Source organism: Giraffa tippelskirchi, chromosome X, assembly GCF_054371585.1.
Source record: "Giraffa tippelskirchi isolate mGirTip1 chromosome X, T2T-mGirTip1v1.2.pri, whole genome shotgun sequence".
NCBI lineage: Eukaryota > Metazoa > Chordata > Mammalia > Artiodactyla > Giraffidae > Giraffa > Giraffa tippelskirchi.
The window spans coordinates 4211311-4283399 of record NC_137289.1 but is presented as its reverse complement, the minus strand read 5'-3'; the positions used below and the strand labels follow the sequence as shown (position 1 = coordinate 4283399).

General features: G+C 42.5%; 1 protein-coding gene across 1 annotated transcript; it reads left to right on the top strand.

Annotated features, from left to right (window-relative positions):
- Positions 1-17429: 17429 nt before the first annotated feature.
- VMA21 (vacuolar ATPase assembly factor VMA21) lies at positions 17430-28369 on the top strand. The gene is made up of 3 exons (XM_081564602.1): positions 17430-17620; positions 23848-23957; positions 24516-28369. Exons 1-3 carry the CDS (start codon positions 17568-17570, stop codon positions 24656-24658), a joined length of 306 nt encoding a protein of 101 aa, XP_081420728.1. The 5' UTR covers positions 17430-17567; the 3' UTR covers positions 24659-28369.
- Positions 28370-72089: the final 43720 nt, after the last annotated feature.

The following is a 72089-nucleotide window of genomic DNA, read 5'->3' as shown; positions in this document are numbered from 1 at the left end:
AAGTGTCCAAATAAGAGGGAGGTAGAGGGAAGTTTGACTACAGAAAAGGAGAACACAATGTGTCTATGGAGGCAGACAATGGAGCATTGTAGCCACAAGCCATAGATCATAGGCAGCTACCAGAAAGGCAAGGAGTGGATTTTCCCCTTGTGCTTCCAGAAGGAATCCACTCTGCTGGTACTTTGATTGAAACCTTGATTGATACCCCAGAAGACTGTTTAGACTTCTGGCTTCCATAACTGTATGAGAATTAATTTCTGTTGTTGTAAGCTTTATATATAGATTGCATAAACAATAAGTTCTTACTGTATAGCACAGAGAATTATATTCAATATCCTATGATAAACCATAAAGGAAAAGAGTATTTTAGAAAAATAATGTATGTGTATATATATATATATAAAATTGAATCACTTTGCTGTACAGTAGAAATTAACACAACATTGCAAACCACGTATATGTTAATTAAAAATACTGATAAAATTTTAAAACTTAAAGAATTTGTTTCTGTTGCTTTGAGCCATTAAATGTGTAGTAATTTGCTACAGCAGCCCAAAGAAATTAATATAGCTAAGCCATAAGCAGACAGCCTAATTAGAAAATGGGCAAAACTTGAACTGATCCTTTACCAAAGAATGGCAAATAAGCACATGAAAACATGTTCAATATCACCAGTCATTAAGGGGAAAGCAAATTAAAACAACAATGAGATATCATTACCCTCCTAACAGAACAACTAAAATTTGAAAAAAGAAATGCCCATGTGGGGCAATTAGACATCTTATAGTTTACTAGTGGGAATACAAAATGGTACAGACATTTTTGGACAACAGTTTCTTACAAAGTTAAACATACCTTTACCATAAACCCAGCAGCCCCACTTTTCAGTACATAACCAAGAGAAATAAAGACATGTCCATTAAAGAAACCTCAGTTCAGTTCAGTTCAGTCACTTAGTTGTGTCCAACTCTTTGCGACCCCATGAATCGCAGCACGCCAGGCCTCCCTGTCCATCACCAACTCCCGGAGTCTACCCAAACCCATGTCCATCGAGTCGGTGATGCCATCCAGCCATCTCATCCTCTGTCATCCCCTTCTCCTCCTGCCCCCAATCCTTCCCAGCATCGGGGTCTTTTCCAATGAGTCAGTTCTTCACATCAGGTGGCCGAAGTATTGGAGTTTCAGCTTCAACTTCAGTCCTTCCAATGAACACCCAGGACTGATCTCCTTTAGGATGGACTGGTTGGATCTCCTTGCAGTCCAAGGGACTCTTAAGAGTCTCCTCCAACACCACAGTTCAAAAGCATCAATTCATCGGTGCTCAGCTTTCTTCACAGTCCAATTCTCACATCCATACATGACTACTGGAAAAACCAAAGCCTTGACTAGACGGACCTTTGTGGGCAAAGTAATGCCTCTGCTTTTTAATACACTATCTAGGTTGGTCATAACTTTCCTTCCAAGGAGTAAGCGTCTTTTAATTTCATGGCTGCAGTCACCATCAGCAGTGATTTTGGAGCCCCCCAAAATAAAGTCAGCCACAGTTTCATTGTTTCCCCGTCTATTTCCCATGGAGTCATGGGACCAGATGCCATGATCTTAGTTCTCTGAATGTTGAGCTTTAAGCCAACTTTTTCCCTCTCCTCTTTCACTTTCATCAAGAGGCTCTTTAGTTCCTCCTCACTTTCTGCCATAAGGGTGGTGTCATCTGCATATCTGAGGTTATTTATATTTCTCCCAGCAATCTTGATTGCAGCTTGTGCTTCCTCCAGCCCAGCGTTTCTCATGATGTACTCTGCATATAAGTTAAATAAGCAGGGTGACAGTATACAGCCTTGATGTACTCCTTTTCCTATTTGGAACCAGTCTGTTGTTCCATGTCCAGTTCTAATTGTTGCTTCCTGACCTGCATACCGGAGAAGGCAATGGCACCCCGCTCCAGTACTCTTGCCTGGAAAATCCCATGGACGGAGGAGCCTGGTAGGCTGCAGTCCATGGGGTCGCTAAGAGTCGGACACGACTAAGCAACTTCACTTTCTCCCTTTTCCCTTTCATGCACTGGAGAAGGAAATGGCAGTCCACTCCAGTATTCTTGCCTGGAGAATCCTAGGGACGGCAGAGCCTGGTGAGCTGCCGTCCATGGGGTCGCACAGAGTCGGACACGACTGAAGCGACTTAGCAGCAGCAGCAGACCTGCATACAGGTTTCTCAAGAGGCAGGTCAGGTGGTCTGGGATTCCCATCTCTTTCAGAATTTTCCACAGTTTATTGCGATCCACACAGTCAAAGGCTTTGGCATAGTCAATAAAGCAGAAATAGATGTTTTTCTGGAACTCTCTTGCTTTTTCGATGATCCAGCAGATGTTGGCAATTTGATCTCTGGTTCCTCTGCTTTTTCTAAAACCAGCTCAAACATCTGGAAGTTCACGGTAAAGAAACCTACATGTGAATATTCATAATAGTTTTATTCATGATTACTAAAAGTTAGAAGCAACCCAAGTGTCCCTCAACCAATGAATGGACAAACAAATTGAAACTGAAAGCCGCTCAGTCTTGTCTGACTCTTTGCAACCCCGTGGACTATAGAGTCCGTGGAATTCTCCAGGCCAGAACACTGAAGTGGGTAGCCATTCACTTCTCCAGGGGATCTTCCCAATGCAGGGATCAAACCTAGGTCTCCCACATTGCAGGCAGATTCTTAACCAGCTGAGCCAAATCCATACAATGGAATACTATTTATCAATAAAATAATGAATCATTGACATACCAATGTGAATGAATCTAAAGAACATTCTTCTAAGTGAACTAAGCTAGACACAAAAGTCTACATACTCTGTTACTCCATTTACATGATATTCTGGAAAATATCAAAATATTCAGACTACTGGTATAGAAATCATTGGTTGCCAGGGATCTGATCTGGAAGTGGGAGAGGGTAATTTGACTACAATTGAGCATGAGAGGACTATTTGGAATAATGGAAAATTTCACTCTCTTGAATACGGTGATAATTACATGACTGTATACATTTATGAATAAGTGAAAGTTGCTGAGCTGTGTGCGACTCTTTGTGACCCATGGAATATACATTCTGTGGAATTCTCCAGGCCAGAATGCTGGAGTGAGTATCACTTCCTTCTCCAGGGATCTTCCCAACCCAGGGATCAAACCCAGGTCTCCTGCATTGCAGGCAGATTCTTTACCAGCTGAGCCATAAGGGAAGCCCAAGAATACTGGGTATACATTTATAAAAATGCATTAAAATGTACACTTTAAAGTAGCAATCCCCAACAATTTTGGCCAGGGACTGATTACGTGGATGACAATTTTCCATGGACTGGGGTGGGAGGACAGGGAGGATGGTTTCAGGATGATTCAAACACATTACATGTATTGTATACTTCATCTCTACTATTATAACATCAGCTCCACCTCAGATCATCAGGCATTAGATCCCAGAGGTTGGGCACCCCTGTTTTAAAAGGGTGAATTTTACTGTAAGTAAATAATATTTCTGTATGGGCTTCCCAGGTGGCTCAGTGGGTAAAGAATCCGCCTGCCAATGCAGGAGACACAGGAGATGCGGGTTCAATTTCTGGGTTGGGAAAATCACCTGGAGGAGGAAATGGTAACCCACTCCAGTGTTCTTGCCTAGGGAATCCCATGGAGAGAGGAGCCTGGTGGGCTACAGTCCATGGGATCCCAAAGAATCTAACACAACTAAGCGACTGAGCACGCACACAAGCAAAAAGACATTTCAAATTGGTACAAGCACTAAGCTGAGAAAAATGACCATGTAGATAAATACTTATGGACGTTGGAAATTGTCCTTGAATACGTTTAAGTGGGGGAAAAATGTTTGAAAAATAACAACAAAAAATGCAGTGTGCTTACATACGTGCATATACATGCACATATGTTTATATACTTGGAAGAAAATGCATAAAAATATCAATTGTGATCATCCATGGGCACCAGGATCTCTCCTTTATACATTCCTCCTTGATACATGGCCTTGGAAAAGACATTTTCCCTTTTTTGACCTTGAGTTTTGCATGAGTGAAGTGACAAAACTGTACTAACACATTTCTGTCTCAGGGCCTTTGAGTTTGCTACTCTTCCCTCACTGTTGCATTTGCCTGGGACACGGCTTGACTCACAGCTTCATTCAGCACCGACTCAAGTCTCAGCACCTCAGAGGAGCTTTCTCTGTCCATCTTCACTGAAAAAGTGCCCATCACTTTGAATCCCTGTACACTGTTTTCTATCTTCTTCATGGCAGCTCCCACTGCCCAACATTGTCTCATATATGTATTATGCCTATTGTCTGTTTGTCTCACTAGAATATGAGCTCTGTGAGGGAAGAACTTTGGTTTGGTTTCTTCATTGTTGCTTCACTCGCAATGAAAACAATGCAGGTACTTAGTAGGTGCTCAATAAATATTTATTGAATAGTTAGCTGAATACATCTTTCAAAGTGACCCTTCTAAAATCTATCACCTCTTCCAAAATGTTCACGATCTTAAGGAACTTACAGTCCAATTGCAGGGACGCAATCCAAAAGTGAACTGGCCACCACTTGAGTCACCACGAGCAGCACTGGAACAGAACAAGGGGGAAGAGTCGAGTCAGGAAGCAAAGAGACGACTTGGGATTGGTAAAGTGACCTTCCAGGCTAGCTCTTGTGTGATAGGTGGTAGGGATGCCAACTGGGAGGACTCACGACAAATCCTGCCATCAGAATATGCCTTGATTCTACAGCTTTCTCAGGAGTCATTTCTCCAAGAAATTCAGAAAACGCTGTCTCTGAATCCCTCACAGCCAAACCTTCTGTAGTTCATGCCTCATTAAAAATTCAGGATATGCCCAGTTTGTTCCACCAGCCTTCCCAGGTAAGAGGAAGCCCAACACAAGAAAAAAAGTGATGCAGTCCCATGGGAGTGGCAAGGCTGGAACCAAGCTTCCTACTGCAGGCCCTCAGTAGCTAAGATGTTGAAGGACTTTGGCTCTCCAGCCGCCACTGTGCCAGCTGCCAGGGTCATGCTTGCTCCGCAGAGACCTGGCAGCTGCCAGACTTGGCCACAAATGTTTACCCTTCTGTGTTGGCCCTGGCTCTGGTTCCTTGCCTGCTTCTGCGCCTTCTCTAACTCAACAGCAACTCAAGGCACCTGGTCCCTGAGAGTTCTCTTGAAGGATCCCCTCTCCAAAAGATGCTTCTGAGCGCAAGCAATCTGGGAGCCTTAGTGAGGGTTAGGAAAAGTGTGAGAGGGACTTCCCTGGTGATCCAATGGTGAAGACTGCCTTCCACTGAAGGGGGTGTGGGTTCAATCCCTGATAGGGGAACTCGCATGCCACATGCCACGGTCAAAAACAAGTGAACACTTGCAAGATGGCCAGCCCCAAGCTGCAGATTCAACCTGCTGTAGATACTGTACAATCTCTCCATGAGGCCCACAGTGATTGTCATCTCTAATGTTGTAACCCCTACCTGTCTACTCCCAACTTCCCTTACCTGCCATCTGTTTATTATTTATCACTATTTATTGTATATCATTTATCACTTCCTAATGTAATTTCCTTCGCTGTTGTTGCTGTCAATTATTCAACTCCCTCTACTAGGATTTAAGCTCATAAGGGCAAAGATTTTCACCAGTTTTATCACCGATGTATATATTTATAGTGCCTAAGCTAATCGCCACTGCTTAAATAGAGCTTACTATGTACCAAGACAGGTTTCAACATTCAATATCAATTCAGTCATTTACAATCCTCACAAGAACTATTATGATCTCCATTTTACAGATTAAGAAACTGAGGGACAGAGAAGTAAACTGTGCACGATCACATAGCTAGTGACAGAATTGGTGCACTACCAAAGAAGAAAACAAAGCAACACCTTACATGTAGTAGGCAGTCCGTAAGTAAATGAGAGATTGAATCCATGAACAGAATGTAGGGGTGGGGAACCTCTGCTATTCCACCAGCACCCCCATCCATCACTGGTGTCTCACCTCAGGAGGCTCTCAGGATAATGAATGCCTATGTGTTTTCTCAACAGTCCTTCCTCTCCCCCTCCCTCTCTCTCAGCATTCTTTCCTCCCCTCCTTTCCTCTGGGGGATGTTGGAGGGGAAGTGCAACTTTCTGCGGTGGGTACAAATGGGCAGCCAATCCCGCTCTTCAGTCATTCTTTCCTCTGGACATTCAAGTGGGTCACCAGTGTTCCCTGAGCACATACAACACCAGGGACTAGAGATGCCACAGGTACTCATGAAACAGGTTCTCTCTGCTCAATAAATGAACAGTGGGACAGGAGGTCTGGGCAAGGAAGAGAGACAGCGGATATATCGGGGTGATGCAGAAGCAGATGGAGATGAGTGCTGAAGAAGGGGGCATCTAAGGGCTTGACATTGAAAACTGCTTCATGGAAGAGGCAGTATTTTGGCTCAACTATTAAAGATGGGTGGGATTTCAAGATTCTCAGTGAGAAGTGCATTCTGAGCCCCCAAGGCTCTTGGAATTGTAAATTGGAGATGGAGGGTCCCACCTTCCACTGAGGATGGGGGTGGGGTGGGGAGAGACTAGGCTTTGTGGACAGTGCTTGTCAGCTAGGGAAGGGGGGCCCAGTGTCTGCTCTGAGCTGTGGAACAGAAGGACCTGTTCAATGTTGGCCGGAACTCACTCCTCTATAGGGATGAAGACTCCTCTTGAGATTCCAAGTCACACCTGAGGGAGGTACGGGCTGGTGTTCTTGGTCCTGTCACATCACAGGGACCCACAGGGTGATCTTCTCCAGAGGAGCCTCCCTCATCCTTTCTTTTATGCCTCCTTTCCTGCTCTCTCCCCTCTGTCCACACAATCTCATTTCCAGTTCCTGTCTATACCGTTGTCTTACCTGCATTCACCTCTGCATCTAAATTGGGCCCCAGTGCCTCACCAGGGTGGTGGCGAAATATGATCTCTGGGCCCACTCTGCCATTGCCTCGGTCGGCTTGCCATCAAGCAGGCAAGCAGCGAGGCTCTGTTAAGTTCCCACTATGTGCCAGGCCTTGGGCCAGGGAAGGCATTCCCCACCTCTCTGTCCCCGGCCGGTGCCTTGGCTTTGCTACAACCTTCCAGGGGAGTATCTGAATGCCTGCCTTTTGAAGCTCCGAGTTCTGTGGGAAAATGATTACCATAAAAATGTTTCCAGGTTGGTGCACTGGCTTCTGTCAGGGCCTCACTGTTTGACAACCACTATGCAGACTTAAGTGATATTTACACACAAAAATGTTTTACTGTGGGACACCATCATTGCCCCCGATGTCAGGAGCCAAAGATAACACCCCATTACAGGCCTTCCCTGTTAGATGAAGAAAGAAAGATTCGTTCCCTCATTCAGCTAAGCCCAACTGTGTACACAAATCTGTAGTAGGTGCTGTAAAAAAATATGCCTGCTCTCACCAAGGGCTCAGACAACACAAAATCATCTGATGTGGGGAGGAAGGGACTAGTCCTCTAAGAGCGTCCACCTTCCAATTCCACCTCCTTCTCAGGGTGAGAGGGCACCAAGGGGTCAGATGCTTGCATGCAACAGCTTTAAGAGTCCCACGGGCAGAAAGCGATTCTTGAGAATGAGAGGAAGCAACCTTCCGTGGTGTCTGCCCTTCAAACACCTGAAGACAGAGCTCCTCCCAGCCACCTCTGCCGCAGGGGCCATGGCCTGTTCCTGCAGCCGTGCCTCAGGTGACACCTGTGTGCGAGGCGCACCGCCCACCACACTGACTCTCTGCTCTCATTCCTTTGAAGCGGCTTCCTGTATTTCATCCTGGGAATCCTTCTCCTGCGGCAGATCACAAAGCTGTCTGCGGAACAAAGAGATGCTTTGGCTCTTAGAAAAGAACTTCCGCTCTTAAAGAACAGACAATTCTTCAACCGTCCTTTCTTCATGTATACTGGAAAGCCAATCAGACATGCCTTTAGTCCCACCCACATCTCCTTCTGACATTGACCGATGGGGAAGTGAAGTGGCCTGCTCAGGGGCATATAGGAGTCCCACACAGAGTCACACATGGTCCCCAGTTCTTTATGCCCCCAGCCCAGTTATCAGTCTCCTGTACCACCTCAGGAGCTGAAACTTCAATAATTTGGCCACCTGATGCGAAGAACTGACTCATTTGAAAAGACCCTGATGCTGGGAAAGATTGAAGGCGGGAGGAGAAGGGGACGATAGAGAGTGAGATGGTTGGATAGCATTACCGACTCAATGGACATGTGTTTGAGTAAACTCCGGGAGTTGGTGATGGACAGGGGTGCCTGGCGTGCTGCAGTCTGTGGGACTAAGCGACTGAACTGAACTCTACCACATCAGGTCTTTGCAGTTCATCCAGTGACTACTACACCTGCTTGGCCATCAAATCCTCATAACAAACCATTTCCAGATGAAGTAAACGAATGTCCAGAAAGGGACATTGACTTATGTGTGGTCCACAGCTAGGAAGTGACAGAGGAACCCAGATTCAAGTCCAGGTCCTTGGCTTCAAGTCTAGTTCATTTTTTAAAATGTACTTTTTAATCAGGGGGTAACTGCTTTACAATGTTCTGTTGGTTTCTGCCATATCAAATTTAGTTCTTTCCACTGTAACCCAGCTGTTTCCCCACTGGATCTTGTGTGTCTACCTTGTGGACACAGAGGTGAGATGCCACAGTGACCAATGTGGGGTCAGACATTTGGTTTTAAAAATCCACCTGGGACAGGACAGAGAAGACCTGCAGAGAGACGATTTAAGGCCCTGTTGGCAGCAAGATGACTGTGTTTTGGCAGTGAAATGTGGTCACCAGTAAGTGTTGGCAAGGTTAATGGGAGGCCACCATCTGCACAGGGGAGGACATGGTTAGGCTGACCTGTGTCATCTACAGGCTACTTATGGAGGCAAGAACAAAATTGGGGACATCTTAGGAAGCACTGAGCTCCTTGTTTCTGGAAGGGGAAATACAGGCTGGATGAGCACTTGGCTTTCCAGGTGGCACAGTGGTAAGAATCCACCTGGGTTCAATCTCTGGGTGGGGAAGATCCCCTGGAGGAGGAAATGACAACCCATTTCAATATCCTTGCTTGCAGAGTCCCATGGACAGAGGAGCCTGGCAGCTACAGTCTATGGGGTCAAAGAGTTGGACATGACTTAGCGACTGAGCTCTTGGCACTTGGCAGTCAGCAGTTCCAGAAGGATCGCTTTTGTGGTGGTGTGAGCCTCCATTGCCTCACACGTTCTCAGAGGCAATGTTTGCTCCAACCTGTCTCGTGGGTCTCAGGGCCTTTTTGAGAGAGAAGATAGGAAGTATGGCTGTCTTGGCCAGGCTCTGGGACAGGTGGAAGCCTGATGTGTCCAGACAAAGCAGGAGACACCAGTGTCAAAGTGGCTCCTGGAAAGTGGGTGGCGGATTGCTCTTGGGCCGCCTTATTGGTGCAGAACTTTCCAGGCGAAAGTTCTATTTTTGTCCTGCAGTGGGATCTCTGCCTGACCTGAAATCAGATGACTGAGCATACAATTTCTCCAAATCAGGATTTCCAAAGGAGAGGCTATTTTGTAATGCAAACTTCGGCTTTCTTGGTTGACAAGGCTATTGACAGACCTGCCTGGACAGGCCTTTCCAGGAAGCTGGCTCTTCTCTCACCCGCCCTGGCTTCCTCAGGCCCGAAGTACTGGCTTGCCCACCACGAGGGGGTGCTGGATATAATTCCTTGCAAGAAAACCTAGATTCCCTAGGGCTTTACAGAATGAGGTGCTCAGAGCATGGAGTGTGGGAGGCAGGGAGGCAGCATGGGGAGGCATGAAACTTGGCCCTTACACATTTTTAAGGACTCAGGGGAATTGTTTTGGGAACACATCTTGTAAATTCTTATTCTTTGGGCTGTAGTATTCTCACAGCACAGTTTAGGGATTAAAGAAGCATAAAGAGGGTGGGAGGGGTGAAGCCAGACAAGTGGGCCTTGCAAGATTCTCAGTGCAGCTCTGATTGGGGGCACATGCTCAAGCCCCTGTGGTGTGGCAGTAGAGAGATGAAAAAGCCACCAGCCATGTTCTCCTCTCCCCCACTAGAATAGAGCCTAGTGGAATGACTAGAAGTCCAAGGACACTAATAGGTGATAGAAGATGTCAGCTGAAAAAAAAGTGTGACGTAAAAGCTGCAAGGTTATGTGTTATTTGGGAACCTTACTGAGGACTATAGCCCAGAAAACAGCCTCTCAGCCCACAGGAACTGTTCTAAAGAGGTGAGGGAGGAGCCAGGATAGGTAGGAATTTTTGCTGAAAAAAAAAAAGTGTAGTTGAACACCAGAAGATTAGTGCTAATCACAAAAACCAGACATCTCAAGTTAATAAATTTAGTACTTTGCTATGTATGGGCAGATACCTGAGTCTGGGCTCCTTGAAATTCCTCGTTAGACACACTCTTGTCTCGGACCCATGTACTAATTCTCCATCCTGAATTCCCCTCAGGGCACACGTTTGGGGTGGCCATAGTGGCTGATGGCTTGATAGCAGGCAACAGTTTTTGTCTATAGCAAGATAGAAAACTATCATGTAGGCTGAAGGTGCCACAGGGAATACTGAAAGGAGAAATGGGACTTGGCAGGTGGCAGAAATGGGGGCAGTGTCACTTCAAGTGGGGACACGGAAGGATTCGATTCATGATTGGGTTGTTTTGGATGTCCTGTAAAGTGGTCCAAGGTGTGGGTGTGGGAACAAGAGGGAGTTGGGGGGCATGAGAAGGGGAAATGAATGGGGAGAGGGAAGCACACTGGAGAGATGGGTGTCCGGGGCTATGCGGGGCTGGCCCTGACCTGGGAGCTAAAAGAGCCAGCAAATGTTTTAATATATAAATGTTTTTAATGGCTAAAGATGCCTCTTGCGAGTCTCACAACTCAGGAATTTATTTGAGGGTCTTGGAGCCAAATCCTTGCAACATAATCATCAGGGAAGATAACATCCTGCTGTTGGCTGTCACATGACTCCAAATTGTTAAACCTAGAAACGGTATGGCTTGTATCCTAGCCCACTTAGCCCAACTGAGATTTCTGTCTTTGCAGTCCCTAGGAGGTGCAGCCCACTCTGGTTTCCTGCTTATTCAATGACGAAAAAGTTTTCTTTTTCTACCTTACTGGAAACGTTTCCTGGCCTGGAGGAAAGTTTGTTTTTAACCCAATTTCCCCAGCAATGTATACAAGCTCACCCACGCACTGATGCCCACACCTACAACCCACAGACACGTACACACCTGCACATCCCTCAGCCCCCCGCTCCTGGGAGGCAGACTCTTCTTCCCAGGACTGTGCCTAGAATGGCTCAGCCAGGAAGGCCAAGGCCACACGTGATCGTCCCGCGCCTTCTTCCTCTTTTATTGTGTATTTTCCACTGTGCCTAAACCACCAGCTCCTCCATGTCTTGCTTCTCCTGGGCTTCATTTACCAGCTTCTGTAGCACTTTTCCTTTCTCCAGTTTTTGTAACTTTTCCAACCGAATCACAGAAAAAGAACAAGTAAAAACGGAGAACACGAATCATTACCGTGTACCCCTGAAATTCAAATAATGTTCTATGTTCGATCTCTGGGTTGGGAAGATCCCCTGGAGAAGAGAACGGCTACCCACTCCAGTATTCTGGCCTGGAGAATTCCATGGACTATATAGTCCATGGGGTTGCAAACAGTCACACACGTCGGAGCGACTTTCACTTTCAGTTTCATGTCAATTAAACCTCAGTAAAAGAAAAACAAAACGGAGAACAAGAAAGCAAAACAAAAAAAGAAAAAACAAAATCCAGAAACAAAACTTACAGCTCTTTTGCCTTGCAAAGCTGCCTAGAACTTTGGTTTTTTCCTTGGGTGTCTCTCACTCACTCACTCACTCACTCATTCATCAGTTATGTATTAATTGTATTGGACGAATATTGGGAGTGCGGCTTGGGCTGGGCGTGCTAGCCTGGGGTATCAGGAGCCCCTGGAGCCCCTACTTGATGGCCTGGAATACACGCTGCACCCACCCCAGACTCCACCCGCTTCCAGGGGCAGTGGACAGGGCTTTCCAGTGGACGGGGCTTCCCACCCCTCCAGGGCCTGCCCTGGCCCTCCAGGCAGAAGCAGGCCTCCTGCGAGGTGCAGAAGGAGCCTTCAGGCCAATCAGAGTTGCCCGAGCTGGAAGGCGGGCCGTGTCCCACCCATCCCCGCCTGCCCACCTGGTGCAGGAGTAGACCATGTGGCAACCTGACCCCGAAGTCTTGGCCCGTGAGCTCCGCCGTGACCGTGTTGCTGAATTTCAGAGTCTGGATGAGCCACAGCCTGGCGGTCTTGGTATTGGCAGTCGCTTCTTCATTCAACCAACGAGTGCCTGCTCTCAGCCTGGCACTCGATGGGCACAACGTGTGTATATTGTGGGTTGTGATCCTGTCACATCAACTCTCAGGGTGCCATTGTCCAGTCCCCTTCCCCATAGCACAGCCTTCAGTGGCAAGCTCATCTGGAAAGCCCCAGGGCCAGAATTCTTCACTTGACTTTGGCAACCGGGGCCCTGCCACCCCTCACAGGCCGGGGTTCCTCTCCTAGTAACAAGCACACGATGTGTCAAGGATGCGGCTCCCTGGATTGACCTTGCACCACACTAGGTAGGCCGTGGGGCTGTTACACTGATCCCCACTGTTTACTTCCACTTTGCCAGAATGTCCACAAGCTGTGCTTAGTGCAATGTAGGTCTCAACTCCTGGGCTCCAAATCCCGTGGGGTCACATGGGTGAAAAGAATCCTCAGCCACAAACTCTAAGCATTCCTTGACTGCAGTAGCAGGTCCCTGCACTAGCTCTGGATCTGAGCTTAGCTCTCCAGCAGTAGACCTGGAAGAAGTTGCCTGAGGTACATTTTAGGGAAATGGAATGAGAGTAGGGGACAAGGGGTGCTGTGAGATCTTTACTCAACTCCACAATTTTCCTTAGCCTCAGTTTTTCCACCTATGACATAGGAATATAAATTGCATGGATCAGTGAATAAGCACAGCAAAAGGAACCACGGATTCATGCTTAGGGCAATGCTGGTGGAAGATGTAGAGTGAAATGAAATAATAGAAAGAGGCAGGATTCAAGACAAAATGCTCATTCTTGAGTAAAACTTGCATTTCATTAATAGGGAAGGGAAGTCGCTCAGTCGTGTCCGACTCTTTGCGACCCCGTGGACTGTAGCCTACCAGGCTCCTCCGTCCATGGGATTCTCCAGGCAAGAATGCTGGAGTGGTTTGCCATTTCCTTCTCCAGGGGATCTTCACGACCCAGGGATCGAACCCAGGTCTCCCGCATTGGAGGCAGACGCTTTAACCTCTGAGCCACCAGGGAAGTCCAAAAGTGTGAAAGTGTTAACTCACTCTGTGTCCCATGGACTCACTTCTCTGTCCATGAAATTCTCCAAGCAAGAATCCTGGGTGGGTGGTGGTGGTCATTCCCTTCAACAGGGGATCTTCCTGACCCAGGGATTGAACCTGGGTCTCCTGCATTGCGGGCAGATTCTTTACTGTCTGAGCCACCAGGGAAGCCCAATAAGTGATTGTTAAATCAGTTCAGTTGCTCAGTCGTGTCCGACCCCTTGTGACCCCATGGACTGCAGCACGCCAGGCTTCCCTGTCCATCACCAACTCCTGGAGCTTGCTCAAACTCATGTCCATCGAGTTGGTGATGCCATCCAACCATCTCATTCTCTGTCGTCCCCTTCTCCTCCCACCTTCAATCTTTTCCAGCCTCAGGCTCTTTTCCAGTGAGTCAGTTCTTTGCATCAGGTGGCTGAAGTATTGGAGCTTCAGCTTCAGCACCAGTCCCTCCAATGAATATTCATTTGTTAAATAAATTATTTAATTTTCTGTTGCCAGAGACAGCAATAAATAAACAAAACAACAACAACAAACTCTTGCGTTTCATTGCACAGGGGGTCCTGACAGAGGAGATTGTTACTAAAACAACTCCCAGCCAAAACCCCTTATTTATATTTTTTTCACCAGGGGGCATATTTCACCAATTTGTATTTTTAAGAAAATACAAATCGCACCCCACATTATAAAGAAGCCAGAGTTACTCTCTCTCTCTCTCTCTCTTTAAGCATGAGTTTTGTTGATTGTGTGGTGGAGCTTATTTCTATTTCCTTCATGGCTTAGTTTTTAAAACGCCACTCTCTGCAAGGACCACTTCAGAAGGTATCAGTTGGTGTTTCAAGTGTGGCCATTCCTCTGCAACCCCAGTTTGGGCCACCCAAAGGGGGACTTGTTGGGGGAGGGGAGTGTTATGGTTTTGAGTCAGTAAAGCAAACTGGAGGTTGCTGTCAAATTGGACTGTTTGTTACACTTTCCATGTCACTGGTTTTATACTAAAGAATATAAAACAATACCATGTAAAAAACATTATTACACTGAAGAATTAGGAACTTATGAATTCTCTAATCCCATCACTGATCCAATGAATTTGGAGTAAGTTATTTCCCAACTTCAGCTCTCACTTTTTTCAACTAAAATGAAAGGGCCTGACTGGGGCTCTTTCAGTTTGAGAATCATTTTCTGATTCTCAGAGGGAACAACGGAAGCTTTACTTACTGATGCCTCTGTAATGACCACACCACTTGACATGCCATTTCATTCTCATGGCAACAGCTCTGTTTGGTCTCCGCTGCCCTCCAGCTCTTTAGCAGCTGTTGCAGGTAGGAGGTTTCAGGCCTTTGCTGAGAGGCCAGGGGGCTGGCTAATTTCTATCTTTCTCTTACAGTTTCTGAGTTTATGCTACAAGTTCTTTCTTCATCTACTGTGAGATGAGCTCACAGTAAACATTGGTAGAGTGTAAAAGTCAGCAAGAAAAAGAGGTACAGAGGTTTAGCTTATATAAAACATCAATATGCTAATAAGATTAGCCAGGCATTTTGTCCCACCTCAAATCGTATTTATGAATGGTTGTTGACTGAGTTATCACACAACTGCCCCAGAGGCTGCTAATGTGCCAGCCTGGGAGACAGGACTTAAGTGACGTTCCATTAGATAAATGTATGACTTCTGACAAGTCGCTTCCAGACCAGTTTCCTCATCTGTACAAAGGGGAGCTTAGAATACTGTTATGGGCTGAATTGTGTGCCCCCTTCACCCCAAGTTTGTATGTTGAACTCCTAACCCCTCAGAATGTGACTTTACTTGGAAATAGGGTCATTGTAATTTTTTAATTACAGTCATACCAGAGTCATACCTTAATTAGGTCATACCAGAGTGGGTTGTTTGTTGTTGTTTAGTCAATAAGTCATGTCCAACTCTTTATGACCCTATGGACTATGGCCCGCCAGGCTCCTCTGGCCATGGGATTTCCCAGGCAAGAATACTGGAGCGCGTGGCCATTTCCTTCTTCAGTGGATCTTCCCGACCCAGGGATCGAACCCGAGTCTACTGCATTGGCAGGTGGATTCTTTACCACTGAGCTGCCAAGGGAAGTCCTGGCATTGGAGATATGCAAAGTCAAAAAGCAAATATCCCTCCCCCTTGTGTTCATTCTAAGTTTTAAAAGATTTAGTTGGCTAAATATAGCATAGTTTATTTTAGTTTAGTAATATTTTGTGCATTTTCTCAAGAGTTAACTAGGATTACCTCATCAATGTGATATAATTAGTGCCAAAAATCAAGGGAAGGTGATGTTTTTAAGTAGCTGTTGATCTCTTATGGTGAGTAAATACGTTCAATTCATTAGGTTTTTAAAAATATTAAAAATTGTCGGGATCCCCTTTACTACATTTTGGATCCCTAGGGTTTCAAGGACCTCATTCCAAGGTGATTAGCTAGAGCAAGAGTCCTCACACTTTTCCTGGAAAGGGACAAATAGTAAATACATTAGGCTTTGTGGCCCAGTCTCTGTCACAAACAACTCCACAGTGCTGCAATTGTAACATGAAAGCCGCCATAGGCAATACAAAAGAATGAGCGTGGCTGAGTTCCAATAAAATTTTATTAATGGACATCAAAATCTGAATTTCATATAATCTTAACGTGTAGTGAAATATTATTCTTCTTTTGATTTTTTCAACCATCTGAAAGTGGAGAAAGTGAAACTGAAAGTTTAGTCACTCGGTCATGTCCCACTCTTTGCGACCCCATGGATTGTAGACTAACCGGCTCCTCCATCCACAGGATTTTCCAGGCACGAGTACTGGAGTGGGTTGCCATTTCCTTCTCCAGAGGATCTTCCCCACCCAGGGATCGAACCCGGGTCTCCCACATTGTAGGCAGACACTTTACCATTTGAGCCACCAGGGAAGTGGAGAAACCATTCTTAACTCACGCCTTGTAGAAAAACAGGTGTCAGACATGCTGTAGGTATTTGGCAGACTGGCCACAGTTTGCCAACCTACTAGCTACAGTCTCTCTAATACTACTGTAGTTCTGGCATTAGGTGGTTCTTACAACCCCAAGGGTCTAGATGAGGCCCAGAGAGGGATTACAATTTTAGTAATTAGAACGCAAACCGAGGCTTCCTGCTTTCCAGTCCACAGCCCCTAAGGCAGCTCTAAGCTGTTGGTTTAGTCATGATTTCAGATGCGGTCTTTGTATCCATGCGGTGCAGAAAATAGATGTGTGGTCAGCGGCCCTTTCCAGGCGTTGACCATGTAAGGGCTGTCCTCTTATTAGCAGCCAGTGGCAACCTAATTTTGTCAAGCCTGACCCTAGGCTCATGCACCCTTTTCGTTTATACTTCTCTCCGGTTGCTCAGCCCTGGAGGCCCATCTGTCCCTTACTATTTGAGTCCCTGTTGTCTCATTGGCAGCTTTCTGAGCAGCTGCAAAATATGTTTTTAACTTTAAGTGGAAGTTAGGATCACCACAGCGTCTGGCCTGGAACAGTCACTCTCAGCAAGAGCTCTTTCAGCTCTGACATTCCCTAGCTTGACAGACTCTCGGGTGAGTGCTAAACTAACTCCTCCCAGCTTCCCAAGGCTGGACTTTCACTGCGGGCAATAATTAATGAGGCGTTTACTCAAGGGCTGGGGAATAATGTGCACTGCTTTTTTGTGTTGTTGTTGTCGTCGGAAACTGCTTGGTTGCCTAGCAGCCCAGTCGTCCGCCTGGTCGTCCTTCCTGGCAGATCATCTGTTCCAGCCGCCTCACAACCACTGATCGGCGGCAGGGGCCGGAACGGAGACAAGAGCTGCTCGCGCGCGCTCAGGGGGCGGCCGCAGCACCGCCCTACCCGGAGGACAATGCTGCGAGGCAAGTCCCGGCTCAACGTGGAGTGGCTGGGCTACTCGCCCGGCATGCTCCTAGAGCGCAGGCCGCTCCTAGCAGGGCGTACACCCCGCAGCCCTGCCCGGTAAGTCACTTGCAGGCTCCCAACCACGCCTGCGCCCGCCGCCGCCGCCGCCGCCGCCGCCGGGCGTCACCTGGGCGCGCCGCGCCTGCGCGCTGCGGCCCACAGCCCGGCACTCGCCGGCACTTCCGGCGTGGCCCGCCTGGACCGGTCGCCCGCTTAGCCGACCGAGCGCTACTGCGGAGCCCAGCCGGCGCCTGGGCGTCTGAGCGTCTGAGCTGCAGGCGTGGCGACGCCATGGAGCGCCTTGATAAAGCGGCGCTAAACGCGCTGCAGCCGTCCGACTTCAGGTAGTCCGGAGCGAGCCGGAGTCAGGCGGGGGCCTAGAGCACCAGGCGGACTGGCCCAGGCCGGGAGCCGGGCGAGAGGGAAAGCCCGGGCCGACCGGTGGGTGGGCGTGAGGTCTGGACCCTCGGGGCTGGGGCTGCGGGCTAGAGGAGAGCGGGGAAGCAGGTTGGGGCCTGCATCGTCTGCACGCCGGGCCCCTGCCCTTCCCTCGGGAGCGAGGGACCCAGGGTCAGGGTGGCTAGGTCGGCGGGTTCTTCAGCTCTTGTTTCTGGCCTAGCACTTCTTTCTCTGTTGTCTTTATTGCGATCTTGCTGTCTGCAGCCTTTCTCCCCACTGCAGGGTGAGCTCCCTGAGGACAGGAACCGGGCCTTCTCCATCTCCGGGACCCCTGCAGGGCCCACATCGTCAGGTCTTAATAAATGTTTGCTGCATGAGTGAACCGGAGAAGGCAATGGCACCCCACTCCAGTACTCTTGCCTGGAAAATCCCATGGACGGAGGAGCCTGGGAGGCTACAGTCCATGGGGTCTCTAAGAGTCAGACACGACTGAGAGACTTCACTTTCACTTTTCCCTTTAATGCACTGGAGAAGGAAATGGCAACCCACTCCAGTGTTCTTGCCTGGAGAATCCCAGGGACGGCGGAGCCTGGTGGGCTGCCGTCTATGGGGTCGCACAGAGTCAGCCACGACTGAAGCGACTTAGCAGCAGCAGCATGAGTGAACGAATGGAAGGGACAAAGGGCCGCCCCGGGTTTGAGTCTACTTCACTCAGGGAGTCAGTAGGATGGAGGCTGGTGGCTGAGTAGAAGGAACCTGAGGAAAGAGCAGGTGGTCCTGGTGGACTAGCCTGGCCCATGATACCTCTAGAGGTCAGAGGGTGGGGAGGGGTTTAGCTACCATTCAGTGTGTGTGCGCCAGGCCCAGCTTAGGTGCTTTGTTTTACATGCCTGTGTGTTAGTCGCTCGGTCGTGTCTGACCCTTTGAGACACATGGACTGTGGCCCGCCAGGCTCCTCTGTCGATAGGATTTTCCAGGCAAGAAGTACTGGAGTGGGTTGCCATTTGCTTCTCTAGGAGATCTTCCCGACCCAAGGATCTAACCCACGTCTCCTGTGTCTCCTGCCTTGCAGGCAGATTGTTTACCTGCTTTGTTATATACATTATCAGAATTGTAAAAGTGCTTAGTTTGCTGCTCTTTTACAAACAATTAAGTTGACTCAGGATAAGTGGCTTGCGCAATATCACAGGGTTACCTCGCACAGTTATTAAGTGTTGAAAGCTAGCAGTTGTCCGAGCCCACGATCTTTGGAGCCCCGGTGATCTTTTTCACTCGCACAATGGCGATGTAGGTGTTTTTTTTTTTTTTAATTACTGTTTATTAGCGAGGCCTCCAACAAATATTTATATTAAGTATACTTAAAATACAGTATACCCCTCCTAGACTGATTTTAGTGTTTCCGCATGCAATTTGCAGTGAAATCTACTTGCAGTATAGGCCTTGCCATAAAGGGGAACATGGTAAGCTTCATCTGCTTAGTGTTTGCTTCAGAAGTTTATCTGAAATGGGTAAACTCTAGATGGTTCTCAGAGTGGGGGCACAATCCTCAATTATTTGTGTGAGGCTGATTCTAACTCTAAATGTTAGAATTCTTCCTTTCTAATAAGGCTCAATCAGAGATACATAGGAGAAATCAGTTGAATGACCTCAGTTGCTTTGTTTTAGAATACCTCAGCGGGTTATACCCAAGCTGGATTGTGCCAGCAAAACTACTGGCTGTAGTGGGCTGTGGCTGGAAGCCAAGGAGAAAATGTCATATAAACACTGAAGGAAGTTTGAAAAAACTAGTTTTCAAAAGTTTGTATGCTTAGCTTTGTCCTTAGTCCTGTATTTGAGAGACTGAAAGTCAAATTTTGGGGGCTTAAGATAGAGAGGTAGGAAGGAATTGGAGACAAGCAGCAAGTTGTTGAGATATGCTATATGTAGAGTGTGTGGGGTTAGAAATTAACATGCAGAAAAGATTGTGTTTGGGTGGTGGGATCGTAAGTGATTTTGTGTGCTTTAAAACATTCTCATGATATGATATTCTCTTTTCAATAATAAACTTTTCTCAAAGCCAGGCCAGATAGTTGATATTCAAGAGATAATCTAAAGAACAGATGAACTGGTTAACCTTCCCTTTCTCTAGATTCTCAAGCTTTGTTTCTTTATCAGATTAGATGATCTGAACTTTGCACACCAAAAACACAAACACTGTGAAGGCCAAGATTTTTGTTGGGGTCCACAAAAGAATTGGCCAGATACTGACTTCTTGTATGTATGTATGTATTTTTAATTTTTTACACAATTTTTAAAGGTTACACTCCATTTATAGTTATTGCAAAATATTGGCTATATTCCCTGTATTGTACAATACATCCTTGTGGCTTGTCTCCACAATATTTTGTACCTCACACTCCCCTTCCCCTATATTGCCCCTCCCAACCCTCCCCACTGGTAATCACTAAGTTTGTTCTCTTTATCTGTGAATCTGCTTCTTTTTGTTACATTCCCTGGTTTGTTGTATTTTTTAGATTCCACATATAAACAATATCATACAGTATTTGCCTTTCTCTGCCTGGCTTATTTCACTCAGTATAATGCCTGTTAAGTCTGTCCATGTTGCTGGAAATGGCAGCATTTATTCTTTTTTATGACTGAGTAGTATTCCATTGTATGTATTATGCATGTGTGTGTGTGTATTGCATCTCCTTTGTTCATCTGTTGATAGACACTTGGGTTGCTTCTGTGTCTTGGCAATTGTAAATAATCCTGCTGTGAACATTGGAGTGCATGTATCTTTTCAAATTAGTGTTTTTTTGTTTTCTGTGGACATGATTTTTTTGTATTTTTATAGAACTGCACTCATTCTTGATGAAGATAAATTTTCTAAAAATTTTCTATTAGAAAACAGTGTAAGGAAGCTTAGGTGTGTTAGATGAGAATTGTATAGCTCAGTGATGACTAAAGTGGGATGTATTAAAAGGTCTTTCTTTGAAGTATGGAAAGAAAACAGATTTCTACATAAATTTTTTTAACCTTAACATTTTTAGTGTCTGTTTTTCCTTGTTTTTATATTTTAAAGACTCCATGACTAATATGTGTATAGATAATTTATTTAAAAATCATTATGCCTATATGGGGGTATGTGCTCAAAACTTTAATGATGGATTACACAGTCAAAAAAGTTTGTAGACCATTGGTGTAAACTTAAGATATTCCCTTTCTTTCTGGGCTGCCAGAACCCCCCCCCCCCCGTAATGGTATACATACAATTATAAGAATTCCTTTTCCTGGATTTTCTAGAGGTACAAGGGAATGTGCAGGACTGTTTGGGACACAAACTGTCATGTTAAGTGCTATAATAACAGGCATGAAGTAAGTGTGGTTGGGTCCCAGAGCAGTGAATCATTCCAGCTGGCATAATCAGGAAAGCTGCCTAGAGGTGCTAAGTGCTAAGTCGCTTCAGTCGTGTCCGACTCTGTGCGACCCCATAGACGGCAGCCCACCAGGCTCCCCTGTCGCTGGGATTCTCCAGGCAAGAACACTGGAGTGGGTTGCCATTTCCTTCTCCAGTGCATGAAAGGGAAAAGTGAAAGTGAAGTCGCTCAGTCGTGTCTGACTCTTAGCGACCCCATGGACTGCAGCCTACCAGGCTCCTCCGTCCATGGGATTTTCCAGGCAAGAGTACTGGAGTGGGGTGCCATTGCCTTCTCCGCCTAGAGGAGAGGTACCTTAATATTTTGAAAGGACCTTGATGGCTGGGCTGTATTCTTCATAGAGATGTAGATAAAAACTGGAACCTCTTGCTGAGGATTACCAGGAAGAATTAAGTTCAAGTGTTGACTATGAACATAAATTTAGACATGTGTTAAGGTTATAGAGGAGCAACACTTGCCGCCCCAAAATGTCTCTTTGATGTGCAGATTATTTCAAACTGAAAACAGTCAAGGCCCCAGACACTCAGGAAGAAACTTTGACCTTCCCCTTAATTGCCTGAAAAAATTTAGACAGAGGGCCTGTTGCTGGATGAGAGCTGTCACCAGAGATATTTGCAAAGAATATGGGCTAGTTGTGGTGGGGTTGGGGGACAGGGCATAGAAACAAGAGACTACTCTGGGCCCTATAGACTCTACATGGCTTAGGAAACACTTGTTGACCACACATCTGCTTTTCCATCTCCATGTGTATTGCCTTCTTCCTGTTTGAAGTCCCAAGCCCCTACCTACAGCATCTTCTTTTGTCTTTAGCTGAAGACAATATTTGAGGCGAGGGTTTTGGCCATTTGGCAAGTTACTCAGTTCTTCTGGGTCTCTTCCATGTATATGTGTTATTAAACTTTGTTTGATTTTCTCCTGATAATCTGTCTCATGTCTATTTAATTCTTAGACCAGCCACAAAGAACCTAGACAGTAGAGGAAAATTTCTTTATCCCTGACAAGGTAGTGTGAGAGTGGTTAGATTTAAGGGAAAAGGGACCTTTAATCTTCAGGATAAAAGCCCATAGGATAAAAGCTTACTGCTTTTAAATGTAACAGTTGCGGTGATATGGATGAGGGTGTGTGTGTGTGTGTCCAGGATTGCTGGAAGCTTACTACAGCTTCACTGTCAGTAGTGTTATCATTTGTGATGATGCATGGGACCAATGCTGACATATATCTACTTATTGAAAAGTGGGTAAAACAACATTAAGGAATATTTGAAAGTGGGAAAGTTACTTTATTATTGTGTATTAATCTGGAGTCCTTTTTCATGTGCACACCTTTTGAATATAATTAGAATAGTATACATCTATACTATTATACTGTGGTAGACAAATGTTATACTGTTATACTGTGGTAGACAAATGTTAGTTTTATAAAATGACATCTACATATGATTTGCCTGGTAGGCAAGTATTTTGTGTAACTTCCCTGGTGGCTCAGACGGTAAAGCGTCTGCCTACAATGTGGGAGACCCGGGTTCAATCCCTGGGTCGGGAAGATCTCCTGGAGAAGGAAATGGCAACCCACTCCAATATTCTTGCCTGGAAAATCCCATGGTCAGAGAAGCCTGGTGGGCTACAGTCCATGGGGTCACAAAGAGTTGGACACGACCGAGCAACTTCACTTCACTATATTACTGGCAGAGTTTTTCTGGAAAGGACCAGATAGTAAATATTTTAGGTTTTGAGGGCCATGTGGTCTGGCACCACTACTAAGCTCTGTCTCTGTAGCTCCCTGGAGTCTTTGGTGATGCATAAACAAGCGGGTGTGGCTGCATGCCAGTTACACTTTATTTACAGAAGTAGGCACACTTTATTTACAGAAGTAGGCAAGGGGCCTTTCGGGGCTTATTTGGCAGACCGCTGATATACATCAAAACAGTGTAATCTGCCTTGTTGATTTGTCACATAGATATTTACTGAATAATTGTCAAAATTAATTTTAATGGTTCCGTATTGATAAGCATCATTTGTGAAATCATTTCCCCTTTATTGGACGTTTTTATGTTACCCATTGTTACTGTTTTAAGTAGCCATTTATCTGACTTGCTTTTCTTTAATCATATGGTTTTAGAAGCTTGATTGCATTCTTCAGAATCATTTTATTGTATTCTGGAACAAAACTTTCCCATTGGAGTATTTCCATTGATTTTAAAAGTCTATGAGCGATAGAATGCACGGAACAGAAAGTATTTTGATGTCAAACTTTTAATGCATCCATGCTGTGTGAAGACCATCTAAGTTGTACTCTCGCTACTTAATTACAAAGAAATTTGAGCAAAGTTTCCTTCAGCTGCATCCAGATTGCTCTGGGCTCCTTTTTCTTATTCTCATACCTTGTCTGTACTGTATTCAGCTAGCCACTGATAGGATGCTTTGTGAAGAAACCTTCATTAGTTGTTTTCTGTGTATCTTCTGCCTTGCTACCTCCATTGTGAATTCTGTAAGCTGTGTATATTTGCATAGCACTCGGGAGATTCCAAACCACTTTTTGCACTTTACACTTCCTTTCACGCTGGATCTGCCACTGGATCTCTAGGCTATTTGAATTTTGAGTCCCTGGCACTGCTCTTCTTCTGGCCACTGTTTTTAAGGCAAGGGCAAGGTTCCCAGCATCTTTTCTGTGGGTATTTATAGCATTTGCGAACACAAGAATAGTTCAAAATGGCTTTGCAGGCTCTGATTTTCTCTTTGTTTACTTTTTTCCAGAAACGAAAGTTCATTAGCATCCACTCTGAAGACGCTCCTGTTCTTCACAGCTTTAATGATCACTGTACCTATTGGGTTATATTTCACAACTAAATCATACATTTTTGAAGGTAATCCTAGACATAAAAAGACATTTTCACCCTTAACTATATATGAGATTCTATGCTCTCATGATCTCTTTATATCTGTAAACTGGATAATTGACTTGCTTCTGTTTTGCTTTTCAAAATCCCATTGCTTGTAATGAATCTTCATGAAATGAATTTTTCATCACTCAGTTATTTGTTTGACATCATATTGGTTTATGGTTTTCTGTGCGATAGCTTGTGGATCCTTTCTTTTAACAGCCCCTGGAGAGTGAGATTTGGTTGACATGGGAGGAGGACTTTGGGGGAATGTACCCTTGCTGGCAGACATTGGAAGGAAGAGAAAATAAAGCCCTCTTTATTATGTCAGAGTCCTTAGATGAAGTGATGTATTGTGGTTTTCATTCAAAATAATGTTCTTCATGTGTAGAAGGTATTCACATCTTTACATGAATACTTGATTTATCACCACACAAAGTATTCCTTTTTAATTGTCTGACTAGTTAAATATATAGCTAATAAAAACAATATGTTTTGATTTTTATATTTTGGAATAAAATGGAAACTTTTTTCTCTTGATAGGCGCCTTTGGGATGTCCAATAGGGACAGCTATTTTTATGCTGCTATTGTTGCGGTGGTCGCCGTCCACGTGGTGCTGGCCCTCTTTGTTTATGTGGCCTGGAATGAAGGCTCACGGCAGTGGCGTGAAGGCAAACAGGATTAAAGTGAACATTACCTTTTGATAGTGTTAAATTGATTTTTTTAAATGGTAAATCCATCTGGGATATTGATGATGTCAATAAAGTTGAAAGAACTTGTTAAAATCAATCTTGAGGAGTCACATTTGACCAGTGTAAATTTTGATCCTTCTAAAACAATGCCTTGTATCATCAGTTTTAATTGTCTGAGTCTCATTTCCAAATGAGAATTTGGAAAAGCTAAATTGGTTACAAATAAGTATGTGAAATTAATTATACATTATTCTGGGAAGAATTTTATTATCTTACAACAAAAAAAAATGTTTTATAGTGTTTTGTCTTTTAGTTGGCTTTGAGTTTTACTCTCTGGTTGTATTCAGATGTACATAGTGGAGCAAATCTAAATTTTATTTTTCGCTGGAACACTTTGCCTGACTGTCATGAAAATACCAAGTCATTAGATTTTGGGTTGTAAATGTCTGTTGAAAATTGCTTAAATTGTGGACACTGGAATTAATCTGAGTGTCACTGAGAAATTTTGCAGAAAGTAGTAGTAATCCCTAGTCAGTAGAAATCTTTCATTACATTACTTCATGGGGAAACTAGGCTGAATCACAGGCATTCATATAAAAGGACTGGGTTTATTAAAGAATGCAGATAGCAAAGCAGAGAGGTAGCTGCCTGGGCACCTGGCCTGCTCCCTAAAGGCCTCTCACAGGCCAGCCTCCTGCTCTTTAATGGTCTGCTTTGCTCTATCATTCAACAGTGAACTTACACTTTAATTAGGAGGTTGTGTAAACTCGGTTTTTCCCACTTTTAAATAATGTATATGAAAGAATTTGCATTTAAATATGTTCATTTTTGCATACTTAGAGTAAACAGTCATGAAAATCTATTATTTTTATCACCCAGGAAGTATTCTTAGAATTCTTAATCAGTGCTGTCATGTCCCAGATATGTATAGATAATCCTTGAGGTCCTTTCAGATAGAAAAAGACCCTGTTTTTTAGTATCCTTAGTCTGTGTTCTTTCCAGCCACTTGGTACTATTTGTGTGTAATCTAAAAACACACAGGGAAAAATGCATATTAAAACAGGAAGATGTATGGCAAAAAAATAAAAATAAAAAAATAAAACAGGAAGAAAATGTTAATTCCCTGTAGTGTGGCCACCTGGAGATAACCACTGTTTTGGTTTACATCCGTGTTCATTTCTGAATGCTAGTTTGATACACAGTAACAGTTTGGTTTAAGTTCAGAATCTGCCAATTTTATCTGGTGTCCATTCGCATTTTTTTCAGATGAGTGATTATTGGATGTTTTCTTAAAGAGCACATTCTACCTTTACTCTTTTAACTAGATACTTCATTGTATGTATTTCTGTCATTGATAATTCCTCATACAGTGGCCCTTGCTGTGAGTGTTTGCCATCACGGATTTTGTTAGTTCCCCCCTACTTTTGGGTGTCGTGGAATTGGACTAAAGGAGCAGAGATGTAGTTAGGCATAAAAGCCAAGAAGCCTTTTGTGTTTATTTAATTGCCAAGAAAAAACAAAATGATTATTGTAGGACTATTTTTTATTCCTGCTTTTAGTTAAATGTTATTTGCAGTTTAAATGTCTTAAGTAGTTATTCTGAATGGAACATGTTTTCTTAAAAAGACTACAGTTTTGGTATACAATTGTACAAATTTAATATGAAATTGTGAAATACTCCAGTTTGAATCTAATGTACTATATGGTAGATTTCTAGATGGTCCCCTCTTTAGATGTCTTGTTGTACTTAGAATTTGTCCACCTAATTTCTTTTTCTATAATGCCAAGGTTTTTCTTGTACTTTTGGAATCTTATGCTATTTGTAAAATATTGATGTTCAGTGTTGGATTATTTTGTTTAATTTCAGACATTTGCTGAGTAGATAATTTGGGTGTTTTTCTGCGAGTATTTAAACTAGGGATTCATGCAAAAGCAGCATAATTTCCTCTTGGAAAAGGTACCAAGCATTTGAAAGTTAGACTTGGATGCTAAGGTTGATATATGGAATTATTACAATAAACACTTGTTTTTAAACCAGTTAATATTTTCTTAAGGTTTTAACTGTTAACTCACTAGTTTGCTGCTGTTGAAATAATATGGTATATGACAAATAGATTTATTTTTCAAGATGTCTCAGTGATTTCCTCTTGTACAATGTACATACTTCAGGATGTATAGAAAGAAAAGCTACAATTGAGCCCTTATATAAATATTATTAAGGTAGGACTATGTTCACTATTGTTTGAAAATGGATTGTAAGAATAACCTCAGTTAGGGGTCTTAACTTGAAGTGTCAGTACAGGCTACTGATTTAACACATGACCTTCACCTCACCTCACCTCCCATTTTGACCCCCAGAATATAATCTCTTTTCTCATTGTGCTAAAAAATAGTCTTCTGTAGAATGCATCTGATGTCATTAGCTCAAGTGGATCCCATTTTACATGTGACAGTAGAATCTACTTTTGAGTTGTTACTGAAGAAATTTAAACCCTCTGTTAAACACAGCAACAACAACCAACCTGCGTTTCATGGGAATCTAACAGAAATATATTGTAAGGTTATTTTCATCATAAAGATCTCATCAACTTTGCCCCCAAAGCAACTGCTTGACTTGTTTGGTGTTTATTTTCCATTTTCATATAAATTTTATATATACAGCTAGTCTACCCAAGGACACCAGTAAAAGCAGATAAGTGTACCCAAGTAAAGATGAAAGGTACATGAGAATTTATATCCTGTTTTAAATGTATCTAGTGTATATTTCTTGTCTCCAGACAAGTTCATGTTTGTTCTTTTACTTATGCTCAAGTGAAGTTGTAGACTATTAGGCCCATTTTATAAATGAAATTGTCACTTGTTAGGTCAGCAGCAGATATCTCCACTGTCAGATACTCTGTGCTCCATCAGAAGAGTACAACTTTATTAACTCAGACTCTACTCTTACATTTAAGATTGTTTTTGCTAGAGCTGGACTGAAGCAGCGTACTCATAACTTGACAAGATTTCTTTTTCCTTTTTGCAGGGGAAAAAGGGTCACCTGAGAAAATAAATTATTTTCAGGGACTTTGGGATCCTAATGATATATATTACATGTAACAGATGAACAGATTAATCCTTTATATATTCATTAAAATAGTCTGGAATTCCTCAGCTTACCATCACTCCTGGCCACACTTTCCTTACCTGTTTGTTTGCTACGTGTATTTGAAAGTAATAACTGCATTCCTTTGAAGATGTTCTATAGGTCATATTTGTCAGTTACACAGACTAGTCTTCCTTTTTCTCAAGTTCAGTGAAATCTCACTGAACAGTAATAATAGCAATAGCTAACATCTGCACAGCACCTTACAGTTTGCAAAGAACGTTCACATATTCTTGTTTTTTTTTTTTTTTTGCTTAGTGAACCTGTTACCAGATGTCCTGACCTTGATGATAAGTGTTAGGAGCTTTAGAGTCACTGAATATGCTGTAGTCTTGAATAGTCCCCTGACAAGGGGCAGAGTTTAGATGCGCTACCTTAAAAGCTGCGTGTAATTATCAAAATGGGGGGCTTGAGTTCTTTAGCCACTTGAATCAGATTTAGTTTTGTAAGTGATGCTTTTCTAACTGTTATCTGGATGGATTTTGTATTCGTTATATTCTAACCTGTAATTTGTATAAATTTACCATCTGTTGTCATTAAAAAAGTGTTCATAATGCCACCTTGATGTCTCCTCATTCAATTAATAGTAAGTTTATTAACCTCTTAAGTTTTTTACATTTGTTTACCTCTCTGTTTATACCATGTCAGATATGAACAGAGCTGTCAAGGGTAAGCTTTTGTGCAGGAAATGTAGGCCAGAGATGTTCAAGCGGGTGGGGCTCTGAGGGATGCTGAGACAGAAAGGGTTTGGTGGGCCCATGAGAATTGGTGGAGCAGTGGAGGAAAGACAGCAGCTCCTTGCCTTGTGGCTTAAGAAAATTCATTTGGGAGTGAATGGGCTTCAGAGTGAGGTTGGGAAATATTTGTGGCTACTTTAATTTATTAGACAGGGGTAGTCAGTTCCTGGCAATGCCCAGCATGCCAGCCCCTCATGCCAGTGCCCTGTTCCTCTGTCCTCTAGGCCACTTGTTGGTTGTACAGTTGACCCTTGAACAACATGGGTTTGGACCGCGTGGGTCCACTTATGCACAGATTTTCTCAGTAGTGAATACTATAGCACTGAACACTCAGAGTTTGGTTGAAGCTGCAGATGGGGAACTGCAGGTGGAAGTGGGGAGTTAAAGTATTTTCCACTGAGGGGAGGGTCCAGTCCCTAATCTTACTTGGTTCAAGGGTCAGCTGTACTCATTCCAGCTGCTTCCTGTGCTTCAGAGAGTTCCAGCTAGTTCTCATTAATAATATCCACTCCAAAAAAGATTTGAGACATCTACATATCCAAATGTACAGGTTACATACAATTGAATTTATATACAGAAATATGTGATGTAAAATGTTCTGTGAGCTCAGGAGACAGAAACCACTGGAATCTCCTTGTGGGATTTACAGCCCAAACTTAACCCTGGCCTGAGTCAGAACCTTGGGAGGGTGGGGGAAATACATACTTACAACAGGTTGTGCTCTGACACAGACAGCTTGAAACCGCCACTGGACACAGAATTATACATGTATGCTTTTAATGCTGGACTTGATGTTTGTATAAAGCAGGCCTAAAGTAGCAGGCACTTTATTAGGCAAAGATAGAATCCTGTGCAATGCTATATTGAAGGTTTAGTTTACAATCAGAATTTATGGGGTCCTTGACCATATTGACTTCACTTCACTACTAATGAATTACGTTAACTGAAAACTGGTGTACAGGAAACAGCCCTCTTGGAGACAGCTTCGGTGCACTGAGAAATGGCCACTGTGCTCCTCTGGTGCCTTCCCCTCATTTGGAATCCTCACCACTGTGGTCTTAGGAGAGAGGCAAAAACCTAAGCCAGGAACTTAAGTGAATTTGGTCTCAATGGTAAAGGAAGTCATGGAGAAAAACCAAAGAAGTGTTTTCCTAGGCATATCTGCTCCATTAATAGTATGACACCCCCGTCCCCAAATATTTTCCCTCTCACCACTGACATCATTCCACTTCATCTGACATACATCCTGCTGTTCCGCCCATTAAAGATGCATTTAGGTTAACCCTCAGAAAATGAAGGATTTGGGTGGAGAGCAGCTTACCCCTTGCCCCTCAGTTGACATGTCCTTTCAGGGGAGCATCAGGCTGCCTTGGGGGAGTGGATGCTAGAAATGAAACTCCCTGTATCTTTCTGCCTCTCACCGTCTTCCCTGCAACTGCCTGGGTCTGGACCAGCTTCACTCCTCGCCTGCTGCCTCTAACTGCTCTTGGCTGCTCTTCTTGCTTCTGTAGTCATTTCAAAACAGAGCAGCTAGGAGGTTTCCTCCTTTAAAAATCTTCGATCAGGCATGCCATACCTCTGCTCAAAATCCTCCAAATAGCTCCCAGTCTCCCCCAGAGTAATATCGTGGCTCCATGCATAGGCTACAAGCAAGGCCTCTGTCCTTTGTTTCATTCGCTCCCCCTTGCTCAGCATTGGGCAGCCTGTGGGACCACTTTCCCTTCACCAGATCTTCCCTGCTTGCTCCTGTCTTAGAGCTTTGCATCAGCTCTTCGCTCTGCCCTAAATCTTCCCAGGGCTGGCTCCTTCTCACTCTTCAGGTCTCAACTCTCCTGTCTCCTCCCTAGAGAGGCCTCCTAATTGAAAGTTGCAAGTCCTGCATCACTCTCACAGCACAAAACTTTGAAACGATCTTATTTATTATATACCTCTCTCCCTGAAAGCATAAGCTCAGGAGAGTAGGCACTGTCTTCTTCACCACTGAATCCCCAGGGCCTGCCTCTGGTTTTAGTAAGGATACTCTTGGTCAATGGCAACTAACTGAAAATGCAGCTCAAATGATAGAAAAGGCCAGTGATGGGGCTAATCCACTGGCGCAGTTTAATCAGGGTGCCTGCTCCATTTCTCTGTGATTCTCTATGCATATCCTCAGTGCATTGGTGACATCCTTGGGTTTCTCTCCCTCATGAGGACAAAATGATTGCAGCCAATCCTGGGCTTCACCAGCACACTGCCAACAGTCATCAAACCTGCGAACAACCCTCTGGGCTTTACTCTGGACTAACTCAGGTGAAACCAGTGAAACGATCACTTTGGTCATGCAATGCCAAGCATTGGTGAGTTTGTGCCTGGACAAGTGCCCAGTCCCAAACCAATCACTTAGAGATGATGGTGGTTAACTCAGGCCACTCAGTGCCCACCCCTGGGAGAGGTTTGATGGGGTGAGGGTGGTGGGGTTTGATGCTGGTAAGGCTCCCATCAATGTTGGCTGCAGAGTTCCACCAATTTCTTAGCTGGGTGAGGCAATGCACAAGTTCAGGTCTGGCCCATTAGCATGCACAAAAACAAAGAATGGAGGGGAGGTGGGCGGGAGGGGATTTATTTTAGAACATCGTATGGAAAAACCTGAATGAACTTTTTGGCCAACCTTATATACATATATACAGCTGATTCACTTCGTTGTATAGCAGAAACTGACACAACATTGTAAGGCAACTATACCCTAATTATAATTTTTTTAAAGAAAGCGAAATGAGAGTAGAAACAGAATCTGATTTTCTCAGCTATATGTAAACTATACAAATATATATTTAAAAGAAAAATGTATGTGGCATAGCCAGACTTTGTTATTTTAAAAATATTCACAATAGAAAATGAAAATTTGGAGGGGCTGTGAAAAATGAAGTCTGTTCACATTTCTCTATTCCATTTCTTTTCGAAAAAATTGGATGTAGGACAGATTGAGAGTATTGTGCCTTTCTTCCCCTAGTATTTCTACTGCTATTAGATAGAGACAGTCCTCATCCTCCACACTTTGCTCACTCTTCACTCCAGTCCACCTTGATCCCAACTCGAATCGCTCAGTCATATCCACCTCTTTGTGACTCCATGGACTATACAGTCCAAGGAATTCTCCAGGCCAGAATACTGGAGTGGGTAGCCTTCCCCTTCTCCAAGGGATCTTCCCAACCTGGGGAGTGAACCCAGGTCTCCTGCATTGCAGGTGAATTCTTTACCAGCTGAGCCACCAGGGAAGCCCAAGAACACTGGAGTGGATAGCCTATCCCTTCTCCAGCAGATCTTCCCGACCCAGGAATCAAACTGGGCCCTCCTGCGTTGCAGGCAGATTCTTTACCAACTGAGCTATCAGGGAAGCCACAACTAGAATTAAGGTTATGTAAAAGTTGAGTGACCAATAAAATAAACAAAAATAAATAAGTAAAAGGTGAGTGGGAAAGGAATACAAAGCTTGGTAAAATGAGACAAGCAAGAGAAGTTAAGTTCTGACTGACATGGCAAAAGGAGTCAATGGGGAAGGCCACCCACACTAGGCTGAATTCTAAGATACCCCCTAGAGCCCCATCCCTTGTATACCTGCTTGTGTAGTCCCTTCCCCTTGGACTTGGATGAAACCTGCAAATATGGTGGGGGAGTAGCTCCCTTGATGGCGCTACTGTATTAGTTTGCTCAGGCTACCATAAAGTACTGCAGACCAGGCAGCTTCAACAATTGGAAGTTTATCTTTTTACAGTTCTGGAGGCTAGAAGGCAGAGATCCAGGTGTTGGCAGGGTTGCTTCCTTCTGACGTCTCTCTCCTTAACTTACCTAGACAGCTGTCTTCTCCCTGCGCCTTCACATGCTCTTCCCTATGTGGGTGTCTGTGTCATCATCTTTTCTTTTAAGGACACCGGCCATATTGGATTAGGGCTCATCCTAATGACATCATTTTAACTCAATCACCTCCCAAAGACCCTGTCTCCAAACATAGCTATATTCCGAGGTACCGGGAATTAGGATAGCAACATGTGAAGTTAAGGGGAACACATTTCAGCCTGTAACAGTTATGCTGTATCTGTCATAGGCAGAATAATGTTCACATGTTAATCCCGGGAACCTGTAAGTGTGTTACCTGACTTGGGCAATGGAGACTTAAAAGTGACGATGAAACAAAGGTTGCTATTTAGCTGACCTTAAGAAGGGGAGAGTATGAAGAATTATCTGGGTGGGCCCAATATTATCACACAGGTATCCCTAAGATATATTCACTTACTAATTCCTAGAATCTGTGAATGTTACCTTAAGTGGCAAAAGAGTGGAACTTACCTTATATGAGGAAAGATGGGATTAAATTTAGGATCTTGAGAGGATATCCTGGTGGGATAATCTTTGCTAATGCCTGACAACCTGAATACCATCACATGTATCTTTATAAGAGGGAGGCAGAGGGAGTTTGAAACAAACCCATACAGAGGAGAAGCCATGTGAAGACAGAGGCAGAGATTAGAGTGATGTGGCCACAAGCTAAGGAAGCCTGCACCCACCAGAAGCTGGGAGAGGCTTCTCGAAACACCCGCCTCCCAGTGGCAAGCTTGAGTATTCAGGGGGATCTTCAAGACTTGGTTCTCAACGGCCTGACTCCCACCCCCAGTTTCTGCTGGGGGTGGGCTTTTGTGGTCTGTGCATTTCTGTGTTATTTTAAAAATATGCACAACAAAATGAAAATGTTTTGGGGCTGTGAAAAATGAAGTCTGTTCACATTCCTGCATTCCATCTGCAGGCAGATACCACAGCAAGCGATTTTCCTTACACTCTTGTTTGCCCTGTGCCCTGCGCTGTGACACAGAGTATGTGTCCAGTGCATATGTTAGGTGAATGAATGTCATTCCATATTATTTGCCTTTTAAGAATCCTTTCTAGTGAGTTCCACATTTATATATTGTTTCTGTTTCCTTGAGCCCCTGAAGCAGCTGAATCTGCCATAGAAGGGGAGTCCTGGGTGGGGGCAGGGGCAACCCTGCCAAGGACTTACCCCACACGAGTGGCAGGGAAACTGCCAGAATATGCCCCCATGTTGTTGTTGGTCAGTCGCTAAGTCATGCCCGACTCTTTGTGACCCCATGGACTGCAGCAAACCAGGCCTCCCTGTCCCTCACTGTCTCCCAGAGTTTGCCCAAGTTCATGTCCATAGTTGGTGATATCTGCCCTCAATATGACGTTTGCTGCAGAATGCACATTATTCATATTTGATATCATTTTAAAACAATTCTTTGATGTCAGAAACAGATGTAGTTTTCATTCTAGAAGGTATTTATTCTTTCTGTTAACCCAGTGTGTTTTAAAAGTTCGATTTGTGACAATTTCATAATTATAAGTGATAATATTTATGTTCTCATCTGTTTCATTAAGCTTTGGTTTTACTAATTTACTTTGCTTTTAGTAGTAATTACTCACTTCCTTATAATAACCTTCAGATAGCTTGATGATTATGCCCAATCCAGGAGGTTTAGCCACTAGAGTGGCTATTTCAGCGTGACCTCTCTAACCAGAAATGACAGATGTTTTAATCATCACACTGAACTCAAGGAACAAGCTTCTTCAATCCTGGTCACATGTTAAAATGTATGTAATTGTTTTAACAAAATAAGCATTAGAATGTTGAATATTTAATTATTTTCATAGTGAATATGCAATGTGGTTTTTGGTGCCTAAAGAGATCTTCTCTCTGTACCAAGTATTAGCTTCTTTGGGGGTGAAGTCATTGTCTTTCATGTTCCAAAGAATATATAGTAGATTTTCTGAGAATCCGTCAGACTGTCCCTTGTAAACTGGCCCAGTGGGGTACGTTGAACTTCCTATTCCAAATTCTGTGAGTTGTAAAAGATCCTAAACAAAAATTACAGCACATTAAAATTTTTTAATAGACTTAACATTTTAGAGAAATTTTATGTTCATAAAATTGAATGGAAAGTACACAGAGTACCTATATACCTCCTCCCTACCCCAACAGCCTCCTCTACCATCAACATTTCAAACCAGAGTGGTATATCTTTCCTGCCTCTGCCCCCCAACCCCCAACTCCTGGCAATCACTGATCTTTTCACCGTCTCCACTGTTTTGCCTTTTCCAGAATGTTATATGGTTGGAATGATGCATTATATAGACTTTTCAGATTGACTTCTTTCATTTAGCAATATCATTGAAGGTTCCTGTATATTTTTTCATGGCTTGATAGCTCGTTTCTTTTCAATGCTAAATAATATTCCATTGTCTGGATAGACCACAGTTTGTCCATTCGCCCACTGAAGGACATCTTGGGTGTTTCCAAGTTTTGCCAGTTATAAATAAGGCTGATATAAGCACATGAGTGCATGCTTGTGTGGAAATAAGTTTTCAACTCCTTTGGGTAAATACAAAAGCATACAATTGCTGGTTTGTATGGTAAGAGTATGTTTAGCTTTGTTAAGAAACTGCCAAACTGTTTCCCAGAGTGGCGGTACCATTTTGCATTTCCAGCAGTAATGAATGAGAGTTCCTGTTGCTCCACATCCTTGCCAGCATCTAGTGTTTCTGTTTTAGATTTTGGCCCTTCTAATAAGTGTGCAGTGGTATCTCGTTGTGGTTTTACTTTGCAGTTCCCTAATGATGTACGATATTGAGATTTTCATGTGTTTATTTTCCATTTGTATATCTTCTTTGGTAAGGTGTTAAAGCATGTCTTTATAATAAATGCTTTAATAAAGATAAAAAAAATCTGACAAACTTTTCAAACCCTTTTTAGAAGTCTTCTTGTTCATTTGGCTGTTACTTCCCTTTACCATTAATAAGAAATATTTTGTAAAATCTAAAGTCCAGCAACTAAATATACAGTTGATGCTAACAATGTGAAGGTTCATCTGTGGACCATACAGTGTTGTAGTATTTACTACTAAAGAATATTTGTGTGTCAGTGGACCTGTGCAGTTCAAAGCTACGTCATTCAAGGGTCAACTGTTTAAATTAAGAATTCCCAATTTGGGAGAAGTGCATTGGGCAAGGAGACAGAAGTTATAAATTCTGGTTCCTTCTTGCTACCAAATGTTTCTTCTTGGGCAGGTCACTTCCCTTAATCTCTGTCTTCTATAAAGTAAGGGTAATGGCTAAGATGCAACTATAGCTTTCTTTTATTCTTGTGTTTTTTGTCAGTCACTATAGTGGCCCCATCAATATAGAGACATCTCAGCCCCTTGATTGCCTCATGGTAAAGTTTATATTACCATCTTGAAATTTTTCATAATTTTGTTCCATACTGAAATAAAGAGCTTTGAATGAGGCTGAAACCTAGCAACCAGCTCTCCTGAAATGCCTCATTGAATGTGTTGTATGTAGAGTGTATCAGGAGAGAGCACATACAGCGAAAATGGTAACCATGCTTTGGCATTAATTTCATTTGGTGACTCACCAACTCTGTCATCCAAGGATGGCATTGATCTAAATTGTGACCTTTCCTTCTATCTCATATTATTAGAATAATGCCAGTAAAAGGGCAGTGACTCACCACTGGAACAGATTCTTCTTGAGAAAATTAGCAGAGCTTTGTCATGGAAATCTTGGTCACAGGGTCTTTTATTAACTTCACCTGGTGAGTAAGCCCCATCCTTTGCCCAGTTAAGGGCCTCTTTTATAATACATCCTGTGGATTCAATCTAGTCTAACCATATTATTTTGTTGATGCTCTCCTCTTCTGACTGTCATTTAGGCTTTAAAGGCACAAAGTAATTTTTCACCAAATCAGTTGTTAATTGTCATCACCTCTGTAATGTGAAGGGGCTTAGGGGACTTGTTTTGCACTCTAGACTAGTTTTCATACACAGTTTGTAGAGATAAATCCCTTTATGGATGTATATTAATTGTGTGTCTGTACTTGTAGAAGTGGATACTTGATGACAAGAGTGTTGAAATTATTGCATTTTTAGTTACCAAATGAGCACATTAGGAGTTTGGGTATTAAACATAAGACCTTGTAATTAGACACAGTTTGCTTATTATGTCAATATACCCTGGTCTTATTCAATTATATGTCATGGCAATGTTTAATAAGTATAATAATTATCACTTGTGTTTAATTTAATCCACACTTCTCCAGCCTACCAAATTCTAGAAGGCCATTGGGCATAACTGGTTCTATTCCTCCAACAGAAAATTGCACATACTTGAAAACTTGGTAAATACCTCACACAACTAGAAGCAACCATGACGTGGTCATCTGGTCTCCCTCTTCATTGTGCAGTTGAGGCCTAGAAGGGGGGAAGTATAATCACTTGCTGAAGGTCACACAGCAAGCCATGGAAAAGGTGAGACAACACTCAGTTCCCCAGCTCCCAGACCAGCCCCTTGGGATCACAGTAGTCCCTCTGAATCAGAGTCTCTGGGGACAACAGTGAGTGTTCAAGAGAGTGTTAAATGATATTCTGTGCCATCTCCTTGAGACACCTGTAGTATATTTAGAAACATTGCTTTTCCAAGTGGTCACAGCATATAAGGGCTGGGACTCAAAGCAGGTAAATGAAGACATTTTTAAAATTCCTCTCTATGGTCCCTCTTGATCTCACCATGTAAGTCTCCTTGAGTGTGAGGGAAATTATAGATGAATGACCAACTTCCCCCCAAGCTGGGGAACTGCTGGATGAATTGTGACTTAGTCACAGAATGGCAAGAGTGAATGAACTAACTTTACATGTATTTATATAAACACGGATAATATTGAAGGGGAAAAAGGAAGTTGAAAATAGGCTATATATAAACACGGATAATATTGAAGGGGAAAAAGGAAGTTGAAAATAGGCTATATATATATATATATATATATATATACATACATACATACATACATACATACATATATATATATATATATGAAGACAGTTGGATTCTGGACATATTTGGAAGGATGTGTCAATGGACTGGATGTTGGGGAAATCATTGAATCAAGCAGGACCTCAAGGTTTCTGGCTGGGACAACTGAAAGTCATTCCAGGAAATGGGGCAAATGCAGTTTGGCGTAGAGATGAGAAGTGTCTCAATGTCCTGTTTCACCATATTTTCAGGTAATAGAGGTGAGAAAATAAAACCGAGGCAGTGTTTTTGCTTAAAAGAGCTATAACTCAGAGTGATATTTTTCTACTCTGAGGAAATAGTTGTTACCAAAACAGATTCATTTTGCCCAGACATGCAGCAAGCCGAAATGCTGACACCAAGGTTTGCAACAAACAGAGGGTTTATTCGAGAGGCAGCCAAGCAAGGAGATGGGAGAACAAGTCTAAGGTCCGCCTCCCTGAAGGCCAGGGCCTCGGGGCATTTATGGGATACAGAATAAAGAAGCAGGGTAATCTGAGAATGGGAAGCAAGGGACAAGGTGATTGGGGAAAAAAGTGTAGGAAAAAAAGCTGTTCAGGGCATGTATAACTAAGCTTCAGGCATCTGCATGTTCAAAAATGGAGGTGCTTAGCAGGATTTGAGGGTGGAGTTTTTGGCCCTATGACATCAAAGGGTCCCAGTTGGAGGGTCAGTGGTCCTACCTAGTCTTAACTCACTCAGCTCCAATTAGATATGGCTGACTCCAATTTCCTGGAAAACAACATAGGCAAACATATTATTTAGGCTACCTGCCACTTGGAGGACTTGCAAGTCTTTTGTAGCCACAATTAAAATGACCTTGGTTAGTGAAGGCCAGTGAAATGGATTTGACTAACGATTACCCACAGGTTCAAAGTCATTCATGAGTAAGTGGAACCATGTCATATATGGGTGCACCATTTTGCAGTTTACAAAGTGCTTTCACATACACTTTTCAAGCTGACTGTCACCTCTGGAAGTTGGTACAACAGGATCCATTCTCATATTCCAGGAGTGGAAACTGGGATGCAGAGAGTATAAGTCCAAAGGCTGGAGTAGAAGGTGTGTCCTCTCTTCCTAGGTCAGAAGAGGGCTGTTAAAACTGAGCTTTGTCTTTCATGGACAATATGTTTGCTTTTCTTTACCTTTGACGTGCACCCAGCTAAGAATTCACTTTGGTTTTCTCCTCTTTTAATATTGCACGCAAACTTTATGTTATTTTACATTTTAAAATCTCCTCTTATTATTTTAATATTTCTACATCAAAAAAAGCAGACAGTAATTGTGTTGTTCACTTATTTTTAGACAATCTCACGTAAGTGTTTTGAATCATCTCTAAAAGCTTATTTCCACAGCACATAACAAAATTAATTAAATTGCTTTTTGAAGCAAAGCTGCTTTGTTTCCCACTGAAACGATGACTCATGAGGTCCGACTGAGGCTCATTTATATTCCTCCCCCAGCAAGTATTTAAATGTGAGTTATATAGAAAGGAAAAGAAAGAAAAAACAAGGAAAACAAACACACAAACAAAGAAAACTTTCCCTGGCTTACCTCTTTGGCAAGTTTTCCTGGAGGTGGAGCTACCTGGGAGAAAGCTCCCGTGGTTCTTTCAGTACCAAACATTCTTATTGATAACAGTACGGATAACCAGCATCTCTATGTCCTGGGTTGTGTAAATGGATCAGGGAAGGTAAATTTTGGCCCAATATGAGGAAACATTTTCTGATCTGCTGAGATGCCCAGTGTTGGTACCATCTATTTTGGGTGGCAGTGAGCTTCTTGAAACATGGATGTAGTCATGGCTGCTTGGTGGTGGTGGTGATGAGGTGGGTAAAGGATTTTCTTGTTAACAGTGCATGGTCTTGGCATATGGAAGGAATAGCAGGGAGCTCAGCCAATCTGAACCGTGAGACACTATTGCAAGGTCAGTCAGGGTAGTAATGTGTGGCAGGATGATGGGGTATCTTGAGTTGAAACAATATCCTGAACAAGAAAACATGTGTGTAGACAATCAGTTTTTATTTTATCTAGAACTTTTCAGCACTTGGAAACATAGCACCTAGCACCCAACAGACACATCATGAATGTTTGCTGAATGCCCACCTATAGGGATTAGGAAGAGGAGGAGTGATTGAATGAGCTAGTGCTTGACCCAGCATGGTGGATGGCAGAGCAGTGGGAGGGATTCGCAATGCCCTTATGTGGACTTTTGAAGGCTGACTTGGAACTGAGGGGAACTTGGAGCCTGTGTTCTATCTGAACATTGTGGCTTCGCTACAAATCTGTGTTTTTTCAGTGATGGGCCAAATAGGCATTTTTTTCACCTTGTACTTCTTCTGGTGGCAGTGAGCATTGAGAGACTGCCCAAGCAGCCTTTCTGGGTTTTCTGTCTGTTTTTCCCAAAATCCAGTAAAGCAAGTCTGCTGAGATATACTGCCATGTCCCTCCTAACTGTCCTGCCGCCCCCAAAGCCCCTCCCACCCCCCCCACCCCCACCGCCCACCGCCCACCAATGCACACATTGGGCTTTCACACCAAGAGCAGAAACACAATCAGTTCATTTTCTTGCTTTTTGTTGAGACCTATTCTGCTCCTGGCTACAGTGAATTTCACTGATAGAAAGGGAGGGAGGACCCTCAGAGAGGTGGCTAGGAGATTGACAGGGGTGGGCACGGGTGGCTCGATTTGTTTCAGAAAAAGCCAGAGGCATCCACAGAGCCCTACTTTGAGTCTATTTCTCCTTGATTTTTAGCAACACAAGGCTAGGTAGCCCCCAGGGACTGAAGGGACATGGAGATGATTTGGGTCCATGTTTATTTTTTCCATTTTTAGAGGCATGCCTCATGGATGAGCTCAATGTGATACACATTGGGGAACGTGTATCACACGTTTCAGGGGACACTTTGTCTACTTCCCATAATGACTCTGGGCCTTAATGACCTCAGGGTGAGCAGAGACAAGACCGGCCTGTGGCACCCATGTAGGTGGGTTTGCTGTGGGGGTGAGTTCAGGGTGCCCTTACTGAGATTGTGACTCCTATTTTCTGATGACTGGTGCTTATTTTGAAATCGATTTTGGAAACTGTACCCAAACAAAATGAAAATCCCCTCCTGTGACAAGCATGGACCACTTTGTAAAACCACAGATGTCACTGAAAGGCTATATTCTGCAGAAAATAACTGCAATTTAAAAATATGAGCCTCTAATAGAACCACCATGGAGTCTGCACCTATTTCATGTGGCTTCCTGCCACAGCACAATTACCTCCTGAGCTCTTTGCTAACAACATTAATTACCTGCACATCCTCAGACAGACAGACACATCCAAGTCAGAATGCTTTACCAGGTTCAACACTCTAATGGTGAGCAGAAACATTGCTTTTATCATTTCCACTGGCCACCGTTCAAGCAAGCTTGAAAAGAAACTCCCCATTTCTGTATCTACAGAAAACACTTTTTTCCCAGGTCAGGATACATAACAGCCACCAGATAACAGGAATTAGGTACAAAAGTTGCTTATTTTTCAAAGTCCGACATTTCATCTTACCAACAGTAGATAAAAGAATGATTCGTAATAGAATAATGACCTCCCCATTATTCCTTAATCTTTTATTAATCTCCTTATTATGAATGAGGGAAATATGCTAAAAAAGATATTATTGCTCTTTCCGCTTCCATAATAAACAACAGTAATTTTATGGTGGAATGCATTCCCTCTTCTCTACAGGGAATGACTTATTTGCTTCAGGACTGAACAAAATGAGAAATTATGACATCACTGAATTCACTTTTAAAATTAATATGAAGCGCCTGTCACGAAAATGTGGATCTTCCCAGCAGGGGAAAATGTGACTAATATCAAATGAATCAGAAATCCGAAATGTCAGGCTGTCATTTACCTGAGCAGTTTGTTCTGGTTCTGTACAAGGGAGTCTGGAAGGCAATAGGCAATTGGGAATAGAAGCGTGGAGATAAACAAACAAGGCCAAAAATCAAAATAAAAAACAAGAAACCATTGACACCCAAATTCTTATGAGCTGACCATATTTTCACTGACTTGTTACCTGAGTACGGAATCAACAAATCTGCCACCGAGATCACAGAATCTTAGAACTTAATGAACCCAGAAGTTTCTTAATAGTCTTCATTCTTTCTTTCTTTTTTTAAAAAAACAATATCTTTTCCTACCAAAATTTAATATCATTATGGGAAAGTTTGGTGAGTACAGCTATTCTGGCTGAAGTGCTGTGTGTGTGTGTGTACTGGGGGGTGCTGAGGGATGTTCTCTCATACTCATCCCCACTACACCCACTCACAGCCTCTGAGAACCTTCCCAGGAAACTCAAGGCCTTAAGGAGCTAGAACAGACTCAATCCATTCCAAAGTCTTCTGGTGATGGATGGCTCAGAGTCTCTGAGATGGCCCAGGACAGGCCTGAGGTCACCCAGGGAAACCAGAGCCACATTAGAGCAGGGCTCCTGAGCTGAGCTATGGATCTCTCCCCATGCTCACCTTTTTCTTGGCCCCTCTGCCTGAGGACAGTTTGCTACTGAAGGGTATTGCTATCATTAGCTGGCCTTGCATTTCAGATGTTAAGAAACTTCCCTGCTCTGCTGTTCATCTGTGGTTCTTTGGTCCTTGATTAATTTCATGACATTTATTATAGAAATGAAGCTTGGAAGTTTGAAGCATCCTTCCTCATTAATAATACATTTTCCATTTTCATAATATAAATATCATTCAAGACCCAATTAAAATGTCCCAAATTTTTTCAGTAAGGAAAGACCATTTATAGCACAACTTTGCCATATGTTCTTGTCCCAAATGCTTATCATCTCAATTAAATTGTTCACAACTGTTTGGAATGTAGAAGCCTTGGCAGAATTGGGCAGTCATATTTCAGAGCCTGAATACACAGCATTATCTGGTCTGCCTGTATGGGTGATGGTAAAGGAGCCAACTTAGATACAGATCATGCGCTATTTTTAGTGCATTTCTGAGACATTATTAATTGAATTCAGTTGATCTCTGCTTCAACTTGGCCTGCCATCATTTAATTGCTGAAACCTAGGACAGAACTAAAGGCTACCAAAACAAAGTTCAATTTATTGGTCAGTCTACTGTCTTGAAATCAAACAGCATAGTTAATAACATCCCACCAGTTTAGTTCTCTCACTAGGAGAAAGTGATAGTTACTCAGTCCTGTCCGACTCTTTGTGACCCCATGGACTATAGCCCACCAGGCTCCTCTGTCCATGGAATTCTCCAGGCAAGAATACTGGAGTGGGTTGCCACTCCCTTCTTCAGAGAATCCTCCTGAACCAGGGATCGAGCCTGGGTCTCTTGCATCGCAGGCAGACTCTTTACCATCTGAGCCACCAGGGAAGCCCCTCACTAAGAGAACCACTAAATAAATAGGTACTGTGCCATGGCCACTCCTTGATTCTGGAGTTATTCCAAAGAAAGGTGCCAGAGTCTGGGCCAGAGGTGCAGCTGACTCAGCCCTCACCGTCCACAATGCCTTTTCTCCTCCCAGGACAGCCTCACAGAGCTGTAAAAGAACCTGGCCATAAACACCAGCTGGCTTGGCTGTAGGTGAGCAATGCCATTCACTTCCATTGCAACCATACTGAGTGCCTGTGTTTTACCAGGCCCTGTACATGGAAACATCAGTGTTGAGACGGATGAGACATGGCACCATCTGAATGCAGTCAGGGCTGGAAGGACAGAGGCATAGACAAGCAGGGCAGTACTATGTGGAAATCGCACCAAAGGAGGTAGGGACAGGGTGCTTTGGGCCCATGAGGAGGAAGCGGCTAACTCAAGTTGCAAGGCAAGAGCAGCAAAATTAGGGAATAGTGAGGGCATCTGGGAATCAGTGATGCCTGGGCTGAGTCTTTCATAAAAATTTAAATATATCATTTGTTTTTATTATCAGAGGATATATATTCATTGTAGAAAACAATTACTCCTTCCAAAAAGAAAAAAAAAATTATAAAAGCCACCACCAGAGGTAACCACTGCTTGCATTTGAAGCATATGTGAAGTTTAGTCTTTCTATCATATACCTATGTATGTGACACAAGTGCTTAAAAATGTGCAGAAAGAGTAAGTGACTGATTTGTTGCTTCCTCTTAAAAAAACCTAACAATACACAACAAATGCTTTTTCATGTCATTAAATATTCTTCCACATAATATTTCATTGTATGAGGCACCATGATTGCCTTAACCAGTTCTCCATTATGGATATTTAAATTATTGCAACATTTTCACTATTATTAACTATGATGAATATCCTTACACTTCAGTCTTTTTAAGACTAAATACCAACCAGCAGTGTGTGAGAGTTTCCATTTTCTCCCACTCTTGCTGATGCCAAGGTGCTTCAAAAAGTATTAATCAGGTAAAAATATAAATATCTCTAGGGGCTTCCCTGGTGGTACAGTGGTTAAGAATCCGCCTTTCAATGCCACGTGCCTCGGGGCAACTAAGCCCTTGCAGCAAGTAGAGAAACTAAAAGTAATAAAATGTAGTCTATTATGTAGTCTATTATCTGAGAAATCATCACACCACCTTGATGTTACCTCAAAGGAGGTAGCTTAACCTTTATTTTTCTCTGAGTTTCAGCGACATCAATGTGGAGTGACTGATTTCTCAGATAGTAGACTACATTTCATTACTTCTTATGAGAGAGTGGCTAATGAGATAAGACATTCTGAGCTCTTACTCTGTGCCCAGTGATAAGAGCACAAGTGCTCTCTCAGTGCCCTGGGAGATAGAGCCTGTTTAAAATATGAGGAAATGCAGGTTCTAAAAAGAGGTCAAATAGCTTGTCCAAGGTCACACAACCAGTATGTGGCTGAGCCTGGCTCAAGGTGTTCAGTTCAGTTCAGTTGCTCAGTCATGTCCGACTCTTTGTGACCCCATGGACTGCAGCACACCAGGCTTCCCTGTCCATCACCAACTCCCGGAGCTTGCTCAAACTCATGTCCATCGAGTTGGTGATGCCATCCAACCATCTCATCCTCTGTCATCCCCTTTTCCTCCCTCCTTCAGTCATTCCCAGCATCAGGGTCTTTTCAAATGAATCATTTCTTTGCATCAGGTGGCCAAAGGATTGGAGTTTCAGCTTCAGCATCAGTTCTTCCAATGAATATTCAGGACTGATTTCCTTTAGTATGGACTGGTTGGATCTCCTTGCTGTCCAAGGGACTCTTAAGAGTCTTCTCCAGCACCACAGTTCAAAAGCATCAATGCTTCAGCACTCAGCTTTCTTTAGAGTGCTGACTCTAAAATCCCTGCCCATGATGAGTGCTCAGTGGTGAGAAAAAGCCAGCTCAGAGGAACTCAGGCTGGGATGATGGCAGGCAGGGTTGTGGTTGGGCAGGATGGCTGACCTTAGATCGTTAGAATGCATGATCATTAGTAGTGCCACCTAAGTTTGTTCACTGTGACAATCATGATACAATGGTATTAAGTGAGCAATACTTACAAAAGTAAAAGACAGTTGACTATTTCCTTTCCCATGTTAGGGAAGTTTTCAGCTATTATTTCTTTAAATATTTTCTCAGGTTGTTTCTCTCTCTCTTCTTCTAGGACCCCTATAATGCGAATGTTGGTATGTTTACTGTTGTCCCAGAGGTCTCTTAGGCTGTCTTAATTGCTTTTCATTCTTCTTTCTACATTCTGTTCTGTGGCAGTGATTTCCACCATTCTGTCCTCCAGGTCATTTATCTGTTGTTCTGCCTCAATTATTCTGCTATTGATTCCTTCTAGTGTGTTATTTGTCTCTGTTTGTATGTTCTTTAGTTCTTCTAGGTCTTTGGGTAAATATTTCTTGCATCTTCTCAATCTTTGCCTCCATTATTTTTCTGAGATCCTGAATCATCTTCAGTATCATCATTCTGAATTCTTTTTTTTCCCCAAAGTTTGCCCATTGCCACTTCATTTAGTTGTTTTTCTGGGGAGTTATCTTGTCCCTTCATCTGGGACATAACTTTCTGCTTTTTCATGCTGATTAACTGTCTGTAATGTGTTTTTTTTTTCTCAAAAAAAATGAAAAGAAAAGAAGAGAAGCTAAAGACAGAGGAGAAAAGGAAAGATATACCCATTTGAATGCAGAGTTCCAAAGAATAGCAAGGAGAGATAAGGCAGCCTTCCTCAGTGATCAATGCAAAGAAATAGAGGAAAACAATAGAATGGGAAAGACTAGAGATCTCTTCAAGAAAATTAGAGATACAAAGGGGACATTTCGTGCAAAGCTACCACAAAACTGTACTCATCTCACATGCTAACAAAGTAATGCTCACAATTCTTCAATCCAGGCTTCAACAGTATGTGAACCGAGAACTTCCAGATGTTCAAGCTACATTTAGAAAAGGCAGAGGGACCAGAGATCAAATTGCCACCATCTGCTGGATCACAGAAAAAGGAAGAGAATTCCAGAAAAAATCTACTTCTGCTTTATTGATTACACCAAAGTCTTTGACTGTGTAGATCACAACAAACTGTGGAAAATTCTTCAAGAGATGGGAATACCAGACCACTTTACCTGCCTCCTGAGAAATCTGTATGCAGGTCAAGAATCAACAGTTAAAATTGGCCATGGAACAACAGACTGGTTCCAAATTGGGAAAGGAGTACATCAAGGCTGTATATTGTCACCCTACTTATTTAACTTATATGCAGAGTACATTATGTGAAATGCCGGGCTGGACAAAGCACAAGCTGGGATCAAGATTGCCGGGACAAATATCAATAACCTCAAATATGCAGATGATACCACCCTCATGGCAGAAAGTGAAGAGGAACTAAAGAGCCTCTTGTTGAAAGTGAGAGGAGAGTGAAAAAGCGGGCTTACAACTCAACATTCAAAAAACTAAGATCATGGCATCTGGCCCCATCACTTCATAACAAATAGATGGGGAAACAATGACAACAGTGACAGATCTTATTTTCATGGGCTCCAAAATCACTGCAGATAGTGACTGCAGCCATGAAATTAAAAGACACTTGCTCCTTGGAAGAAGAGATGTGACCATCCTAGACAGCATATTAAAAAGCGGAGACATTACTTTGCCGGCAAAGGTCCATTTAGTCAAAGCTATGGTTTTTCCAGTAGTCATGTGTGGATGTGAGAGTTGGACTATAAAGAAAGCTGAGTGCCAAAGAATCGATGCTTTTGAACTGTGGTGTTGGAGAAGACTCTTGATAGTCCCTTGGACTGCAAGGAGATCCAACCAGTCCATCCTAAAGGAAGTCAGCCCTGAATATTCACTGGAAAGACTGATGCTGAAGCTGAAACTCCAATGCTTTGGCCACCTGATACAAACAACTGACTCATTTGAAAATACCCTGATGCTAGGAAAGATTGAAGGCAGGAAGAGAAGGGGATGACAGAGGATGAGATGGTTGGATAGCATCACCGACTCGATAGACATGAGTCTGAATAAACTCCGGGAGTTAGTGATGGACAGGGAGGCCTGGCATGCTGCAGTCCATGGGGTCGCAAAGAGTCAGACACGACTGAGTGACTGAACTGAATTGAGTGTGGGTTTTTAGTCACTGTGCAACTGTGGTTTTCTTGTTGCTTCTTCTGCCTGCCCTGTAATGGAGGAGGCATCTCATTGCAGCTTCTTCTTTGTCTTTGGACAGGAGGTGTCTTATTTTAGTGGGTTCCAGCTTCCTCCTGTTGATGGTTGTTCAACAGCTTGCTGTGATTTTGGTATTCTGGCAGGAAGAGATAAGCAGACATCCTTCCACTCCATCGTCCTTCCCTCTCTTTTGACAGCACCTCCTCGTTTGGTCTCCAGTTAGAAAGCTGTAAGACTCATTCAGCAGATGTCCTCACTTGCCTTCTCAACACTCATTGCCTTTCTGATCTGATTCAAAATCATGGCTTTTGAAACCCTTCAAGCGCTCCTCCCAAATTGATATTTCCAGCCCAGGTCTCTCCCTTGATCCCTGGACTTGTACACTCAACTGTGAACTTTGCATAGACTCGCAATGTACAAGGCACCTCACATCCAACCCCTAATCTTCCCTCAACCCATTCCTCTTGCCAACTTCCACATCGCCATAAAGAGCAGTTGCTCAAGCCAAAACCTTGGAGCTTAACTTATCACTTTCTCCAAGCCCTTGTCTCATCCAGCAACATATTGTGTTCTGATTTCCTATAGTAGCCACTTCTCACTCTCACTGTGGCTTCCACTTCATTCCCTCTCAGCAGTAGCCTCTCTGACTGGCATCACTACAGTAGCCTCCTGCCCACTCTTCCTGCACATACCCTTATCCTGTCCCATCCATTCTCTGCCCCATTGCCAGGCTGGTGTTCTCAAAGTAAAACTGAATTGTGTCCCTCTTCTGCTCAAAACTCTCATTTAAAGGAACCCCCAAAGTCCTATCTAGTCTTCCTCCCAGTCACCCTACCTCCCCGTCCTGCTTCCTGTCTGATTCCCTCAGGTCCTCTCTCCTCCTTGCCCTCAGTGAGCTGGGTAAGGGAGAGGGGATACAATTTGCTTCAAGGAAAAGGTCAGGCATGTGTGGTGTAACAGCAGAAATGTCCCACAGGAAACAGAGTGGTTTCTGTTTGCAAGAACTTTGCTTTCTAAGTATATGGACTCTGGACAAAGTACCCAACAGGTGTCTCCTCACTGTGACTAAGGGATAAAGGGCCACCCAGTGTGTAGGGTGATGGCTGAGATTCTTTTCTAAGTAGACAAAGGCACCACTACACGGAGGCTTGGTGTGTTACTTCTGCTTGCTTGGTTGGCATTGTATTGAGCCTTTTAATCCCCTAGGTTGTGCCACTGAAAAAAAGTGTAGTAACCAAATGTAGGCTATGAACACAAAAATTAGAGGACCACTTGTGGCAATTACAATATTCTAGAACATAATAATAATTTTAAAATAGTCATTCTGGACTCTGATAGAATCTGGGGTTGACTTGTCCACTGCCCCTTCATTTTGTATATTGGGAGGTGGGCTAAAAGCAGTAACCTTATGCTGTGTTACCCGGGGTGTCCTACCCACAGCCGCATGAAGCCTCCTCTTAAGCAGTGTTGATAAGACTATTATGATGAAGGCTCCTGGTGATAGTTTTTTTTTTTTTTTTTACCAGAAAAATTAGTAAAGTGCTCTGAAGAATTTTTCAAATATCAATGATCTCCAAAATAGTTCACTGTTTTCTAATTTCACATGGGGTTGAAGTATTTATTTTAGAGGCTAAGTGCTCCAATCATCTACAATATGCTTCTTGAAAGGCTTTGATTTAAGGCTTATCAGTCGATTTCTGCCAAGGTGGTATTTTGGAATCAATGTATGATTTCCGTTGCTGGTAGAACATAGGGCTGTACTCATGTGCTGAGCTGTCAAGGGGAAGTTTTAAATGCTCCTAATGGATTAAAAGATTTTTCAGCAAAGTAGAAACTATTTCAAAGTATGCAAAAATGGATCAAAAAATAAAGTCGTTAGAGTAACTTGAAAGTGATTATAGATCCACAAGACTAAATGGGCTAAAATTGCTTGTACATATCTAATTATGGTGTACTAACTTTCAACTTTTCAAATAGGTTAATTTTTGAAACTTGTTGTTGTACTTGGAAGACTTGACCAAAGCCAATGAGAAAAGTACAGACTTGACTGACCTAGGTCTCATCAATCTACTAATGGTAAGGGATGAGCCTGGGCTACCATTGAATCTTGATGGTGTCAGGCCGCAAGCCATATGTCGCCCTTCAGACCCAAGGAAACAACTCAGTCCAGAAGCACTATGTGCCCCGGTACTACTAGACAATGTGGAAGTGATGCTCAGTCTGGCAGGAGTAGAGGAAGCACAAAACATAAATAGGTCTGCGGTCACGTGTGAGTTGAGGAGAGTGTGGGCTTTCGAGTAAGAGCTCCCTGAGTTCAAATCCTGCTGCTACCATGTCATAGTCATAAACCTTGGTAAGTTAGTCCAACTTTTCTGAGCCTTGGTTTTCTCATCTGTCAGTTAGGGTTAATAATGGTGGCCATTGTGCTGAGCACGTTGTGAGATTCCCTATGTAAAGTCTCTGCACTGAGCACGCATTGAGTAAGTGCTGGTTATTTCCCTTCTCCTGTTCACCTCTCTACACGGTATAGTATCAATGCTCAGAATAAGGCAGTTCACTGGTATCTTCTCATCTGTACCCTGAAAAGGGGGAAATCCATGTGTCCTGAGGGCTGGGCAGGAAATGACAGAGGAGAAATGCACAGAGGTGGTGGGAACAGATAAGGTGGCCATGGTCAGAGGAAGCAAGCACAATGCATCGTCCACGACTTCCCAATGACTTGGCACAAAAAATACTGTCATGTGGCATACTGGAGTTAGACCAAGGAGGCTGTTCACAGTTCGAGATGTACTTCCCACAGGTGGAGCCCCTGCCCCGGCCTCTGTGAGCCAATGGAAAGACTGAGGGGATCAACTATGTGAGCCTGTGACTAGTTTGTAGCCCACTGGTTGGGAGGTTCTGGTATAGAGAACTTAACAGTTCACTGCCCCAGCCCCCTTTAAGTCCATTTTGGAATGAGATAGAAGGGAATGAATAAGACTTCAAGCAGTCAGTTCCCTAACTCGGCTTTGCAGTGGCCTAAGATGGTTGGTGGCACTGGTTCCTTAGGTATGGTGCCAGAGACTAGGGAGGGGGAGCTAGTGTACATGGGAAGCAAAGGCCAAGTGGATGGATGTTTTCAGTGCCCTCCTCTCACTTTCCTACCTTCTGTAGGTGAGCTCATTGCACTGGCCTGCTCTAAGTCCTCTTTGCATTGCCCATAATGCTTTGTGTGTCAATACACAATAACCATGTGGTGAGTTGGATTGAGTAGATAAAGCTACTGGAAAAGGCCCTGGCCTTCAGGTTTGAGCTTATGCTCTGAGCTCAGTTATTTGTCTGTTCTTCTTTACCTGTTTCTCCAAATCTTGCTCACTGAGCTCAAGATTCATCTCAAAATATAACCACTTTCTTTTTTTAAAAAAAATTTGTAGCGAAGTATAGCTGATTTACAGTGTTGTGTTACTTTCTACTGCATAGCAAAGTGATTCAGTGATACACATATATAGTCTTTTTCACATTGTTTTCCATTATGATTTACCACAGGGTATTGAATATAGTTCCCTGTGCTATGCAGTAGGACCTTGTTTTTATCCATCCATAATCACTTTCTAGTTCCAGTTATACTTGGTCCTAGTTGAAAATGATCTCTCTCGGTTGAAAATGATCCATTGGCTAAGTTTCCAAAGGTAGACCTCTCCTAAAAGAAGTAAAATGAAGGACACATTGACACCTGCTAAAACATACATGACTCTTGACGACGCTATGCTCAGTGAAATCAGCCAGTCACAAAAGGACAAATATTGTATAATTCCTCTTATAAGAGGGGCCTGGAGTAGTAAATGCACAGATACAGGAAGCAGGGTGGTGGCTACCAGGGAATGTGGGGAGGGGAATGGGAGTTGTTTAATTGATATGAATTTTCAGTTGGGGAAGGTGAAAACAGTTATGGAGATTGATGGTGCTGATGGCTGCCCAACAATATGAATGTACTTAATGTCAGTGAACTTCACACTGAAAAGTGGTAAATTTTAATGTTATAGATGTTTTACCACAATTTTTTCAAAAAAACAAAAAGAAGAAAAGGGGTAACAGATGGTCTGTAGACCTCACAAAGAGAGACTGCATGAAGATTGAGCAATAAATTTGATCTTTCATTTTATTATTAAAAGAGAAAGCTTAGCATAGGTCCAAGTTACCGTGATTTTCAATCTCATTTTGTAATCAGCTGAGTCACCTTTCTTTATTTCCTCCTTCTGTCTTTGCTCTTTTACCTTGGAAATGAGTTAAACTGTTCTTGGAGCGGTGAAAGAACCCATTTCAGTTGAACTCACTGTCAGGCCTCATGGATACCTGGAAGGGATGAGGGCAGGGGAGAGGCCATGGGGGAGGACAGAAAACCACCGAGACAGTGGCTGTGAGTCACTCAGTTGCCATCACAATAAGCTCTGTGGGTGAGTCCTAGGGAAAGGGTACTCCTCTTGCTATCTTCCTTAGGGCCTCTGCCCAAGGCTTCTGGCACTTTCTAAAAACTGAGCTGTGGTCTCAACTGAGCCACTAACTTATGAATTTAGTATGGTGTCTAGGCGTACCCTGTAGCTCTGTCCATGGGTCCAATTCTCAAAATCTCTTATCAGCAATAAGCTCCACAACATGGGAGCACTCCTTTCCCCCAGGGACCACACGATAGGCTTGGCAAGTGTCATAGGTTGAATTGTCATGGCTCAGACGGTAAAGAACCTGCCTGCGATGCAGAAGACCCAGGTTCAATCCCTGTGTTAGGAAGCTCCCCTGGAGGAGGGCATGGCAATCCACTCCAGTATTCTTGCCTGGAAAATTCCATGGACAGAGGAGCCTGGTGGGCTGCAGTCCATGGGGTCGCCAAGAGTCAAACACGAATGAGCGACTAACAGTTTCACTTTTCACTTCAAATATAATATGTTGAAATCCAAACCCCTAGTACAGCAGAATGTGACCTTATAAGGAGGTAATGTTTTTATAGACATAATGAAGTTAAAATGAATTCATTACTGTGGGCCCTAATCTAATAAAGGGGGAAAATTGGACACAGACACAGACAAGCACACAAGGAGACACCCAGAGCAGACAGCCATCGGCAAGCCCAGGAGACAGGCCTGGAACAGAGTGTTCCCTCACAGCCTCAGAAGGAACCAAGCCTGCCCACACTTTGATCACAGACTTCAAGCCTCCAGAACTGAGACAAAAATTTTTCAACCACTTCCCTGGTAGCTGGTAAAGAATCTGCCTGCAATGCAGGAGACCCCGGTTCGATTCCTGGATCAGAAAGATCCCCTGGAGAAGGGATAGGCTACCCACTCCAGTATTCTTGGGCTTCCCTGGTTGCTCAGCTGGTAAAGAATCCACCTGCAATGCAGGAGACCTGGGTTCAATTCCTTGGTTGAGAAGATCCCCTGGAGAAGGGAAGGACTACCCAATCCAGTATTCTGGCCTAGAGAATTCTAGGTCGCAAAGAGTTGGACACAGCTGAGCGACTTTCATTTTAAGCCTTCTAGTTTGTGAGGGGTGTGTGTGTGTGTGTGTGTGTGTGTGTGTGTGTGTATTAACAATACCCCTAGAAAACTAATACAGCAGGTAAAGCGTATTTTCCCCAAATTCTCTTCCCTGGATGCTAACAATGTGACATACGGCTGTTCGGAGTTACTGAAGTCCCCCTGAGAATTCCTTTCACCTCATCTCTCAGGGACCCCCACAAGCAGGCTATGTTATTGGGCTCCAGGGAAAGTGTCACACTGCACAAGAGGCCTTCATCCCCCCGAACATGCCTGTCTCTTCCTAATGGGCAGGTTCTAGAAGTGGAAGGAGATGGAGAAGGCTAGTGTTGAAGGGCTTCTTCGTCAACGGGCTCAAAGCACCTTTTTGGAACAGGGAGTGCATCAAGTGTTCTCAGCTCAGGGACTAGTCACTGGGAGAGGGTCACTTGTCTGATTCACACAACCCCTGTCTTCATATAGTCTTGTCACTGACAAAGGGAAGTAAAATTCCATGCTGAGATGGAGGGGCTAATCAAAGGAATTTAGTATGCTAAAGACTTAGCCACATGGACTCTCAATGCTCCCTAATCAGTGTCACTTGGCTATTGCTAAGGTTTTACTAAGCCCATTATCAGCCTCTCACCTCCTCTCAGTTCATAATTTTGTGTAGTTAGAATGCCTATTATGGGAAATATGTACTGTCCTTGGCAGCTAGACATAAAATTATGCTCTGTACATAGTTGGTCAAAGCACCTCTACTCAGCTCATCATGATTTTTCAACTAGGATGGAGCAAATTGCTGTCTGATTATGCTCTCCAGCTCCATCAGTTAAGGGGCCTTTTCCAATCCAGTGTCTAAAGACTTGGCCAAAATAAATTTTTGTCTAAAAAGATTGGTCTTGAAAAATGAGATAAAGACATGTTCAGCGTGGTTTAGGGAGAACAATTTATTTCATCAACGTACAGTGTCTTCCTTGAAAATCCTTTCCAGTTTAATTCCACTGCCTGAATTTGTGCAAATCATGCAGCAGTTGGGGTAGCAATGATGTCATATTGGAAATTAAATCAAATGCATTGATTTCCAACTGGAGCCCTGGCACCTTTCTGCAAAGGTTTTTGCCTTTTTTCCCCTCAAGGAACTGTCACAGGGAAGCAACATGTTTCTCTAGCCTAGACCCTCCTCTGAATTCCAAACCTGGCGAGCCACATGCACCTTGGACGCCTCCACTCAGTAACACCCTGAAAGCCTGAAATTCATCCTGTAGAGCAAGTGAACAAGGAAAATCACCATCCTCCCATCTCACCCAGATTAGCTTCCCTGCGTCTCCCCAGCATCTCAGGGAGGGGGACCCGCTGGCTGGCCAAGCTCTGCAACTCCTTCTCCAACTCCCATCCTCAACATCTCTCCCTTTGCATCCCCATATCAGCGGTCAAAGCTTGTAAATGCAGTCTTCCAAGTCTCTTCTACCCTCCCTCTCCTCACTGTCTCTCCAGTAATTGAGTGTTGTTGCGTGGACAAGGAGATACCCATCTGGGATTCAAGTTTGCTGTGGAGGATCCCCGTGATGACCCCCTTCATGAGTGGGTCACCTCAAGTTTCTGTATCTTGGCAACAGATGTCAGGAATCACTTTCCCTTTCTCCAGGGGAGGTCTGGGCCAACAGGCAGGGGAGAAGCTCTGCTTTGTGTCATGGAAGCAGAAAGGATGGTGTTGGCACACTGTACCTCTTCACCCCTCAGACCCCGGAACTTCACCAGGGGAAGGTGGAGAATGGGCTAAAATACACCTTCATCCTTTGAAGGCATTTCCCACTGTTCTTTGGGGTAAAGCGTGGGAGCCAGGACTGAGCCTAAATTAGGAAGTAGATGGGGTTTGTCTTCGGTGACTCTCGCCTTTCTTTATGAGCTTCCCAGGTGGTTCAGTGGTAAAGAAACTGCCTGCCAATGCAAGAGACATGGGTTCGATCCCTGGGTCAGGAAGATCCCTTGGAGAAGGGAATGGCTACCCACGCTAATATTCTTGCCTGGAGAATTCCATGGACAGAGGAGCCTGGTGGGCTACAGTCCATGGGGCCACAAAAGAGTCAGACATGACTTAGAAGCTGAACAAAAACAACCTTTCTTATTCTCTTCTCAAGTACCCTGGGTGCCCAATACCTTTGCACTGGCCTTAGGTGCCCACGACCCTTTCACTACTGCCATCTCTTCAAAGTAGTCCCAGATCCAAAATCAACTCCTTCACCTCCTCCATCATTCATTCTGTCAGTGGGATGCTGAGTGACGTCAGCTAAACAGTGGAAGTCAGCAGGGTGATTACACCCAAGAGTGATCATGGCAAATGTCTGATGACTCACAGCTTGAGCAGGGGCTGGTTCCTATTCAAAGGCTAAGGTATGCCACTTCTCTTTTTCTTATTCCTGTCGCAGACTTTGACTGTACTAGAGAAATGTTTGTGACTGATGATGATGGCGTTTGCATAGATTGACCTTATTCCTAGGGCTCTGTGTTTTAGTCTCAGCTCTACCCCAAGAGAATACCAACAAGGAGACAAGCTCTAAAGTGGGATCAAAGGATCTGGGCTTACTCCTCTTTGAGTGACAAATGAAATGCCAGCCCCAAGGGCTCAGAATTCATGTGATGCTTCTCCCTGCTCCTTGCCCCAGCTACAGTTGTGGCTACAGTCCATGGGGTTACAGAGTCGGACACAACTGAGCCACTAACGCATATCCTAACACACCACACATGGTTTTCAGCCTCACAAAATGGTATCATGCTGTACGTGACTCTTCTGCAACTTGCTTGGCTCATTATCTGTTTTTGAGACCCATCCATGATGATATATGCACTTTATTTAGTTCATGTGTTTTAACTACTGCATATTATTCCATTGTATGAATACAGCACAGTGCATTTATCCATTTTCCTGCTGATGGCCATTTTGGTGTTTCCAAATATTCTAATTTAATATGTTTGGGTAGTGGCCTGGGTAATTGAGATTTAAAAGCCAAAAAGATAACTGTAATACTGACAAGATTGAGAACCACTGCTTTACTGGATCATGGAATCAATTCTATTAATTATGCTGAACATTAAAAAATTAAATAGAATAAAATTAAAGTATCAGACAGCTTTGCATGTAGGATTAAAAATCCTCGAGAAAACTTTTGCTTCCATTATAAATACACATTGGGTTACAACTTAAAATTAATGCATACTGTGACTCCTGACCAAAAAAGATTTCAAAGCACTATTTAGGTTATAGATTTGTGAGTGAAATGGTTAGGTCACAAAATAAATGCATCTTTAACTTTACTGGATATTGCCAAATTGCTTCCTTAAGCGCTTACAATAAAATTACACACTATCAGTAGTGTATGTGAGCCCCATTGTACCAATTCCTTGCCAACACCTGATATTGTCAGACCTTTTAAATTTTTGCCAATGTGATGGGTGTGAAATTGTTTCTTGTGATATTTAGGCATCTCGCAGATGACTTGTATGGTTGAGTACCTTTTAACATGTACATTAATCAGGTTTCCTCTTCTGGGAACTGTCTGTGCATGTCTTTTGCCCATTAATTTTGTTTTTAGTTTATTGATATATTTGTTATGAATTCTGGATATCAATCCTTTGTCAGATGCCTGCACTGCATATATTTCCTGGCACTCTGTAGCTTGTCTTTTAAAATGGTATTTGATGCACAGAATTTTTATTTAAATGTATCAATCTTTAACTTTATGGTTTGTGCTACTGTCTTTTTAAAATAAATCTTTTCTTACTAGGGAGTCATATTCTCCTTTGTTTTCTTCTAACAGCTTTAAAGTTGTGTTTCTCACACACAGACCTTTAATGCCTCCTTGGAGTTTATTTTTTAATGAAATCTTTGTAGATTCCAATGCAATTTTGAGAAATAATTTGGAGACTTTGTATTGGGGAACTGTCCAGAAACTCTGTCCAGTTTCCCCAATAATAACACTTCGCAAAATTATAGTAGTTTTCACAACCAGGATATTGACCTGGATACAATCCACTGATCTTACTGAGATTTTTCCATTTATACTTGTGCTCGTGTATGTGTATGTACTTGTGTGTATGGGTGTGTCTGTTGAATTCCATACAGTTTTATCCCCTGGGCAGGTTCATGTATCCACCATCACCATCAAGGTATTGAATAGTTCTTCCATCATTGCAAGGATCCTTCAAATTGCCCTTTATAATCACATCCATTTCCCTCCAGTGACTACACTATGGTCCCATCCCCAACTTGTTGTTCAGTTGCTGAGTCGTGTCCAACTCTTTGCAACTTCATACAGCACGCCACCCTTCCCTGTCCTTCACCATCTCCTGGAGTTTGCTCAAACTCATGCCCATTGAGTCAGTGATGCCATCCAACCATCTCATCCCCGAACACCTGGTAACCACTAGTCTGCTCTTCATCGCTGTAATGTTGTCATTTTAGGAATGTTATACAGGGACTTCCTGGGTGGTCCAGCAGCTAAGACTCTGAGCTCCAATGCAGGGGGCCTGGGTTTGATCCCTGTTCGGGGAACTAGATCCCACAAGCCACGACTAAGACCTGGCACAGCCAAATAAATAAATAAATAATAAGTAATAAATACTAAAAAATATGTTATATAAATGGGTCCATACAGTATGAATCTTCTCAGGATTGACTTTTCACTTGGCATAATTCCCTGAAGATTCATCCAGTTCATTGCATGTATCACAGTTCACCCCTTGTTTTTCGTGCGTAGAATCCCATGTTGTGGTTGCTACCTCTCTTTGTTTATCCATTCACCGGCTGAATAACATCTGGGTTGTTTCCAGTTTGGAACTAATACAAATAAAGCTTTTATCAACATTCATGTATGGGGTTTTGTATGAATATAAACTTTAATGTCTTTGGAATAACTGTCCAAGAGTGCAGTTGTTGGGTTGTATAGAAATTACATATTTAGGTGTTTTTTTTGCGTATTTAGTTTTATAAGAAACGGCTAAATAGTTTTGTACCATTTTACATTTCTACCAGAAGTTTCTGAGTGATCCAGTTCCTTCACATCCTTCCCAGTGTTTGATGGTGCTGCTATTTTCATTCTAACAATTCTGATAGGGGTGTGGTGATATCTCACTGTGGTTATAATTTGCATTCCTTGATGGCTAATGATATTGAGCCTCTTTTCATGTGGTTTTTGTAATCTATATACTTGCTTTGGTGAAAATATCTTCATGTCACTTGCCCATTTTCTAATTGGCTTATTATTTTTTATTGTTGAATTTGAGAGCTCTTCATATATGCTAGACGTAAGTTCTTTGCTGGATATGTACTTCGAAAATATTTTCTTCCAGTCTGCAGTCTTTTAATCCTCTTCACATGGGTTTTTGCAGAGCAGAAGTTTTACATTTTGATCAGGTCCAATTTGTTGATTTTTCATTTTACAGATCATCTTTCCGGTGTCAAGTCTAAAAACACTTTGCCTAATCTTAAATTGTAAAGATTTTGTCCTATTTTTTAAAAGTTTTATTGTTTTATGTTTTGTATTATGATCAATTTTGATTTAATTTTTGTGTAAAGTATGAAGTTTTGGTCTCTCTTCATTTTTTGCCTATAGATAGTTTTGCTGATTGCTCCAAGTTTCCACCATTTGCTCAAAAGGTTATCTTTCCTCTATTGGATCTATTTTGCAGATTTGCAAAAAATCAATGGATCATTTTTGTACGCACCTCCTTGATTTTTTACCCTTTTCAGGACTTTGACTGGCTCTGGGTCCCATTATACTTTGCCTTAATTTCCTCTGAGATATGTAAAAAGTGAGTCATCATTTTGTAATGATAACCATATTGTAATTAACAAGGATTTTGCAACAATATCTAATAAACACTGATCATGTAGTAAGAATTTAACTTGATTATTATTAGTTTCAACTCTTCAAGGGACTAATTCTAACAATTAAATTAGCCTGAAGCCATAGAGAATCATGAGGTGAATCAGAACTTAAATGTATAAAAATACAACTTTTTTTTTTTTACTTTAGAAGACTAAGAGGGGAAACTTCAAAGCTATCAGATCATAGAAATGTTAGAAGAGAAAGCAACAGATAAGAGTGTCCCAGCTATGAGGTTCTGCCAGCTAATGAAACTAAATGTCTCTTTTTATTCTATCTACTAGGTGGGCCTTCACTTATATATAGTTATGTTGTCCTACATACTAGTCATGTTCTTTTTTTTTTTTTTTTTTTATAAATTTATTTATTTTACTTGGGGGCTAATTACTTTACAATATTGTAATAGTTTTTGCCATACATTGACAAGAATCAGCCATGGGTTTACATGTGTTCCCCTTCCCGAACCCCCCACCCACCTCCCTCCCCCTCCCATCCCTCTGGATCATCCCACTGCCCCGGCCCCGAGCCCTTGTCACATGCATCGAACATGGAATGGTGCTCTGTTTCACATATGACAATACACATGTCTCAATGCCATTCTCCCAGAACGTCCCACCCTCACCTTCTCCCTCAGAGTCCATAAAATTGTTCCATGCATCTGTGTCTCTCATTCTGTCCCGCATATAGGGTTATCGTTACCATCTTTCAGATTCCATATATATGCATTAGTATACTGTATTGTTGTTTTTCTTTCTGGCTTACTTCACTCTGTATAATGGGCTCCAGTTTCATCCATCTCAGTAGAACCGGTTCAAATGTATTTTTTTTAATGGCTGAGTAATATTCCATTGTGTATATGTACCACAGCTTCCTTATCCATTCATCTGCTAGTCATGTTCTTAGAAATTTGTGTGCATGTCACCTCCACAGTGTAATGCACTAGAAAGAGTGCTCTCTAGACTGGAAGGTAGTAGTCCAGGCATCAAGTCCCAGCTCTGTCTCTAATCCACTTAGCTAGAGACATTGAATTTTGAGGGACTGTCATGAGATTATTGGCAATCATGATCCAGGAGGCACGGAACACATTAGGTACTCTGTACTATTATTAGCAGCTTTACATGAGGCCTTCCCTGGTGGCTCAAACAGTAAAGAATCCGCCTGCCATGCAGGAGACCTAGGTTCGATCCCTGGGTCGGGAAGATCCCCTGGAGAAGGGAAGAGGACATGAGGAGCATGGTGGGTTAAGGGCCACAGAATCAGACATGACTGAGCAACTAACGTAGCTTCCTCACTTACATGAGGCAACCAAGGCCCAAACAGAAAAAATGTAAAAGCCACTATCATCCTGAAGGCTTGTATTTGATTTGGGCGTGGGGCCTTGTGGCTCTCAGGAGTTTATGGTCAGGAGAGGCTGATATTTTGAAGAGCTTGAGATGTTTTTTGACTAGAGCTTGGAAAACGGAATAATGTGGGGTCTGACTGCTCAGTGTCATTGGGAGGTGGTCTATTGAGCAGGCTTACGCATGGTCCAGGCTCAGCAGACTGATGTTCTGCCTCCTCTAGCCCTTGAAGTGAAGTGAAAGTCGCTCAGTCATGTCTGACACTTTGCGACCCCCTTGGAATTCTCTAGACCAGAATACTGGAGCGGGTAGCCTTTCCCTTCTCCAGGGGATCTTCCTAACCCAGGCACTGAATGCAGGTCTGCCACATTGCAGGTGGATTCTTTACCAGCTGAGCCACAAGGGAAGCCCAAGAATACTGGTGTGGGTAGCCTATCCCTCCTCCAGGGGATCTTCCCAACTCAGGAACCAAACTGGGGTCTCCTGCATTGCAGGTGGATTCTTTACCAACTGAGCTATTAGGGACATGAGATTGAGCAATTAGGGACATTAGCTTTACCTCTAGCTCTTAGGACATTGGAAGGAAGAGAAACGTGACACCTAGTACTCCTTTTCAGTTCTGTTCAGTTCAGTTGCTCAGTCGTGTCCGACTCTTTGCGACCCCATGAACTGCAGCACGCCAGGCCTCCCTGACCATCAACAACTCCCGGAGCCTACCCAAACTCATGTCCATTGAGTCAGTGATGACATCCAACCATCTCATCCTCTGTCGTCCCCTTCTCCTCCTGCCCTCAATCTTTCCCAGCATCAAGGTCTTCTCAAATGAGTCAGCTCTTCACATAAGGTGGCCAAAGTATTGGAGTTTCATCTTCAACCTCAGTCCTTCCAATGAACACCTAGGACTGATCTCCTTTAGGATGGACTGGTTGGATCTCCTTGTAGTCCAAGGGACTATCAAGAGTCTTTTCCAACACCACAGTTCAAAAGCATCAATTCTTCGGCACTCAGCTTTCTTCATAGTCCAACTCTCACATCCATACGTGACTACTGGAAAAACCATAGCCTTGACTAGGCGGACCTTTGTTGGCAAAGTAATGCCTCTGCTTTTTAATATGCTATCTAGGTTGGTCATAACTTTCCTTCCAAGAAGTAAGCTTCTTTTAATTTCATGGCTGCAATCACCATCTGCAGTGATTTTGGAGCCCCCAAAAATAAAGTCAGCCACTGTTTCCCCATCTATTTCTCATGAAGTGATGGGACCAGATGCCACGATCTTAGTTTTCTGAATGTTGACTTTGAAGCCAACTTTTTCACTTTCCTCTTTCACTTTCATCAAGAGGTTCTTTAGTTCTTCTTCACTTTCTGCCATAAAGGTGGTGTTCTGCATATCTGAGGTTATTGATATTTCTCCCAGCAGTCTTGATTCCAGCTTGTGCTTCCTCCAGCCCAGAGTTTCTCATGATGTACTCTGCATATAAGTTAAATAAGCATGGTGACAATATACAGCCTTGACGTACTCCTTTTCCTATTTGGAACCAGTCTGTTGTTCCATGTCCAGTTCTAACTGTTGCTTCCTGACCTGCATACAGGTTTTTCAAGAGGCAGGTAAGGTGGTCTGGTATTCCCATCTCTTTCAGAATTTTCCTTTTACTTTTTGAAATTTCTGAGGATCTTCAGCAGCTACAAATATCTAGACTGGACTCCAAACTCGTTGTAAACCAATGATTGAGGTCCGCAGATTATATGTCCTGGGGTGTCAAGCCACAGCCCTCACCCACTGGCCCAGCTACCCACCTACCTATGTGTCTCCCCACTCACCTGGCCAACCAGCTGCCCAGCTTCTCAGGGTCCCTCACACTCCTTCAGTTCCGGTTGGCTTTGGCTGCATGGGCCAGAGGAACATCCATAAAAAGATTCTTCCTGTGGTAATTGTGTTGTGAGTCTCCCAGGCAGAGGAATGAGTCATAGAGCAAAGACAATCTTGTCAACCTGGCCAATTCTGCTTTTTGTAGTCCTGAGGCTTTAGTGAGAACAGATGACATTTTAGGAATCTCCCAGCTGCTTAACTCTGGGACTGACAGCCTGTTCCTCTAGGGATTCTGCAAAGACCTCTCTGGGCAAGAAATGAGGAAATCTGGCTCAGAAGAAGGACCAGCCTGGATAATACCATCCTGCTCTCTGTGGGAGACTGTGTTGTTTTCTAATCACAAAGCACGATTCAATCATTTGCCACTGGTCAGTCAACAATGGAGAGACCAACCTTTCCAGGAGCCATCAAGGCTGGTTGGGCCTGTGGGCAGCCTCCTCTGGTTCTGGGCACTCAAGGTAAGTGCATTAATTTTGATTGTGACCAAATTGAATTCTACTCAAATCAACTGTGGACCTGTCATTATGTCCTTTCTTTGTATTCTTCTAGGAAGAGTCCATCGTTTGGCTGTTACCAAAGCACTTACAGGAGAAATTTGAAGTGTGACTGATACTTCCCTGTCTAGCTGGTCACACTGAATTTTGACAGTTATTATCTCATTAAGACTGCATAACAATCCAGTGAAGACCACATAGGGCAGGAATAGTCATTGTTTTCACCCACTTTGTAGATGAGGAAGCTGAAACTCAGAGGGGTGAAACAACTGGCCCAAAGTGTAATAGCCCCAAAGTGGCTGGGCTGAGACGAGAACTCGGATTGTTTACCTCCCAGGCTAATATTTCTTTCATTCCCTTATATTACCAGGGACTTTGCCTGTAAGGGATCAAGTGAGGCCAGCTGGCAAATGACCTTCATAAGAGTCATGTTGAAGCAGGGTGGCAGCTGAATTGGCCTTGAGGCTTGGCTTTGCTATGTCGCAACTGTGCTGAACTGATGTGGGATCAGGCTGCTTTGATTTTCAGCTCATCAAGAGCTTATCTTCTGCCAAATATCTTTGCCTGGTGCAGATCAGCTAATCCACAAGTATGCTCTCTAGTTTTGGAAATGCAGATCAGAGTACTTTGGTTTTTACTGAGAAGAACTGACTTAAAAAAATCTCAAATCATAAAATCTCAGAGCTGGAAGGTAATTTAGAGGATTAATTCACTTTTTTCAATCAGTGGTCTAGGAGACCAAGGCTCTGAAGGGAATAAGAGACAAGGTCACATAGGTAATGGCAGAGATGATCTTCAGGGGCCATGACCTCTCTTCACATTTCAAAAGAGCTGTCATAGGGTAGAGACAGTGGATTTTCCCTGAGTCTTCAAAGCTGGGAGGGAGGACCCACAGCAGATTCTGGTGGGCTCTGAGGAAGCTGCCCACTCAATTTTTTTTTTTTTTTATTCTGGGCCTCTTTGACTTAGGGGAATGCAAAGAAGATGGCTACTGAGGAGTCAAAGAAGGCTATTGGATGGAATTGGGAGCTCCTGGAAATCAGGCAAGGCTGAGCAGGAAGCCATAGCCCACCACTTAGGTGCTTTGTAACTTCAGACAAGTGGCTTAATCCAAGTTTTTGCTTTTGAGCCCTTTTATTTTTACCTGTGAGTATAATACCCATTCTTGGGACTGTCAAAAGAGGGAACACCATGCATATATGTATGTGTGTAGATACACATGTATGTTTCATCAAAACATATTTATAGATCATTAAGTATGTATACAGATGATAGATAGAGAGGTAGAGAGATTATGGCAGGATAGAGAGCCCATGGAGAGAGAGCCCACAATGTCCAGAGATCAGGTCCCTCTTGTCTTTGTTTCCATCACCCTTCATTTTTCAAAGGGAATCAGCAACCAAGCAGCTTGAGCTCTGAAGTCCATCTATGTGCTCGATCTGTACAAAGATGATTTGTTAACTGTTAGAGCTATTACAAGGATTAGGTGAAGAAAATAGCACTGGCGTATTTACACATGTTTGGGTAGAGTACATCTCCTGGTATCTGGCACACCTGCAGAAGAGTGTGTTGAAGGAGACCTGCAGAAAAGTGTGGTGAACCAAACATCTTAAAAAGCCATAAATGCTCCAGGCAGTCCTCTCAGTGGCCAGTTATGCCCATGTGCTCAGATGAGTTGAATAGTGGTATTATAGTGGAGTTTGTGAAAAGTCCCATATTCTTAATAACCACAGCTGTTGCTGCTGCTGCTAAGTCGCTTCAGTTGTGTCTGACTCTGTGCGACCCCATAGATGGCAGCCCACCAGGCTCCGCCATCCCTAGGATTCTCCAGGCAAGAATACTGGAGTGGGTTGCCATTTCCTTCTCCAGTGCATGAAAGGGAAAAGTGAAAGTGAAGTCGCTCAGTCGTGTCCGACTCTTAGCGACCCCATGGACTGTAGCCTACCAGGCTCCTCCGTCCATGGTATTTTCCAGGCAAGAGTACTGGAGTGGGGTGCCATTGCCTTCTCCGCATATTTAAGTCCCCAAATAAGTTGGGAATATGGCTAATAGGAAACAGAATTCAAATCAAAGTTTCTACAGTGGGGACTAGTTGAACTTGGCTGGAAATTAAATATGGCCACAGATGTGGTCTGTTTCCATTTTTCTCCTACTCCTTGGTGATTTATTCTATGGAAACTAGGCACACAGATGCCACTGGAACTAATTGGAATCTTCCTAGGCTCTGTGCTCTGAGGTTGGTAGATGACCACAGTGGTAACATGATGGTGGAACAACTAGGGAATTCCACCTTCTCAGGATTTGGAGGGAGGAAAGTAGCCAAGGATTTCAGTGCTGTAAACAAAATAGCCCAAGTCTTCTGTGGAGTCACCTGCCTTTGGAAGAATCAACCAGGTCCAGTGTGTCAGAGCAGAGGAGCTGAGGTGTGGTGTGTCACTTATGGAGTGCCCCCTTGTGCCATTAAGAACCCAACCCAAGCCTGGCACTGAGAAAGTGCTTAGCAAACATTTGGTGAACGAGTTCAATTGGAGACTCATGGACAAGTGAGGACCTCGAAGAGCTTTTGTTTATGTGGGTTATAGCTACTGCTATTTAACATAATAGAAATTAAAGGTGAAAGAATGTAAATATTTTCTTTGTTCATTTAGAAATAACATTTTAGTGGAAAAAAACTCTGTTTTACAAAGTGAAAAAAATATTAGAAGAATGGCATTGTTTGTTGTTTGCTAATCTCTCTAGCATCTGGTTTTAGTAGGTGACAACAGGATTTTCCTCCTTGTTTCTCCAATATATTGTGATATTATATGTCTGTAGCCTCATGAAAACTCCCCTGTGCACTCATGAGAAAATAAATAATGCCTCAGTATTCTTATGAAAATATTCTTGGTCTACTAGATCCCCTGAAAGGCTCTTAGGAACCCCCAGCAGTCTGGGGAACTGCTGTTCTATGGCACATATCTACTATGGTAATTTCTGCATTATAGGTTACACACATTTTTTTTTAATTTTGCCATCACTTTATTTTATTTTTAATTCATTTTCATTGGAGTATAGTTGCTTTACAATGTTGTGTTAGTTTCTGCTGTACAGCAAAGTGAATCATCTATACCTATATATAGATCCCCTCTTTTTTTGGATTTTCTTCCCATTTAAGTCACCACAGAGCATGGAGTAGAGTTTCCTATGTCATACAATCTGTTCTTGTTAGTTATCTATTTTATACATAGCATTTTAACATTGGAAATAACCTTGGAAACAACTAAATATTTCCAAATTCCTCCTCAAAGTGTTTATGACAATTTATACCATCAGAAGCAGTGTTTGAGAATTCCAGTTTCTCACATCTGAGTCAAAATTTGGTATTATCAGACTTTTAAAATTTTGCCAGTCATGAGGGGTATGTTTTAAATGTGAATTTCCCTGATTACTAGTGATGTTGAAAATATTCTCATGACCGTATTCAGGTGCTCTCTTCTGTGAATTCCCTGATTCTATTTTTTTTTTTTTTGCTCAATTTTTAACGTCTTTGTTTTTCAGCTTTGATTGATAAGAGTTTTTTTAATATATTCTTTACATACTCTACCCCCTTGTCAGGAATAAGTGGTATAAATACTTCCATATATTGCTTGACATTTTTCCCCTAAGATGACTTTGATGCACAGATTTTTTTTATTTGTACGTAATCAAAATCACAGGTTATACTATTTTTCATACACTACACTTTTGGAGACTTATTTAATTCTCCCTTACCCAGAAGATATAAAAATCTTAAATTTTTTTCTAAGAATTTTAAAGATTTTATTTTCACATTTAGCTCTTTAAGCTTCTTGAAGATTGACAAATTTTTGGTATGGTGTTAGGTAAAGATATACTTCAAAAAAAATTTTTTTGGCCATGCTGCATGGCTTGCAGGATCTTGGTTCTCCCACCAGGGATTGAACCCATGCCCTCGGCCATGAAAACACCGAGTTCTAACCACTGGACTGCCAGAAAATTCCCAAGATATATTTTTTAATCTTCATCTTTTATATAAAGATAGCTAGGTGTCCTAGGCTTATATAGTAAATGTACCATCATTTCCCCCACTTTTTTCCATATATGTGGAGAGCTGTTTCCATTTTCTCCATTTTATTTTGTCAGCTTGGGTTCCCCAGTTCATTTTTCTTCTTCAAAATATTTTTGTTATTCTTAATCCTACTATTACAAATTTTTATTAAGATACATAATACAGTTGACCCTTGAACAAGGCAGAGGTTAGGCACAGTGGCCCTCTACACAGTCTAAATTTATAGTTGCTCTCCATATCCCTGGTGACTTCCCTGGTGGCTCAGATGGTAAAGTGTCTGCCTACAATGAGGGAGACCAGAGTTCGATCCCTGGGTCAGGAAGATCTCCTGGAGAAGGAAATAGCAACCCACTCCAGTACTCTTTCTTGGAAAATCCCATGGACGGAGGAGCCTGGTAGGCTGAAGTCCATGGGATCACAAAGAGTCAGACACGACTGGCCAACTTCACTTCATTTCACTTCACTTCTCCATATCCATGGGCTTCCCTGGTGGCTCGGATGGTAAAGAATCTGCCTGTAATACAGGAGACCTGGCTTCAATTCCTGGGTCAAGAAGAGCCCCTGGAGAAGGGAATGGCTACCCACACCAGTATTCTGGCCTGGAGAATTCCATGGACAGAGGAGCCTGGCGGGCTACAGTCCATGGAGTCGCAAAGAGTCAGACATGACTGAATGACTTTCACTTTCTTTCCATATCCACAATTTCTCTATACATGGTTCCACATCCACAGATTAAACCAATTGCAGATCGTGTAGTGCTGTAGTACTTACTGTTGAAAAATATCTGAGTGTAAGTGGACCTACACAGTTCAAACCCGTGTTGTTCAAGGATCAACTCTACATACTAAAGAATATATAAGTTGTTTGCATAGAGTTTAAATTATAAAGTGAACACCTAACTAGCAACTTGGAAGTTTCTTTCTTTTTTTTTTTGTCTTTTAATAGGTGTGTGGTTGCTTATCATTGTGATTTTGTAATATAAATTTATTTATGTTAATTGGAGGCTAATTACTTTACAATATTGTAGTGGTTTTGGCATACACTGACATGGATCCGCGACGGTTGTACATGTGTTCCCCATTCTGAACCCCCCTCCCACCTCCTTCCCCAGGCCATCCCTCTGGGTCATCCCAGTGCACCAGCCCCAAGCACCCTGTCTTGTGCATTGAACCTGGACTAGTGATCCGTTTCACATGTGATAATATACATTTTTCAATGCCATTCTCCCAAATCATCCCACCCTCGCCATCACCCACAGAGTCCAGTGTCTAGCAAGGACCTAGAAGAAATAAAAAAGAGTCAGTCAATAGTGAATAATGCAGTAAATGAGATAAAAAACACTCTGGAGGGAACCAACAGTAGAATAACAGAGGTAGAAGATAGGATAAGTGAGGTAGAAGATAGAATGGTAGAAATAAATGAAGCAGAGAGGAAAAAAACAAAAAGAATTAAAAGAAATGAGGACTACCTCACAGACCTCTGGGACAATGTTAACTGCCCCAACATTCAAATCATAGGAGTCCCAGAAGAAGAAGACTAAAAGAAAGACCATGAGAAAATACTTGAGGAGATAATAGTTGAAAACTTCCCTAAAGTGGGGAAGGAAATAGTCAACCAAGTCCAAGAAACCCAGAGAGTCCCAAACAGGATAAACCCAAGGTGAAACACCCCAAGACACATATTAATCAAATTAACAAAGATCAAACACAAAGAACAAATATTAAAAGCAGCAAGAGAAAAACAACAAATAACACGCAAGGAGATTCCCATAAGGATAACAGCTGATCTTTCAATAGAAACTCTTCAGGCCAGAAGGGAATGGCAGGGCATACTTAAAGTGATGAAATGGAACAACCTACAGCCCAGATTACTGTACCCAGCAAGGATCTCATTCAAATATGAAGGAGAAATCAAAAGCTTTACAGACAAGCAAAAGCTGAGAGAATTCAGCACCACCAAACCAGCTCTCCAACAAATGCTAAAGGATCTTCTCTAGACAGGAAACACAGAAAGGGGGTATAAACTCGAACCCGAAACAACAAAGTAAATGGCAATGGGATCATACTTATCAATAATTACCTTAAATGCAAATGGGTTGAATGCCCCAACCAAAAGACAAAGACTGGCTGAATGGCTACAAAAACAAGACCCCTATATATGTTGTCTACAAGGGACTCACCTCAAAACAAGGGACACATACAGACTGAAAGTGAAGGGCTGGAAAAAGATATTCCATGCAAATGGAGACCAAAAGAAAGCAGGAGTAGCAATACTCATATCAGATAAAATAGACTTTAAAATAAAGGCTGTGAAAAGAGACAAAGAAGGACACTACATAACGATCAAAGGATCACTCCAAGAAGAAGATATAACAATTATAAATATATATGCACCGAACATAGGAGCACCACAATATGTAAGGCAAATGCTAACAAGTATGAAAGGGGAAATTAACAATAACACAATAATAGTGGGAGACCTTAATACCTCACTCACACCTATGGATAGATCAACTAAACACAAAATTAACAAGGAAACACAAACTTTAAATGATACAATTGACTAGTTAGACCTAATTGATATCTATAGGACATGTCACCCCAAAACAATGAATTTCACCTTTTTCTCAAGTGCCCATGGAGTCTTCTCCAGGATAGATCACATCGTGGGCCATAAATCTATCCTTGGTAAATTCAAAAAAAATTGAAATCATTCCAAGCATCTTTTCTGACCACAATGCAGTAAGATTAGATGTCAATTACAGGAGAAAAACTATTAACATTTCCAACATATGGAGGCTGAACAACATGCTGCTGAATAACCAACAAATCACAGAAGAAATCAAAAAAGAAATCAAAATATGCATAGAAACGAGTGAAAATGAAAACACAACAACCCAAAACCTATGGGACACTGTAAAAACAGTGCTAAGGGGAAGGTTCATAGCAATACAGGCTTACCTCAAGAAACAAGAAAAAAGTCAAATAAATAACCTAACTCTGCATCTAAAGCAACTAGAAAAGGAAGAAATGAAGAACCCCAGGGTTAGTAGAAGGCAAGAAATCTTAAAAATTAACACATGTAAACCCATGGCTTATTCGTGTCAATATATGGCAAAAACCACTACAATATTGTAAAGTAATTAGCCCCCAACTAAAATAAATAAATTTATTGAAAAAAATTCGGGCAGAAATAAATGCAAAAGAGACAAAAGAGACCACAGAAAAAATCAACAAAGCTAAAAGCTGGTTCTTGGAGAAGATAAATAAAAATGGAAGTTTCTTTAAACTTCTATCCAATCACATCATTCCGCACCCCCAACAACCATAGATAAACACTGTCTTTAATGGGTTAATCATTCCCCTGCTTTTTGTTAGAGTTTTACTATGTATGTACCCCTACTATCTGTTGTTTAGTGTTCCTTGTTCCTTATTTAAATGGGACCATATCATGTATTTTTTCCATGTTCTCTCATGATTTGTTCCTTTACCTCACTGTGTTCCTAAGTTTCACCTTAGTGAGATGCATGTAACTATAATTTATTCATTTTTATTGCTACATAGTGTCCCATTGTATGAATGCATCACCGTGTATTCTACTATTCGTAGACACTCAGGATAATTGTTTCTGATTTATGCACATTTCAAACAATACTACAATGACTATTCTTTTATATACATCCAAATGCAAATATGAAAGAATTTCTCCAAACCAAGGAATGTAATTACTGGGTTATAGGGTAAGGACTTGCCAATTTCAGCGGGTAATGCCAAGCTTTTCCAAAGTAGTTGTTATATTACTTCCAGCAGTAGAAGCAAGTACCTGTTGTGCCTCATTTTGTCAAAAGATGCTCTCTAACGTTTTTACCTTTGCCAATTTGATAGATATTAAATATGTCTTTAGTTTTAATTTACATTTTCTTAATTAAAATGACCTTAAGCACACATATGTATGTTTATGGAACCCATGAAGTTCATTTCCTTCAATATGTGTCATTTGTGCAGTTTTTCTATTAGGTTTTACTTTTCTTATTGATTTTTAGGAGTTCTTTATAACCTAGATATTAATTCTTTATCAGCTTTATATACTTAAATATGCTGTTCCAGCATGTAGGTTGTCTTTGTTACTTTCTTTAGGGTTCTTTAAATGAACAGAAGTTCTTAATTTTAATGTAGCTGAGTCTGATCATTTTCCTTATTGGTTTGTGCTTGTTTCCCTAATCCAAGATCATAAAATTGTACCCTTGTATGATTTTCTGGATATTTTATAGTCTTGCCTTTTACATTTAAGTCTTTCATAGAATTCTAAGTGATTTTCATATGGAGTAATGTTGGAATTTGCTTTCCTTTCTTTTTTCTGTATATAGTTAAACTGTTTTCTCATAACCGTTTGTATTATAGTCCATGCTCCTCAGTGATTTCCAATTCCTTCTCTGTCATCAATTAAGATACTGTGTATGTGTGCATTTATATCTGGACTTTACATTTGGGCCTGTTTTTCAAAATAAAATTTAGAATTAGCTTTTTGAATTACACACACACACACACACACACACACACACACACACAAACACCCCTTGGGAATTATATTGGTATTGCAATTAATATATAGATCCATTTGGGAGAGAATTGATAATTTTAAGATATTATATCTTCCTATCCAAGAAGATGTTTCTCCATTTATTTATGTATTTTAAAAGAATTTTCAAAGAAGTTTTCCAGTTTTCTCCATAAAGGACTTGCACATGATTTGTTAGGTTTATTGCTAAGAGTTTGATTATTTTTGATACTGTAAATTATATTTTTAACTTAATAGACTTTATTTTTTAGAGAGCTTGTTGTTGTGGTTCAGTTGCTAAGTCATGTCTGACTGCTACCCCATGGACTGCAGCACACCAGGCTCCTCTGTCCTCCACTATATCCTGTGGTTTGCTCAGATTCATGTCCATCGAATTGGTGATTTAGTTGGAGATTTAGGTTAATAGAAAAACTGAGTGGAAGCTACAGAGTTCCAATATGTATCCTAATCCCCTGATACAATTTCCCCTATTATTAGCGTCTTGCACTAGTATGATACATCTGTTATAATTGATGAGCCAATATTTAAACATTATTATTAACTAAAGACTATAATTTACATTAGGGCTCATTCCTTATGTTGTATGTTTTATGAGTTTTGACAAATGTGTGGTGATTTGTATTCACCATTACAGTATCATACAGAATAGTCTCACTGCCCTAAAATCCCCCTGTGCCCCACCTATTAATCTCTTCCTTCCCTCCTTCCTTCTCTGGCAACCTCTAACCCTTTAACTGTCTCCACCGTTTTGCCTTTTCCAATGTGTGGGTTTTTTCAGATTGGCTCCTTTCACCTAGCAATACACATTGAAGGTTCCTACATGTCTTTTCATAGCTTGATAGCTCATTTCTTTTTAGCACTGAATAATATTCCATTGTACAACTCCTTGAAAGTACCACTCTTTATTTATCCACTCATCAACTGAAGGACATCTGGGTTGCTTTCATGTTTTGGCAATTATGAATAAAGTTGCTGTAAACATCCATGTGCAGATTTTTGTGTAGATGTAAGTGTTTAGCTCCTTTAGGTAAATACCAAGGAGTGCAATTGCAGGATTGTATGGTAAGAGTATGTTTAGTTTTGTACAAAACTGCCAAACTGTCTTCCAAAGTGGCTGTACCATTTTGCATTCCCAAAAGCAATAAATGAGAATTCCTGTTGCTCCACACCCTTGCCAGCGTTGGTGTTGTCAGTGTTTTGGACCTTGGCCATTCTAATATGTGTGTAGTGGTATCTCATTGTTTTAGTTTGTAATTCCCTAATGACATACGGAGAAGGCAATGGCACCCCACTCCAGTACTCTTTTGTCTCAAAAATCCCATGGATGGAGGAGCATGGTGGGCTTCAGTCCATG

Bases quoted from the DNA above. Each gene is read 5' to 3' on its own strand.
- VMA21 (XM_081564602.1), top strand. From the start codon at position 17,568: ATGGAGCGCCTTGATAAAGCGGCGCTAAACGCGCTGCAGCCGTCCGAC. The intron at 17,621-23,847 runs GTAGTCCGGAGC...ACTTTTTTCCAG, and splicing joins CTGCAGCCGTCCGACTTCAG to AAACGAAAGTTCATTAGCAT. The intron at 23,958-24,515 runs GTAATCCTAGAC...TTCTCTTGATAG, and splicing joins TAAATCATACATTTTTGAAG to GCGCCTTTGGGATGTCCAAT.